General features: G+C 34.8%; 1 protein-coding gene and 13 non-coding genes across 14 annotated transcripts; 13 read left to right on the forward strand and 1 right to left on the reverse strand.

Annotated features, from left to right (window-relative positions):
* Positions 1 to 7,438: 7,438 nt before the first annotated feature.
* On the reverse strand, positions 7,439 to 20,069 carry LOC141653194 (uncharacterized). Its single transcript, XM_074460875.1, has 16 exons — positions 18,836 to 20,069; positions 16,175 to 17,812; positions 15,965 to 16,093; positions 15,685 to 15,876; positions 15,555 to 15,595; positions 15,134 to 15,425; positions 14,219 to 14,348; positions 13,879 to 14,079; positions 12,935 to 13,036; positions 10,363 to 10,556; positions 10,025 to 10,240; positions 9,635 to 9,910; positions 9,265 to 9,412; positions 9,004 to 9,137; positions 8,275 to 8,361; positions 7,439 to 8,034 (listed from the first exon to the last, which is right to left on the reverse strand). The coding sequence occupies exons 1-16, from the start codon at positions 19,841 to 19,843 to the stop codon at positions 7,948 to 7,950; spliced, it is 4,875 nt and encodes a 1,624-aa protein (XP_074316976.1). The 5' UTR covers positions 19,844 to 20,069; the 3' UTR covers positions 7,439 to 7,947.
* Positions 20,070 to 25,051: 4,982 nt separating this feature from the next.
* On the forward strand, positions 25,052 to 25,124 carry TRNAF-GAA (transfer RNA phenylalanine (anticodon GAA)). Its single transcript has one exon. It is a non-coding gene; the product is annotated as a tRNA-Phe (tRNA).
* A 15,837-nt stretch (positions 25,125 to 40,961) lies between these two features.
* TRNAF-GAA (transfer RNA phenylalanine (anticodon GAA)) lies at positions 40,962 to 41,034 on the forward strand. Its single transcript has one exon. It is a non-coding gene; the product is annotated as a tRNA-Phe (tRNA).
* An 883-nt stretch (positions 41,035 to 41,917) lies between these two features.
* On the forward strand, positions 41,918 to 41,990 carry TRNAF-GAA (transfer RNA phenylalanine (anticodon GAA)). The gene has a single exon. It is a non-coding gene; the product is annotated as a tRNA-Phe (tRNA).
* An 885-nt stretch (positions 41,991 to 42,875) lies between these two features.
* TRNAF-GAA (transfer RNA phenylalanine (anticodon GAA)) lies at positions 42,876 to 42,948 on the forward strand. The gene has a single exon. It is a non-coding gene; the product is annotated as a tRNA-Phe (tRNA).
* An 894-nt stretch (positions 42,949 to 43,842) lies between these two features.
* TRNAF-GAA (transfer RNA phenylalanine (anticodon GAA)) lies at positions 43,843 to 43,915 on the forward strand. Its single transcript has one exon. It is a non-coding gene; the product is annotated as a tRNA-Phe (tRNA).
* A 1,843-nt stretch (positions 43,916 to 45,758) lies between these two features.
* Positions 45,759 to 45,831, forward strand: TRNAF-GAA (transfer RNA phenylalanine (anticodon GAA)). The gene has a single exon. It is a non-coding gene; the product is annotated as a tRNA-Phe (tRNA).
* Positions 45,832 to 46,718: 887 nt separating this feature from the next.
* TRNAF-GAA (transfer RNA phenylalanine (anticodon GAA)) lies at positions 46,719 to 46,791 on the forward strand. Its single transcript has one exon. It is a non-coding gene; the product is annotated as a tRNA-Phe (tRNA).
* An 894-nt stretch (positions 46,792 to 47,685) lies between these two features.
* On the forward strand, positions 47,686 to 47,758 carry TRNAF-GAA (transfer RNA phenylalanine (anticodon GAA)). The gene has a single exon. It is a non-coding gene; the product is annotated as a tRNA-Phe (tRNA).
* An 883-nt stretch (positions 47,759 to 48,641) lies between these two features.
* On the forward strand, positions 48,642 to 48,714 carry TRNAF-GAA (transfer RNA phenylalanine (anticodon GAA)). The gene has a single exon. It is a non-coding gene; the product is annotated as a tRNA-Phe (tRNA).
* Positions 48,715 to 49,598: 884 nt separating this feature from the next.
* Positions 49,599 to 49,671, forward strand: TRNAF-GAA (transfer RNA phenylalanine (anticodon GAA)). The gene has a single exon. It is a non-coding gene; the product is annotated as a tRNA-Phe (tRNA).
* Positions 49,672 to 50,564: 893 nt separating this feature from the next.
* Positions 50,565 to 50,637, forward strand: TRNAF-GAA (transfer RNA phenylalanine (anticodon GAA)). The gene has a single exon. It is a non-coding gene; the product is annotated as a tRNA-Phe (tRNA).
* A 6,685-nt stretch (positions 50,638 to 57,322) lies between these two features.
* TRNAF-GAA (transfer RNA phenylalanine (anticodon GAA)) lies at positions 57,323 to 57,395 on the forward strand. The gene has a single exon. It is a non-coding gene; the product is annotated as a tRNA-Phe (tRNA).
* An 880-nt stretch (positions 57,396 to 58,275) lies between these two features.
* TRNAF-GAA (transfer RNA phenylalanine (anticodon GAA)) lies at positions 58,276 to 58,348 on the forward strand. Its single transcript has one exon. It is a non-coding gene; the product is annotated as a tRNA-Phe (tRNA).
* The last annotated feature ends 5,963 nt before the right edge of the window (positions 58,349 to 64,311 follow it).

The following is a 64,311-nucleotide window of genomic DNA, read 5'->3' on the forward strand; positions in this document are numbered from 1 at the left end:
CTAGAATGAGGACTGTCAAGCAGCCAGACCCACCTGAGCAGTTGTGCCCTATTCCATGCCATTAGCTCCTTAAGGCCAAATCCTCCTTCATCCTGGGGTGCATGATGCTTTTCCAACTTTTAAAGACCCACTTCCTAGCATCTCCATGAACCCCCCCCCCCAAAAGAAATCTTTACGAATTTGTTGATTAACTTTGCCACTCCCATTGGGAGCAGTAATCCAGTACACTAGAAGTTTTCCAAGCCAAAAATAACTGAGTTGATAAGTTGAAGCCTTCCTGCATAAGACAACAATTTTGAAGACCAAAGGATGGATTGCGCCTTGCACCTTGGTAAGCAAAGACACTAAAGTTATCCTTAGTGAGTCTAGTGGTATCCATTGGTATACCCAAATATCTGAAGGGAAAAGTTCCTTCAGTATAACCAGTGTTATTCAGAATAGCAACTTTGACAGTATCTGATGTCCCCCCAAAGTAGATACTGGTTTTATCTTTATTTCCAACTAAGCCAAACCAAGCACCAAAAGTGTTAAGAGCATCAGTGACAGCTTGGACAGATGAGACATCTCCCCTAGTGAATATCGTCAGATCATCTGCAAAGATGAGATGGGTGAGCTACAGTTTAGGGCATTTAGGGTGGTATGACACCTGGGGAGTGCTAGAAATAGTTTTTAGTTTCCTTGAAAGGATTTCCATGCTTAGGACAAAAAGGTAGGGTGATAGGGGATTTCCCTGCCTTAGTCCACTGTTGCCTTTAAAGAAGCCATGTGTTGTTCCATTGACCTTTAAAGAGAACCAATAACCAGTGATACACTACATAACCCAAGAGATAAATTGAGGAGGGAAGTTATAAACTGCCAAAATATTCCTCACATACTCCCACTGCAATGAGTCAAATGCTTTCCTAATATCTATCTTCATAAAGCATCGAGGAGTTTTGTATTTCCTGCTGTATCCTTTAATCAGACTCTGTGTAAGCATTATGTTCTCATGAATACTCCTTCCCTTGATAAAGGCTGCCTGTTCATGCCCTACCAACTTTGGCAGAAGGTTTTGCATTCGTACAGCTAGTATTTTGCTGACTGATTTGTAAAAAGTCGAGCAACAAGAGATAGGCATGTAGTCTTGTACAGAAAGAGGCACCTCTTTTTTAGGGATGAGAGTGATAATGGTAGAATTGGCTTGCTTAGGCATATTACCAGTCTTGAAAAATATTGACCGCAATCTGAAGAGTCCTCTTTCACTGAGCCAAGAGTGTTTGAAAAATCCGAGAAAGAGAAGCCATCAGGGCCTGGACTTTTAGTAGAGTCAATACTAAATAGAGCATCCTTTATTTCCGCTTGGTAACTGGAGCTAGTAAGGTAACCCGGTCCTCGGCGGGATGCTCCAAAGGGATAGACACTAGCATCTAACCGCTCAACAAAGACTAAGCATCCCCAAGAAATCAAGATAGTAGGCAACAAAGGCATTAGCAACATTCTCAAGCCCCTGCTGAGACTGACCATGCTGATTTTTTATGGAGCCAACAAGCTGTTGTGTTTTGCGAGAAGCAATTTGAGCATAAAAATAGGCAGAGCTGCAATCATTATGCTTGAGATGCTCAATCTTTGCTCGCTGTTGGACAACACTTCTCTCAGCTTTTTTCAAGGTTTTATAATTCTCTAATTTCGCTCTTTCCTGGAGAATTAAATCTGCAGAGTAGATCCAATTGTAGTCTCCGTTGACACTCGTTAAGTCCTACCAGAGAGCTTAACCCTTTGTCAGTATGTTGAAAAAATTGGATTTGTGCAAAGAAATTAGGCCATGTTTGACAAGCTTCAGCTTGTAGAAAGTTTGTAAATTGGATTGCCCTTAATATGAGTATCCCATGCTTGCTGAATAGTTGCTTCATAGTCAGGATGATTAACCCAACAGTTTAAGAAGCTAAATCTCCTAGCAATGGGGATAGTTTTGAAAGTAGTGATAACTGCTAGAGAGTGGTCAGAAATACCAGGAGGCAAAAATTCCAGAGTAGTGTGAGGGTGGAGTTTATACCATCCAGGATTTGCTAGAGCTTTATCCAACTTCGACCAAACTTTTGAACTAGGATCTTGCTTATTGGTCCAAAATATCTTGCAGATCAGAAGGGTGTGGCCCTAATCTTTCATGAGTATACCTGACCACATTGAAATCCCCTAATACTATCCAGGGATCAAAAGTTCTCCCAGCAGTTTTAAGAAAATCTCACAGGTCCTTTCTTTGTTCCCCCATATTATAGCCATAAATCACAGTAAGGTAACTGGAGGAGCCAGTGGTCAGGTAAGTGATTTGGCAGTGCACATACTGAGCATTGATAGCAAGGGGAATCAACTTAATAGTTGAAAGATTCCAGGCACACCAAATTCTCCCATTATAGTGGGCAGAATGGTTAGTAAGCACACTAAGAGATTGGAAAAGATTGTCAACAATATAGGAAGCACTATTTTCTTTGATTCTAGTCTCAACAATGCCCAAAATATCCAAATTATTAACCCTAAAGAAGTTCATGACTTCCTGTTGTTTGAAGGGGTCATTACATCCCCTTATATTCCAGGAGGCAATATTCATTGAGAAGGGGGTTGAGGACCTAAGTCCCCTGTTATTTCTCCACTATCAGATTCTTTAAAAGCCAAAACTGCATACCTGTTAGCACAGCTACTAGCCACTGCCTGTGAAGTAGGTTTTCCTCCACCAGTACCAGGGGACATAGAGGGGCTTTTTAGAAACCTAAGATGGAGTTCCCACACCAGTTTTAGGGGTAGTAAGGCCCTCCCTTATTGGATTAGTCACTTCCTGCCCAGATCCTAAAGTATCACCTATCCCCTTATCATCTGAACTCTCCACCAGATCATAAGAAGAGTCCAGGGTCAAGCCATTGCCAAGGGGAGCCCCCTGCTGCATAGTTAGAGTTTGACCTAGCTCCAGAGGTTCTGAGTGTATTTCAGAACTCAGAGGGTTTTGCACAAGATCCTGGGCTAAATTAGGAGGACCTAATGAGGAGGCAACCTTAGCAGCAACAGGTTCTATAGCATCCTACTCTAAGCATGAGGTACCACCTATCTCTGAGCATCCTGAGTCAGGCTGGACTATGGCAGAAGAACCCACCTTGTCAATGGGAGCAACAACCTTCCTGTAAGAAGGTTTAGGGACAGGAGCCACTCCCTTCTTCTTTTCAGGCTTCCCTAGGGGTCGAAGCCTCTTGCAATTAACCTGCAAGTGACCCATTTTGCCACATTCCCTGCAATAATGGGGCTGCCACTCATAAACAATTCTCTGAACTACCTGACCATGAAAAGGTGTGTTGATGGTAATCTTATCAGGCAGGTGTTCAGCAATATCCACCTCTATAAGGACCCTGGCAAAAGACAATTTGGATTTAGCAGTGGTTGTTTGATTTGCAAACATAGGTTTGCCAATCTTGCTTGCCAGTTTACTCAGGACAGTTTCAGACCATAGAAAAGGATCCAAATTTGGGAAAAGGACCCAAACTGGGATTCTGAAAACCCTATCCATTTCCTAAGAGAAAGAAGGACTCCATTTTTTCAAGATTAAAGTATTATGCCCTATAGTCCATGGTCCTCCCTTCAAAACAGTTGTCAAATCCTCAGAATTAGCAAATCTGAAGCTAAACCATCCTTATTATTATTATTATTATTATTATTATTATTATTATTATTATTATTATTATTATTATTAATTTTTTTTCTTACAAACTCCACTTTGCATGAAAGTGTTTAAAAAGTTATCTTGTATATGTAATTAAAATATGACATATTGATGATGATAGATATTTTGGTTTTCCTTTTAATTATATTTATAAATTTGTAGATATTAGTAGCTTTATAATCCAAATTATTAAATTTTTTATTTACTACATATCAGACCTTTTAGCTTCTATCTTTATGGTTAAGGAGGAGTTAGATGAACAAATTGAATGATTTAAATGAAGAGAGTAAATTCTTAATTTATTTTTATAATTTAAATCATGATCTTATGGATTCCACACAAAAATAAATATTATTAAACCTTATAATGAGTTTTAATAAATTTATTAAAGTAGCCTTAATATTAACAATATAAATTAATAGAATTTAATTATGATAATCCTACATGGCAAAAAATTAAATGCATTAAGTTGCCTTTTAACTATATAGTTAAAATATGACATATTAATGATGATAGATATTTTGGTTTTCCTTATAATTATATGTATAACTTTGTAAATGTTAGTAGCTTTATAATCCAAATTATTAGATTTTTTATTTACTATATAAGACCTTTTAGCTACTATATTTATGGTTAAGGAGGAGTTAGATGAAAAATTGAATGATTTAAATGATGAGACTAAATTCTTAATTTAGTATTATAACTTAAATCATGATCTTATGGTTTCCACAAAAAAAAAATATTACTAAACCTTATAATGAATTTTAATAAATTTATTAAAGTAGCCTTAATATTAACAATATAAATTAATAGAATTTAATTATGATAATCCTACATGGCAAAAAATTAAATGTATTAAGTTGCCTTTTAACTATATAGTATAGATTATATAGATTTATAGATGTGGCATTCGTGATGCACGCGTGGCTTTTTCTTCGCCTATGTGGCTTTGTCTACGTGGCATTTTAAGGTTACCCTTTTAATATAGTTTTAAAGATAATTTCATGGAAAATTTTCATTTAAGACGAAGATTGTCCGTCTTAAACTTAACACAGGTTAAATACATGCCAAATTACAAGACAAGTTATCTAGAAAATATTAAATTTCTTTGTTTTTATTACTATCATTTGGTAGGATTTGACTTGTTTAAGGTTTAAAACGTATATTTCATTTCAAGTAAGACTTGTTGTAGTATCATGGATTTATCATTTATGGCCCTTTAAGATAAACCACACCGGATGTACCCAAAAAGAAGAATAAATTGCACCAAGTATCATATACTCTCGAGCAGGGGCGGAGTCAGGATTTGAAGTTATGTCGGGCTAGATTTTGAGATTGTAGAAACAAAAAAAAATTCTAGGTTCAAAATCATGTGTAACCTATATTTATAACTTCTAAGCCGAAAATGATAATATGTTGAATTTATATGCAAGTAAAATATTTAAATAATTATAGGTACCTTTCGATTTCACGAGAATGGTTTGTTTTTACGGAAATATTTCAATAAAGAAAAATTCTTGTCTCCTCCGGGAGGACCATACTCCTTACACCTAAAAGCAATTCACCAATGGAATATTATAAAGACTTTGGTGTAAGGACAACAGTTCTCCTGGAGGACACAAGAATGAGATGGAGTAATTTTGATGAAGAAACACACACATACATATTTCTTTTTTTTTAACGAATTTAGTAATTTAATTTTATAAATTATCGACTAGTATTTTACGGAGTATATTTTTATAAAAATAAAGTCAAAGATTCACCTCAGTAAAACGAATTTGAACCCCGCTCATTGAGATGATCTTATAGCAAGCCTCCAACCACCTGTGCTACATTAATTTCTTGCAAAATATAAAAGTAAATTTTATTTATCCCCAAATTCATATAGGGCTATAGCCCATATAGCCCAAAGGCTAGACCCGCCCCTGCTCTCGACTTTTGTAACTACTAGTAACTGCTGGGAAAATATGGTGTAGCTCATTAGAGCAATCCAATGATAGGCTATTTGCTATTAGCTTGACAAATCCACATCACATTTTAAGCCACAACAATTTTAAGCTACCATATTATTCCAATGGTTTAGCTAGTTTTCATAAATTTTATTTAATTAATTAAAACATGTAACTAATTTTTCTATTGGTTGATTTTAAGTTGTGGGTCACTTTAAGCTACTAGCTTCATGAGATAGTTCTTAAACCAAGCCATTCTACATGGCCATCTCCAATGGTTTAGGCACTACAATTTTATAAAATCGCAAGAAATCCTTGTGTTAAACCATTGGACTTGCTCTTATATAGCTAGGGATATGATTAACCATTGTTGTAACCGATATCCCTCCTAAGCTATTTTGGCTTTTACAAAATTAGTGTGTGTTTAGCTTAACTTGTAAAAGTGTTTCTGGACTTAAAAACATTTTTCGCCAAACACAACATTTCTTAAAAGTTCAAAAAAAAATTCAAAAGCTAAAAATCCAGATCTTTGCTCATAAAAATAGAAGCACCACAATTTGATACTTATACTTTTGAAAAAACACTTTTAGAAAATTAAGCTTAAAAAACAAAAACTCATTTTTAAAGGGATATTCTACATAGTACCTTAACTTTTCGACTTTCTACGCGTTAGTCCTCTGACTTTTTAAAACATACATGATTACTTAATTGTTGTCATTATCACTAAAAGCACCCCTAAACTTTTTTCCGTCAATTAAACTCAATTTTAGGCACTAAGTGATGACTTGGACGCGTAACCAAGTTTGTTATTTATTATCACATGACATATGGATTCTATTAGGCTCAATATCCATCTCGATCCTAATATTTATTGATATATATGGGCTAAAAAAATTTTGACGGAAAATTTATTGATCCCACGCCAAATTATCACGTCCAAAGATGGATATTTGAGCCTAATAGAGTCCTTATGTCATGGGATGATAAATGACAAGCTTGGTTACGCGTCCAAGTAATCACGTAACGCCTAAAACTGAGTTTAATTGACGGAAAATAAAATTTAGGGGTACACTTAGTCATAATGACAACAATTAAATTAGGTACACGTATGTTTTAAAAAGTGTAAAAGACTAAATGTAGAAAGTCAAAAAATTGAGAGATACCATGTAGAATATCCCATTTTTAAAAGTGAGGTCAACCATGCTCATAGATATGCTATAATATCACCCTTTAGCTCAAAGAAAAGTATCATACTTTCATGTATGTATGTCTATTACATTCAAATAACACAACAATGTCAGAAGTTATTTGATTCTCCATAAGAAGATATATTCATCATGAAAATTAATTCACATGAACAAATAAATGTGGAAACTTCCACTAACCAAGGAGACATATAGGCTATAAGTGATTTCCTACATTTTGGAAGATTTAGAATTCCAGGAGAACCATGAATAGATTTATTCAATTCATTGAATTAGAAGGGTAACCAAATAACCCCTCATTAGGCCTTAAATGACCTATTAAGTTCCAGAATAAAAACCATAATTTTTAAAGACAATAGTCAAAAATAAACATACAAAAGAATGTTCCAAAATTACTGTTGCTTTTTTTTTCAGACTTCGCAACTTTACTTGTATAGTTCCATCTATAATGAGAACCAGCTACCGACTTTGACACAAGACTCAAATTCATGTAGCCTACATAAAATATGAGCTAACCTGGTCTTTGTATGACGAGGAACACCGCCGACTTGGTTCCGAAAAATTAGTAGGGGTCAGTAAAATAGTTGTCTAGACTTAAAGAGTAATTTTCATTTTCGTCATCAAATATTAGAGTTCAATTGAGGTGTTTGTCTGCAACAATTTAACCATGAGCTACCAAGCTATCTATTAAAATGGGTTTTGTCTACTTAAAACTCTTTTCGACCCTTTTACAAAGGGAAACTGCGTCTTCTATTGTATTTCGGGAGGGGGCATTCTTAAATTTGAACTACCGGACTACTACTACTACTACTATAGACCATATGCTCATCCTCCGTTTCTCGGAACCACCTTAACACAAAATGGTGGCCAGCAGACCAATCACTTGTATACCCAAACTTAATATCTACCATTATCGACGCAAAAAAGTATGATGGCTGATTCTTCAACGCCGGCATTTACTGTGCATCAAACTGTGATTTAGGCTTATGATAAGTGAATCAGTGATCGACAGTTGAAGTTTAATCCACTTTTAGATGACTTAACGAAGGAATGGTTGTTTATTTTATGAGTTGCATCTGTCATCCCTTGCAAAAACTCGTCTCCAAGCGACTTAATTTGCAGCTTCATAAAAGAGAACCTGAGGTTGTAAATGCCCTCTCTCACAGATGGAAAGAACGTCTTCCCAGGTACCAATAACCTAACATTAAGATATTCATCACATATTTTAAGGATAAAAGGTAGGGTGATCATATAGATGAGAACAGGGAAAATAATGGGAAAAAAAAAATAGAAAAAAGAAAGGTAAATACGGAGCAGAAGGTAAACGAAGCTAAAAGCCATTAAAAAGCAGAAAACTTCGCTTCTTTTCTGAAAAACTAAAACGAAAGATGGAAAAACAAGACTACGTAACAATCATAAAAAAGGATATACGATATACCTTCACTGTCTTGTCATCATACATTACCCATTTCTCATGGTCACGGCTATATGCAAAGCAATGATAATGTTGCCCATAATAGCAAACCTGTAAGACAGAGCAAAAAAAATACCCGGATAATCAACTACGTAAGTGAGATCTAGTATAGCACAAATACATAACCAATTCAATTCAATAACTATAAGATTTCAGTACTGTAACATGAAAGCTGGAATTAGTCTCTGCTATTAATAAAATCTCAGTACAAATAACTGTAAGATTTATCAGTGCAGCAGTTGACACTGTATGATACTCGAACTATAACATAATACCTTGCATACATGTCCTGCATACTTGACGGCTAACGCTCAGGTTAATCCAGGAGAATCAGAGTAAGACATACGACTATACGAGTAGCATTTATAAGCGGAAAATATGAGTTTTCGTAAATAAGTCGAGTCCGACTCTTCAACATCCAAATACGTCGGATAATTGTAATCAAGTTTGTGCAACATGGTGTCACGACCCATAAGAGAAGACAACAGTTCAAGAAACTACAGCAAGAATGTTGCTGTCAAATTTCACTATTCGCTCCTGCATGAAAATCAGTTAATCTATGTCCATACCAATGCATTGCTGTATTTGAAATATCATTCAACAATCCAATGGATGTGACATACTCTCATGACTCATCACCCACATTCTTATGTGACATGTATAAAAAAATTCACTTAAGGAACATATGCATACCACCGAGACCAGATGATGTGAATTTTGAGGATCCACGCCACGGTAAAGCTTGCTGATGTCTATCTCAGTTTCCAGGGTTGCCAGGGTTGATTTAATGTCGTCAAGATTTTCACATGTATTTTGCCATCCTAAAACTGCAAACCAGGACAAACAAATCGTCGTCGTCATCATCATCATAGACATTATTTAATATTCGTAATTATACTAAATCAAAACTAGCTCCAGACAATATGACTATTATTGGTGATAAATGTTAATCACCTGCGGTGAGCACATGTGGAGGGTTTGAGAGAATGTGATGAATATGGTTCTGTCTCCCACATCCACCAGCTTCTGGATCACACGCTAATTGGTGACTCATTTGCACTAAATTCAAGACTTCGTCAAACGAATTTTCCGCACACAATTCCTGAATAAAATGGAATGTTCATAAAATAAATGCCTTGACAGTTAGAAAAGAAATAATCCCAACATTTTTACGGCATGCTATATGAAGATAGTAAATACTACTTCCTCCATTTTTCTAAGTTTGCCCCATTTCATTAAAATATACCTCACATTTCATTATTTTATGGGGCAAACATAGGAAATTGGAGGGAGTACAATAATGCAGTCAGTTCAAAAGACATGCCTTTAAGTTTCGGAGTGCAGTGGCATTGATATTGTGAAAGAAAGAAGTGTACTTCAGATATCTGGACTCCAATCCACAATAATAGCAATTCATTCGTTCAAATATGTCCATTCCAAAAAGTGTGTGCGCAATACAAGATGGGCTGGAACAATCCCAAGAACCCCTAACATTGCTTTCTACTAAATCGCAGTTTGAACCTATTGGGCCCGATGTAAATGATTTGTGCAGGCATTCGAAGATTACTCCTAATACTTCCGAAGCATCATTCATTTGACCCTATATTTTGCAGGAAATTGGATCAATCAACCACGCGCGAGCATAATTAGTACTTCAATAGTTAAACAAAAATAGCTGATAAGAGCTTAAAAAAGAAATCTTCTATCAACCCACCTCTTGAAAGAAGTTATTATCAGGATATAAATTGCTCAGAGCAATCCTCAATGTGGAAGGGGTCACTGGCTCTCTATTTGCGCTTTCAGAAGCAATGCTCATTGCTGTCAAGATATCATATAATGCACATACAACACAAGGATCTCCCACATGTACATGTTCGGATTCGGATCTCCTCAAAAACTCCTCCCTAAATTGTCTTAAATGCCACAAGGACTGTAAACATTGAAGAAAGAAATTAAAACATTATCTGTGCCAAAAAAAAAAAAAAAAAAACGGGTGAACAATGAGAGAAGGTGAAAGATAATGATGTTATAAATGAAGAACATTAATCAAACCTGGATGATCACATTCAGAAAACAGTTGTATTCACCGACTTCATTCTGCAATCCAGGGCCAACTAAATCCATCTCACTCACATTATCACATGTCACTCCATCAGCTTTAATTCCAGAGGTGTCAATATCCTGTGAGCGCTTACGACTCCCGGAATTTGAAATCAAAGGCATCTTCTGATGGGCTTGATATGAGTCTTACATAAAACAAAAAGTAGAAATCAAACAGCTGATAGGGCGTGGACGGCAGAAACATACATTTGAGTTTTGACAGCCGCAATGTTCAGAATAAAGATGAACACCAAATAAAAGTAATATAGAGAAGCAAAATGCTAAAGTAAAGTTAAAAAATAAAAAATGAACTCCAGTAGGGCAGTAGGGCGTGGGGGGCAGAAACATCAAACATACAATTGACAGCCGCAACATTCCAAATAAAGATTGAAGGGTGGTTTTGGGGTTTTAAAACTATTTGTAAGATTTTTTTTTTAAGACAACTATATAGAGAGGTTGTAATCATGAAGTTACCTGAGGGTAAATAATCTCTCCTTTTTCTCCGTGTAATTCAGACCTCTCAAGTTTCAATGAATTATTTCTCTCCCTATTATATCTCCAGATATAAAGAGTTCAAGAGAATCCTACACTATAACAGTTAACCAAGCTCATCTAGTGTGTGAGTCTGTGACCCTATAGGCCCCACTTAATATGACAGAATTCTAACCTTTAGGAATTCAAGTTATGAGTGACTCTTGGCAAAGAAAAGGCTGTTACAGCTAATTCCAATATAAGACTGAAAACGGGATTAAAATCAGTATCTACATGACCCTTTTTTCTTTTTGTGCTCTCTGAATGAAACCCTTGCACATCTACTCAGAGATTCATTAGTCTAAATCTACTGCTTGGACCACGACGGTAACAAAGAACAGCAACCATAACAGTGTTTCTAAGCCATATGTTAGCCATCAGGTATTCAATAGCTATCAGTTCATAAGCATCTCTACTTCTCTAGTCTTTCCTACTCAATCTAGGCTAATAGCATTTTGATGTCATTTATTCCGGGTGAAAACTCTACTCCAATTGTCATCTCCCATTATTACATCTTTAATTCAAGAAACTCCTTGCTAATTTTTGTATGAAAAAACTGCGAATGCGGCTAAGGCACTAATTCATAATAAGATAGAGACAAAGGTGGGAAAAATGAGTTGAACAAGAAAATAAAGAGCACACAACAAGATAAAAATATTTATATACTAAAGGATTTTTTTGTCAAAAACTACCGTTGAGCTTAACAATTATATATAGCCTCGCGTTAGAACTCGAGCGGCTCGAGCTCGGGTTAAAGCTTGCGAGCTTGGTAATGAGCTCAATTTTTTCAAGCTCGGGTAAGCTCGAGCTTCAGTTTTGTTTCAAGAACAGGCTCGGCTCGACTCGGTGTCACCCCTAGATTTAATGAAGGAGGAGGTGAGGGGAAGGGTTTAATAGTCTTTTACTTCATTTTCTTAAAAGGTGTAAGGAAAAAATCATGGGAAGGAGTACTATCTAATTATTATCAAAAATGGCACAGCCAACTTTAAAACAACAATAACAACATCAGAACCTTAATCCCAAAATGATTTGGGGTCGGCTGACATGAATCATCTTTTAGAACCGTCCAAGGGTGATCGCACACCTCAAAATGCGAAAATATAGAAAAGGAAAAGTGAAAAACAAAAGGGGAGTGAAACATAATACAAAGTCAAGGTAAACTTGTAGGTTTTAAAATCGAAGGTCGGATTTCTTTTATAAAAACTTAGAATTTAAATCGAGAATAAAGATTAAAACGATTTTGAAAATCTAAGTAAAACTCAAGGATCCGGAATACCTTAAAAGTGAACCAAGTGTTAATATATAAGAAAGTTGTTGGTAAAAAACGTGTAATAAATCCAAAAAGAAAAAAACATTTAAAAATTAAAGAAAAACACTAAATATTTCAAATAACATCAAATACTAAAATTCCACATGTATCATTTCCCTCCATTGTGCCCTCCCCGTCACCATTCCCTCGTCAATCCCGAGAAATCTCAATATCATGCTCTATCACTCTCAGCCAAGTCTGTTTTGGTCTCCCTCTACCCCTAGCAACCTTTTATGTTCCCTAGGTCTCCAGCCTAGCCTCAAGCTCCTAACGGGTGCGTCCATAGGTCTCCTTCTCACATGGCCAAACCATCTTAATAGATTTTCCATCATCTTTTCCCTAATCACCTCATTTCTTAATCGATCTTTCCTTGTATGGCCACACATACACCTCAACAATCCCCGCCACGCTCATCTTTTGAATGTTTCATCTTCTGAACAGCCAACTTGAAAAACGAGAGAAAATTTACATAACTACTTATATCTGATATGTTTCATCAACAAATACGAAGAACAATGTCACACATTGCTTAGATTATACTCCCTCTCATTCTCTGGATTCATAACCTTGATTGAATATGTGAGGAGTATTTTATTCAAATGTTACAAAAACAAAGAAAGAGAGGGAGTAGCGAATAAATGGTACATATATAGTTAAAGATAGGGAGAAAAAATTTGTTTTTACCAAGGCTTTGCATGACAGCTTTTTTAAGGTCTGCTTGAAATCTTTCCTCTTCGTCCTCTTCTACTTGCAACTGTCTCAGTGTCTTTGACCCGCCATCCCCCTCTGATATCATGCAAATCAAAAAAGTTATTTACCATTGAAGAGTTTCACTCGTAGGAAACAACTTCGCAAACTATGCAACCAATGCGCAAAGATAGCAAGCGCCTACTCCGTAACCAACTACGCAAACTATTCAACCCCAAGTCTCCAACCCCAACATCAAATAATTGAAGAGTGCCAATTTTGCTCTATGTTACTCCGACACTTCACTTAACTGCCGTGTCGCGTGTCAGACACGTGTCGGTGTCCGACACGACACGACACTTCAATTTAGACCACAAAACAGAAAAATTCACCCGAAATAGCCGTGTCCGACACGCCGACACGTGTCGGCGTGTCTGAGTAACACAGATTTTGCTAGATAGTGTACAGACTCAAATAGAAGCCTGGGTGGAGATTAGTTACAAGGACATAGCATTTTGTAGCACTAGACAACCAACATCAAACCTACGAAACGCCAATGTTATACCCAACATAAACAATCATCAGAACATACATGCAGAAAATAGGGAGCACTAAACGGTTGTTTACAGACACATATACATTTATATTAATGTGGGTTGTGACGGCATTCAGAGCTGAACCTGGTACATCGAATATATGATGAGAGCACTATGTGCTTTAGCAACTAGAAAGATAAACTTGGCAAGGATTGTTAACTTCAAACAATTGAAAAACCAAATAGTAAAGTCCACTTTGGTCCTGTGACTCTGTGAGGGATCAAAAGAGTGGAACTTCTGTGCGACCTATAATGAGGTTAATTAACCAGGTATTATTTTTATCGAGGAACTGTGACAGCCATGCAGGAAGATAAAGGAAAGATGAGAATACTAAGAGAACCTAACCACTTTGATTAAGAGCAATCAGACTGGCGTCTTTTTGCACTATGTCGTCAGTGATTGAATTCTCCAACTTAACATTTTCCTTCCCATAGGATACAGTCTGGTACTTTTCTTCAGGAACTTTCATGGAATTTCTTCTTCTGCCTCTCTTTCCAGTTGGTTGTTCAAAAGGCAAAACTCCATCACTTGGACCATAGGATAATCCTGTAAAAAAAGGGAGTGTCCTCATGCTTTATTCAAAATTCAGATTTAGAAGGCATATGTTGTGGGATTGAGCAGATGAGTTCCATCGTGATCTGTTCTATAATACATAAATCGTAAACACAAGACATCTAAACCTTACCAGGTATAATAGAACTGTTGCCAGTTCCAACAGACTCAACATCAGTAACACGGGAACAAGCGTCGGGCCTCAAGTTTATTTGCGAGCTATCTAAGCTGTCTGCACGATCATTCTTAAATGGAAGTGTCACCTGTGTGACAAGATGAACAGTGTTAAAAGTAACACTGGCAACATAAACCAGTGCCTCAAGGGCTCCCGCAAATGGGAGCTAGGAGTATCAAATGTACGCAGCCTTGACCATACAGAGAGACTGTTTTTGACACATAATGGTGTGTCGAGAATTGCATCAAAGGACTATTACTTCACAATAAAAAGTAACGCGGCCAATTAAGTGGACTATTTTGCTTTATTCTATAACAATCCAGAACCAAATTTAACATTAATGACAGCAATAAAATTGAGACACCATGATATGGTAGGAATATGTAAACATGGAGAATGGAGATAATATGATCATGTCCTGTAAACTAAGGAGCAGAAAGCAATCTATAGGCCTAACAGAAGCTCTAGCAGTTGAGTATGGTGTCCAGAGTCCAAACTCCATGTTGTCTCCCACTAATCCATTTATTATAAGGTAAAAGCGACGACACCAATCAAATGCACAGTTGGCTGATGAAGATTATATTTTAAGATTGGTAATTGCGTTTATTGCCTTCTCTATGTTTATAGAGATGCTAGCTCATACTTAAACAATGCTTTCGTTTTCCCTAAGTGACGCAGGAGTTTGGACAGGAGAAAGTCGTAGAAAGATTATTTTTTTGTTTGAATTAACGTTGAAACAATTTTCTATTATTCATAAATATGCTTCCATTGGAATGTAAAAACTCCATTCAACGCTTGGGAAAACATAATATACATGCATTTATTTCTAGAGAGAGAGATACGAGACCACAAAAACAACAATATGATACGTACTTGATTGCAGAGTGAAGCTCCTGAGATTCCCACATGAACATCATGTGCCTTGTCCCCTGCATCTTCAGAGGCCACTAGAGCATTTCGGCTCCGATGCTCAGCAAGAAGCCTCTGCTTGGCCTCATTCTCCAGGCGTCTCTGGTACTCCAGTGTTTCTTCAAGCTTCCGTTCCTCTGCCTCAAGTTCAAGCTTTCGTTGCAATTCATCCTCCAATTCTCTTATGTTATTCTTAATTTCTGATTCTAGTATGTCACTTTCGACAGGATCTCCATCAGAATTCGTTGCAAGAGAGCTGCAATACACATAAATTCATCAAAACTGACTGCAAACATCCCTCACACTGATAATATGCTAATTGTCTTCTTTTATTTAAACTAAGAAGTGCTTCACTGAATGAAGATGAAAATCCCAAGTAACATACGACTGATCAGCAGCCTCAAGTTGGTCACTATAGCTGCCAAGCTGCAGAAAGATATGAGAATAAGTACTGGTGAGAATAAACAAAAGCATAGTATAACGTTTATATATGGTTTATGATTTGAAATATATACCTTGGTATCCTTGTTTCGCCTCAAATCTTTATTTCTTTTCCTGTCTTTCGACTTCTCCTGCATGGATTTTCCAATATCGCTTCCACTCCCTGTGGACTTTTTAGATTCAAGAGCCAATTCTGCTAAGAATGCTTCTCTTGCTGCATCAGATTTTTCTGCGGCATCTTTCTCGGCCAGATCTTCTAAATGTGCCTTAAGAAGATTAAACCAGAATCAAGTCAATGAAATGTTAACTGCAGGAAAAAGGATACAATCTGGAATCAACTAGGTATTTACAAACCCGCATGTACGACTTCACTAAAGGCAATAATACGAAGCGGTAATCAAGGATGGAAACAGGTTCAAGCTTGAGCTCCAATTGATTCACATTGCCCAGCTTGCGCATTATTTGAGCATCAAGTTTGTTGAGCTGCATGGTTATGACATCAGATAAGAAATCCTTGACTCACAAGTAGTTCCTCGTTAAAGATAAATAAAAACAAAGACTAACCTCTATATTCATATGATCCTTTTGTCTGTGAAGAATGATCTCTGTACAATCATTCAGTCGCTGAACGTAATCCTTTGATCTCCAGTCCTCTTCGCCAGCCTCCAAGTCACAAAGATGCGAAGCGACACCACCATAAGACTCTTCGTAGCCATACTGACTAACATAAAGACCTTCCGCTTCCTTCAAGACACTTGAGATTGCATCCAACTCCAGCCTATTACTTTCAAACACGACTTCGTTATCACCTTCAACAAGCTCATCCCTGTGCTTCCGGAGGATTGACTCATAGCTGCAATAAGAAGTATCAGTCACCTGCTCCCTTTTCTTGCATTCTTCCACACAAAGCTCCTCCAATCCTTGCAAGGCTTCTTCATATCCTAAAAGCTCATATTTTTTATCGCATAAGGTCTGAAGTTGGATAAATTCCTTACCAAGCATCTCCAGCAGTTGGATACCTTCTTGCGACTTTTCGTCTCTGATTCTGGACCATGTTGCTAATTGCTCGGCACTAGGGGGCCCAGCATATATCCAAGACAAGAGAGGGTCAGAATCAGATTGACCACCTTTTCCAGAGCTTTCAATGGGACTCACTGAACCGATATCGTCTTTGACACCGATAAAGTGCAACAAACTCTCATCCAGTAGGAGAGAGGATCCACTTTCATCAAGTGTGATTCTGTCCTCACAGACTAAAGCTTGAGAGTAAGCATTGGTATCGTCCAAAGAGAACTTCTCAGGATATCTACCGAATCCGCAAGAATAAGATATGTTCTGCAAAAAGTCAATTATCTTTTGCAGAGAAGTGGCTCCCAAGAAGCATATACACAGAGGGGTCTGGTCCACACCGCAGCTTAGAATCTGTGAGCCAGGGAAAAGACCCTGCAACTCCTCGATGGTGTAATGTATCACCTTATGAAGGTGTGTCACACTAAGGCACTTTTGCCTAAGCAGCACCTGAATTAAGGAGCTTATCTTCTTCAATAACTTTGCGCGCTCAGTGTCATCCGACACAGGCCAGCTGTTACATTGATTATACATCTTGCAATCCACTTTTTTGTCGCATGTTTTACACTCAATATTCAAATTCCCACCGTCGCCTCCATCCTCCATAGCATTGCCATTGCAATTATCTTTCAAGCTCTTCTTCTCTTGGTTTGACTCCTGCGTTTCCTCAGAACAAACACTATCATTCCAGGTGTCTTCATACTGCTCCATCAGGGTTTCCTTGCCTGACAATGCAGATACCTCCTCAGGTTTAGACTGATCTTCAAGCATCCTGACCGAAGCAGTCAAATCCAATGGTTCCCAAGAACAACTAATGAGCATCTCTTCCCACTCACTATCAACACTATGCGGCAACACAGATCGTAGCTTAGGAGACAAATTGCCTAGGTGTTCTACAATCACATGCTGTATATGAGCATTAGCATCAGCAAACTTCTCCCCACAACGACAACATGCCGAAAATTTCCAAGTCTGATGCATTTCACCAAATGCTAAAGCCTCCGAAAAAACCTCGCCTGCTTTTAGTCCATCTTTATTGGGTAAGCCGTCAAAATGCGCCCTAAGATCACTAACCCTAATACTAAGCAAGCCTCTCTTCATCTCAGAACTCATCGAGTTCCAAAATGACCGTACCTGCATCAAGTTAGACACGCTCAATAAACTCAACACCAAGACACACAACCATATCAATCAACTATCAAAAGAACGACCAACAACCTCTTCATGATTTACCTAACACATCAACATAACAACAACCTAAAAAATCATCTGAATCCCACAATAATCTGACCTCTAAAAAATATCAAGTGTTCAATAGCAAATCCAATAACGTAGAAAAATTCTTAGATTCACTGGTGTCCATCTCATCATGTACCTCAACCTAAATAACAAAGTAGAATCTATATAAAATGAGAAAAAAAAAATCCATTGCCTGAGGTATATACCATGATTTGGTACACTCATTGTACCCTCGGATTTTTCATCCTAAACAAACTAACATAACCAAAACAAAGGCTAACCATTCAAATTAAACATCATGATTTAAGAGTGACAAACTTCCAAATTATATTAAGCACAACAGATACAAACGGAAATATTAGCAAATTCAGCACATAGGTTCAGACACCAACGCCTATACCTGATTTAAATGAATTTCCTTTTGGATATGCTGCTATTACTCAGATAAACTCAACACCAAAACACATAACCCTATCAATCAACTACCAAAATAATGCCATCCCCGATTTAACACAAGAATCATTTAGAGCAAAGACCAACCTCACCTCGAAAAAACCAAGCGCTCAACACTAGTTCATATACTTCACAGCAAAGTAAATCTATTAGCGTAAAAATACACTAACCATTCAAACTACAAAACTTCCGAACTATATCAAGTTACAATGTTTATACCTGATTTTTCCTTTCAAATATGCTGGCATTACGCCAATAAACTCAACACCAAAACACATCACCCTATCAATATCAACCACCAAAATAATCCCAAACAAGTTCTCCACAATTTAAAACAGAAATCAATTAAATTAAAGAAGGCCCTCACCCGAACCAAACAAATACTACTTCATAGCAAAGAAAATCTATAAGCAATACATCTTAACTATAAAACTTCCAAATTACATCAAATAAAAATGTTTCTACCTGATTTTTCCTTTCAGAAATGCTGGCATTACGCCGAGAATTCCCATACCGTCTCCCCCTCTCTCCGACTTTCGGAGTAATACTACCACTACCAGAAGCCGTTCCACTCCCATTACTCAACACCAAACTCCCACTCCCACCACCACCAACACCGCCTCCGCTACCGCCTTCCTTACACTCCTCCACCGCCTGCTCACTCTTCTGTTGCAACAACCTAGCAGCAGCAACCCTAACCTCAATCTCCTTCCTCCTTTCCTCCGCCGTCTTAGTCGCCTTCTTAATCTCATTCGGCCTTCTCGCATTCCCATTCCCACTCAAATACCTAACCTCAACCGGATCCTCAACCGCGCGCTGCCTTATCGGAATCAACCGAAACTTCTCCTCACCAACACCTCCGCCTAAATTCTTCATCCACGACGAAATCGACGCAATATTCGCCTTCTGAATCAATCCTCTTAACTCCGATTGCACTTGCGAAACCCTAGCTTCTTTCGCCTCGGCCGTAAACAACACCGTTTCATCCTTCTCCACTCCGCTCAATTCATCCATCGCAGGATCGTTAGGGTTATCAACCGCTAACGCTCTTTCACACTCGGAAATCACTTCCTCGTACTCTCTCGCGTCTCCAGAAACTTCGTATAACAAATTCGCGTAAAAATGAGAGTATTCAACCGAATTCGGCGATAAAGTCTTCGCTTTTTTTGCCGATTCAACCGCGTTCTTCAAATGTCGTTGTTTCACATTAGGATCGTCAATTATTCCAGCGACTTTCACGGAAATCGTACCTGCAACACGATGAAACAACGCCGAATTGTCGTACTTTACCGACGCGTCCTTCATCAATCTCAACGCTTTGTTGTGATTTCCGCGTCGTAGCGCGTTCAACGCACGCTCGCACTCCTGCTTCATCTCCGCCGTCTCCAATACCACCACCGCCGTATCCACCGCCTTCAACGCCGGAAGTTCGATTTTCCGGTGAGATGAGGCGGCGCGTTTTTTGTGTCCCATGGTTTTTTACTGAGATGTACCGGTAAAAAGAGTAAAAGAGTGAAAAAAAATTACCGTTGATTTTAGCTGAAAGGATGCATCGGAAAGGAAGAAGAGTGATGAAGATGTGAAGAAAATGTGAAGAGAGAGAAAGTAGCGCAGAGATATTTTAGCGAGGTTTGTGAGAAAATATGGTGTTTGTTGTAGTACTACTGTTGTGTCTGAGTGTGTATCTGTATATTATATTGAGATTTTGAGGGGTTGGTGACAAGAATTGTTGTTGTTGTTGATCATTTCCCTTTTTTGTTATTGGGACATTATTTCTTTCTTAATTTATAAAATTATTAAATTAATAAATGTATAAAATTATCCTTGTTAAAATACTATTTTTAATTTAATTAATTTACACTTTTTTTGTTCCGAAAAAATAATTGATTATTGAATTGACCGTTGTAGTTCTGGTTGGAAGACGTCTTAACGAAATGCAGTTGTTTGTAAGCTAAACACGATATTTAGGCAGTTATACGATATAACGATGTATGTTATACTGTCACCGACCAAGCGACCAAGGTAGATGCGGCGATGACTCGTGATATGGGAAGTGTTGGATAAATGAGGTGTTAGATAGTATAAGAGATGGGGTAGTTGGGATGAAATGGTATTAAGGAGATAATTAACCATAAAATGATGATTTGATTCCTTATATTAAAAAAGGTGATTGTTTTATGGGTAGATAATGTGTTAAATGCGTGGGATGGGAGAAACGTTGTTTATGCGTAATTCTACTAAAATACGAGTTTGTTACATAAGGGTAACTGATTCACGTGGCTTGTGTTATTTCAATAAAGCACTTTATATTAGTTAGTTGTATGTGTCAATTAATCTTCACATTAATTTACTTGAGATTTCTAAATAATCTAAGCTAAGGTTTTTTATTTACTTTTTCTATAACACCATAAATATATATACTCATAGCAATACATAATTTTTAAGAGAGTAATGAAATCATATAAAATCGCAATTTATTTTCGCAGTACGTATTTTACTCGTTACAGTACTTTTTACGTAAATATTTTCATTTGCTTACCCTTAGACCAAAAACCAAAAAATAGGCTTAGTTTTCTCCGTAAACACTACCTACTCTCCAAGTCTCAAATCTATGAAATTTCATGGATTATACACCCCAATTTGATTGAATAACAAACTAGTTTTAAACCCGTGCAAAAAATGCACGGGTCGTAATAACAGATGTTATTATTGATACATGATCATATAAATGAATGTTATTAAATGTGCAATGCCGTAACATTATAAATAAGTCCATAATTCAAGATTTGACGTAATATAATTTCATAATTTCAGTAGCGGTCTTCATTCTGATGACATAATACGGTTTTTCTTCATTAACGTAACTAACTAACATATAACGTACGTATAATTAAAGAAAAAACAATTTTCATCTACGACAATGGTTTCCATCATTAATGTAATTAAAATAATCAATTCAATCTATCAGTCGCTGCTTCGAACCACTATCACGAGGATATCACCCTGGTTGGGGCTCGAGGACATTGCACGTAAGTTGTATATGTGAGTAGTATTTTTTTTCAAAATGTGCTTTTCCAAAGCATGAGAGTCTAATATCTTCATGCCTCACTACCACCGTCACCTCCATCATTTCTCCAACTTCCCTCAAATATTAAATAAAAATGAAAATTCGTCCACTCTCAATTTCATCTTATACCCTCATTCTCACTTGGAGGCCTCTTTCTATCCCCTTAAAGTTTCGATTAAAAAATATCTCACATCAAATCTGCCCTCAAAATTTACTTCACACCTCATATAACGACATTTGCAGTCAATTATCGAAATTATATGTATGATACAAAAAGATCGATCTTTATGTATTTCCGACTATTGATTTCTTTAAAATTGATTTCTTTTTCTTCCATGCAGTATTGTTATTTAATATTGTTGTCTTTAATTATTTCTGTTTCTTAAGCGGGGAAGTGGTGATTGACCCCCATAACTTTGTGCAATTATGAAATTAACCCCCATAACTTTCAATTGGAGTGATTAGGCCCCATAACTAACATAATAAGTGAAATTAAACCCCTTTGTCAAAATCTCACGAGAAATTCAATTTATCATATCACAAAAGTAAATATGGTTATGTTTTTATGAAAAATACAAAATAAAAGTTTAAATTATTAATTAAAAAAAAAGCATAAATATATTAGATAAAAAAACTAAAATATTTTACGGAAACAAACAATTTATTATTTTTATATAAAGTACATTTTTCAAATTTTTTACTGTACAATTTATGTAAAATAAAATTAATTGCAAAATATTTTGTTAGATAGTTGTGTTAAAATCAGAAGTCAGAATAAAAAATTTTCATGACAAAAAATATAAAGAATATAATAGAAGAGTAAAAAAATATTCAAAATTTTCTATTTTTCAACATTTCAAAATAATTTACATAAAAACTGTTTTTTTTTTTAAATCGTACCAAATTACATACGTATGTAAAAAAAAATTGTTTGTTTTCATAAAATATTTTAATTTTTTTTATTGATTTTTTAAACTTTTATTTTGTATTTTTCATAAAAACATAACCATTTTTACTTTTGTGAAATGATAAATTGAATTTCTCGTGAGATTTTGACAAAAGAGGTTTAATTTCACTTATTATGTAAGTTACGGGGCCTAATCACTCCAATTGAAAGTTTTGGGGGTTAATTTCACAATTGTACAAAGTTATGGGGGTCAATCACCACTTCCATATGTGACCGAACTTCTTGTAAGTATGATACGAAACTTATATTTCCTCCTTTTTATATTTCTTTGCATTTATTTTAAAGTTTATATTTTTTCCAATTTGGAACGGGAACTTTTTCAATTCTACTTGTATTATACTGGTTATGTTATATTTAGTTCTTTTTATATTTGCTTTCATTTATTTGAAAGTTTATATATTTTCGATTTTAAAAAAAAAAACTCTCTTAAGGAGTAATTTATTTCTACGAATTTTTTTTTATCTACCTCTACTATATTGTTTATGTACGAAAATTTTAAAAAAATGACATATCAATATATTTTGTTGTTAAAATGTTAAGAATTAATATACTCTGTATTTGTGATGTTGGAATATAATAGTTATACTGATTTTTTTTATTTACACAATGAATTTAACTACGTACTCATTCCGGATGATTAATCAATATGCATTGTTCACATTTTATTTGTTCAGGTTAGAAGTAGGAGGACGATTATTTGAAAATTTTATTAATTTTTCCTAATTGTAATTTATTAATGTGTAATTGTATAATGTATGATTTTGTGTAAATGTAATCTTAAGTAAATAAAATTAAGATGGTAAAGAAGAGTGTAATTAATTATGTAGAGATCATGGCGGACCCCACGTCAGAAAGAAACAAAAAGAAAAAAAAATTTTGTAACAACCAATAAGAATCCTTTAAAGAACCCATTTTTTATACTATGTAGATATTAAATTGTAAATTACACATTGAATTAATCAAATCAATGATTTTTTTATGTTTTCTTTTGAATTTAGTTGTTTAATTAGGGTTTTTGGTTGTAGATTTGTTACGGTTTTGGATTGATTTTCAGGCGGCAGTAAGGTGGCGGCGTAATTGGACGGTGGCAAGTGGAGGACCATCGGTGTTCTATCCAAAAGTTTTTAAATATGAGACTTTGACATAAATATAAAACAATATGACGAAATTCACTACCCAGGAGTTTTAGTTATAGGTCGGCCTAATAAGATTTCACTAACGAAGATGGATGGACGTTGGTTTGTGAATTGTCATAAGAGCTATCGGATAAGGAAATGCTAGATGGTTTAAGACTTTAATTAATCAGTAAATCAACGTAATTGCTAAATCTCGCTCATGATTTTAATTTAATGAAGTTATCCCTTCATTTAAAAAAAATAAAACAAACCAAATTCCTCTCGTTTGACCACTCATCCTCCAGCCCCTCACCACCCATCCCCGACACCGACTGACCGACCACCCATCCTCCAGCACTACTGACGACCAACACTCCCGCCGGCCACCCTGCGGCGTCCACCACATCACCCCCACGCGCGACTCATTTCTTCCCCTTCTCCTTTTCCCTTCCTCAACAATCAACACCTCCATTGTCGCTGACCCTCCCTTACTTCCACCGATTCCCCAACACCGTCCAACACCGTCTATTCCCCATGCGTCGATCTATAGTGAGCCACCCTGCATGCGACATCGTTGGTCCCTCTCCATTGTCGTCGACCTGTTACGAGCCACCCCAACCCCGTCAACTAAACCTGTGTTGTCCTCGTTCAATTTATGGGTGGCTGGTGGGGGCGGCAGCCGGCAAATGGGGCTCTCATGGTAGTTTTTCTTGTTGGGGGATTTCTAGGGTTTTAATTATCTCTTAGTGAGGTGAGAAATGAGAGGGGTATATACGGAATAACAGGAGAAATATTTGGGATTGAGTAAATTATTATGCGGGATTTAGCAAGTCCCTAAATCAAATAGCGTACCATTAGAATGATGATTTGATTCTTTATATTAATTGAAATAGTGGTTGCATTATGAGTATATTTGGTGTTCAATCCGTAGGATTAAAGAAAGATCGTTTTGCGTCATTTTACTAAATTACGAGTATATTACGTTATAATTAATTACGCGAATGCATATGTTTTTTTAAAAAAAATACTTTATAAATAGTTCCTCCATATGCGTTGTATAAGCCGATTAGTTTTACTTCAAACATACTCCGTATATGAGTATTTACTTATTTTAAACTTTACCTTATTGTACCGCTATAAATCTACGAGTACATGCCAATAATTAAGACATTTAATAAATGATGTTCTAGATTATTATGGAGTATAATAAAATCATACTCGAATCATTATGTATTCATACACATATATAATAATTTTGAGTAAAACAAATGTCATAGTCTTATATCTCTACGTACTCAACGAGGGTAAAAATAAACAAATATAATAGATTATGTTCAGGAAATAAAATGATACTAAATCATTCTCAAAAAAAATAATCAAGGTATGCTAACAAAAGAAAACATCAGCTGGGGAAGATGTTAATAGGGTCGTTTAATAATTTAGTGATATTAATAGGGGTACTAACTACAATTAACAGTGTAGAAGTTGAGTAAATCTAGATATATTAGGTATGCTAAGAAAAGAAAACATCAGCGGGGATAGCTCAGTTGGGAGAGCGTCAGACTGAAGATCTGAAGGTTGCGTGTTTGATCCACGCTCACCGCATATTTTTGGTTTTTCAATTGTTTTCCATATTTTTGGTTTTCAATTGTTTTCGAGTAAAAAGTTAGGTTATTAGCCTGATTCATGCGTTAATAGTTAATACTCATGTATTAATATCTTTTTATAGTTAGTTTTTTTTTAAAGCGGTTTTACACATGTGTTGCGTTAGAACGGTTGCAACTAACAAAAAGTTCAATTAGTCTCTCTTGTGACGGAGTATATCCATCACAAGGTGTAGACGGGTCAAATTAATACCATATTAATGGGATATGGATAGTAGTGGGGCAGGCTACATAATAAACAATTGAAGAAATTGTTGGGAAAGCAAACAAAGAAAATAATAAACAATGGGGGAGCTCCCAATATTTCGTCTTGTGTTAGTGTAATTATAGAACCCAAAACCCACTCTCTCTCATCACACTCTCACATAAGCTTTTATTTTTTTAATCACTCTCTTATCACTCTCTTTTGAATCGCCATTTTAGCTTCTCACATAAGCTTTTATTTTTTTAATCACTCTCTTATCACTCTCTTTGGAATCGCCATTTTAGCTTCTCAAAATCCGTCATCAGCTTGATCTCTACAAATTTTTCGCATTCCATTGGTAAGAAACAAATGGCGAGGAGGACACCACCGAAGAAAACTATGGAAGGTATGAGGATATTGCTTTTATTCAATGTTGTTTGTTGTGAAATGCGGTCTCAGGTAACATTAGGTGAAAGATATGGTGTTTATTGTCAAATGTTGTTGTTGAAGCATGCATGCATGAGTATATTTGATAAACGGAGATGTTGAACATGTTAATGGTGACATTAATGTAATTAAATTGGGTCAAAAAAGGTCAGATCTGTTGTTGTTAAGGTTGTTTAGGTTGAAATAATGTCAGGTTAGCTCAAATTTGGTGTTGTTAGTGTTATTTCGGTGCGTAAAATTGATTGTATTATGCATGCTTGAATTGAGTAGTATTGGTGATTTTGTTTTTGTAGACAAAATCACTGATAACAATTTTTTGGTGATTTGGATTATTGATTTTGTTTCTGTTGGTAGACGAGAAGAAAGGTAAAGGGAAGCAGGCGATGCAGAAGGGAAAAGAAAAGGTGAAATCTGGGGTTTCATTTAGGGAGCCGGTGGAAAGAGATGAAGGGGAAGAAAGTGATGAATCGAGGATATTTCAAGAAACCGAAAGCGATGATGAGGTAGAAGGGGAAGGCGATGATGACGGGGAAAGCGTGGCGGCGATAAAAGGGAAGACGACGGTGAGGAGGAGAGAAGCGGTGTCGCAATCGATGATGGTGGCTTGCGGATATCTTTGAGTAAAGTTGTCAAAATGGCAGCTGCTGTGGGTGCAAAGAAGATGACCAATGATGACACAAGCACGGTAGATGGTAAGTTGTTAGTGATTTGTCTGAGAAATGTGACCATTTAATCTGATAAATGTCCAGTGTTTGATCTGATATATGTGTTTGGGTGTTTTTTGACCAAAATTTGACAGGGTTACAAATATGGCAAAACAGGGTCACATATTAGTCACTTTTGACATGTTCTTGCTTTGATCGTGAGATGTTCCAGATCTATTGGGGTTATTTAAATTAAATACAATAACATATCCTTGTTATCTGTAAACAGTCTGATATGTGACCATTTTAGTGTAGGGTAAATATCATTGTAGTAAAATGTCACCACTGTAATGTAAAATAAATATCTAAACATGATGACATAACAGTGTTCAGATATTGTGACATGAGCTTAACATCCTAACATGTTCTCTTACACATAGTGACATATGTGAAGTTGTTTAAAATGTGACCACCATATGATGAACATGTTCATGTCTTAGCTTGATTAAATAATTGAGAAAATACCATAACATATCCTTGTGGTTTGTACACATTAGGAAATGTCACCATTGTAATGTAAAATAAATATCTAAACATGGTGACATAACAGTGTTCAGATATTGTGACATGAGCTTAACATCCTAACATGTTCTCTTACACATAGTGACATATGTGAAGTTGTTTAAAATGTGACCACCATATGATGAACATGTTCATGTCTTAACTTGATTAAATAATTGAGAAAATACCATAACATATCCTTGTGGTTTGTACACATTATAAAATGTCACCACTGTAATGTAAAATAAATATCTAAACATGGTGACATAACAATATTCAGATATTGTGACATGAGCTTAACATCCTAACATGTTCTCTTACACATAGTGACATATGTGAAGTTGTTTAAAATGTGACCACCATATGATGAACATGTTTAAATACTAACATAGGTACATAATTGAGAAAATACGATAACATATCCTTGTGGTTTGTACACATTATGAAATGTCACCACTGTAATGTAGACTAAATTTGTAAACATGGTGACATAAAAATGTTCAGATATTGTGCCATGAGCTTAACATCACGACATCTTTACATACACATAGTGACATATGTGTTGTTGTTTGAAATGTGACGATCATAGTTTGAAAATGTACGTATCTGTTGAGTTTTATGAATATCTTAATATGGTTACATAGTAGGGTGAAGATGTGACATGAACTTAAAAACACAACATATATAATAACACATAGTGACATATTAAAAATTGTTGATTATGTGACCATTTTTGTGGAGTAAATGTAGTTTTGTCTGAGTGTCCATAAATCTTAACATGCTGACATATCTTGCTTAACATTGTGACATATTGTTTAGTCTTAACATGTGACCATCTTGCATTATAAAATTCATTCTAAAATGGTTAAAATGTTATTCTTAGAATGGTAATAGATTTGTGATATGCCCTTTTTTGGTGCAAGCGGGATCTCAAAGTGGTCTTTGTTGAGAAAAAGGTCAAAGGGAAAGAGGTGGAGGTTGGTCAAGGGTCAAAGAGAAAGTTAACAGGTGGCGAAGTGGCTGTGAAAAAAAAAAAAAAAGCGAAAAAGGAAGGAACGTATGTCTACAATCCTTTAAAACCTGTTAGCATTTGATTGAGACTACTTTGAATAATCTTGTTCATGCAACCATGTTAACTGTATTCTTTAACGCTAATTGATTGTATTCAAATATAGGAAATTGAAAGGAGTGGAGGGACATGAGTCACCAGCTTCCCTACACTATGTCGTGACCCATTTATCAACAGCTCAGAGAAAAGACGTTGAAGATATTGGCTTCGGAGGGCTTCTTGAGTTGAAGGCGTCAAAGTTTATTCATACAATGGTAGATTGGTTGTTGGATCGGTATGATACGCATACAAGGCTGATATTATTCAATAGGTCTGTGCACTTCTCAATCTGTAAACATGATGTCTACGATGTTTTCATGCTGCCGTGTGCGGGGGAGGATGTACCAGTGGGTACAGAAGATAAAGAGTTAGTGCAGTCTTGGAGAAAGCGATTCGGTGCGTTGCCGAATAAAGACATACCGTTGGACAAGGTTAGAGATGAGATGCTGCAATTAGTAGGCGGTGGACCAGATTTTAAGAGAATGTTTGTGTTGTTCTCAATGGGATCGTTCTTGGCCCCAACCGTTCACAATCGAGTTGACACGAGGTTAATTGGTGCGGTCGAGGATGTGGCTGGAATCCCGAAGATGGACTGGTGCTCTTTCATTATGGATCGTTTTGATTATTCAGTGGGGTCATGGAAGGGCAACAACTCGAAAAGCATTGGGGGATGCCTAATGTTCTTTCAGTTACTCTACTTTCACCGACTGACTTGGAGGGGATTACCTGCACCAAGTACCATACCTTTGATACAGCATTGGACCTATGATGACCTCAAGAGGCGAGTTAAGGAGGAATGCAAGGCTTACACATTTCATAGGAGATTTGGTATAGGGGTGTGGGATCTGAAGACATACCCAGTTTCCCTTTATCTGGAAAAGTCATTCTATCGACAGACGGTTGAAACTGTGGTGCCTGAAGTAGAAGCTACCATGCAAGACGAAGCTCGTCCGGCAGAGAACAGTGCAGCTGCACGTGGCCAGGGATGTAGGACTGTGTCTTTACCGCTGCCATATGACCTCCCTACTGACGAGGATCTCCGCCGTCTATATATCGACGTAAGTACCAACAATTCCCTTCCCTTGAAAATTAATTAATATTGTATGATATATGAGGACAACCCTTAATCAGCATGTTAGATGCATTTTGATTAACTCTTTAAATTTGAAACTGTCAACCTCAATTTCTCGTGGACTGATAACATGTGACCATCATAGATGGGATATGTAGGTGATGTAGTATTAATTGTGACAGCAAGTGGTGTGTGTGTGTGTGTACAAATTAAAATGGTGACATTCTGAGATAAGATGGTTACATTATGGTATAATGTTAAAATGTGGCAATGTTGGTTATGATATGCAGGTTCTTGTAGTATGATATTTGTCAGCATGTTCTGTGTTGGTTATAACAAGCATTATATGGTCACATATTGACTTAAGATGGTTACATTCTTATGGACAGTTGAGATGTGACCAGCATAACAGTGATTTGTAGGTGTTTGTTGAGAAATTAAAGTTGTGACATTCTGACTAATTATGGTGACATCTTGATTACGGATGGTTACATTCTTAAAGTAGTTCTGCATAAATGTGACATTATATGTATGTGTGTTTATCCCCATATTAGTGTATTGATTAGTTAAATATGCTCAACATCGATATTGGTGAATGTGTAGGAGCGTGTCTTGAAGTGGTACCGATCAAAAAGAGGAACCAACAATTAGTATCACGCTTACATCGTGAAATGGTAGCGGATTGGACATCGGATCCTCCCCCTGTCTCGGAAAGGCGCAGCAGCAGCATAAACCGATGTTGGAGAGACGGAGAAGTAGCGAGTCTTTGACGCAAAAGTTGGATAACGATCCCGTGTTCTCAGTGCGACTTCATTGCCATGCTCGATCAGGTGGACCAAGCTTTGGAAAACGCGGTACCCCCACCATCGTTTGACTTGGGGATAGATGACATTGGCAAGGAAGAACCAAGCCGCTCGTACGGGCTCAGGTACACTCGTGCTAGAGACCGTCCCCCCCTAAGCCTCTGCAGTCCTGTTCGAGTAGCACTTCGATGTCACCGTACCACGGTCGTCCATCACAAAGCTGCCGGTAATAAGAGGAAGTGAGGAAGGGGCTGATATTTGCAGCTTGTTGATAATGATGTATTTTGGGGCACCACTTTTGGTCCGTCGTACTGTGAAATGATTTGGTGTATTGTCCTCGTTATGTTAACAACTTATGATCTACCGATGTGTAGACTAAATTGGTATTACTATTACCAGTACAGTAGTAACATTTTGAGGTTGTCTTACACTCCTACTATTGTAACAACCTTATGTTGGGCGAATATTGTCACATCTGTGAACAAAAATGGTCACATTGTTCTAGTAAAGTGGTAACATTTTGATGTTGACCATAAATGTCAGCAGCTTATAAAGCACGGTTGTTCTCATGTGTGAACAAACATGGTGACATTGTTGTAGTGAAGTATTAACATTCCATACATGTCACCATAAATAATCAGTAATGTACCCATGTTAACAGTTAACTGACAATGTTAACTTTTGTATGAAACGAAATGTGACATTTGAGTAAACAAAAAATGGTGACATTTGAGTAAAACTAATAATGTCACCTCCTTCTTTTACAAATGTGATAAGGGTAACCCATGTTTTCAACAGAAACACACATGTCGAAGGTCGCAAATTATCCAAGATAAACAGCCATACACTAAACTTCAAGTCAAAATACATATATTACAATAAAAACGGTGACATGGGAGTAGAAGTAATAATGTCACCACCTTGTTCTACAAATGTGACCAGTTTGTATCGTCATAAAATGGTAACATGTATGAACGCAGATATATAAATCGATTTCATATATGTTACAAATTGATATGAGTACAAAGTGTTCCCACAAAATTAACTGGTCTAACAAAACACTTCACCTTCAGCCAAAAACTTCCCAAAATGTTTCACCTATTTCATTTGGAACCGTGGAATTCAAATGAGGCGCGGAACAAATGGTGTACATGGTAATCTGCGTTCTTCTTGGTCGCTTTCTTAGCCCTCTTCTTTGGCCCCAAATTCTTTTTTTTACGTGCACTATGACCCTTTGTCGTACAACGTACTGGATCTAGTGTTGGGGGACCAGTCGGCTGCACATTGGATGGATCTTCAGTACGTAGTTCTTCTTCCATACTAAGTTTGGAAAGTAACGACCGCACTTCTTCATTAGCTTTCACACGCTTTCTCAAAGATAGTTCTTGCCTCAGCCACATTGTGGCATTTAGTGATAAGATGGTTCGTAGCTATCAACATTGAACGACGCCCGATTAATGGCGTCGTTAGCGATCTTCTTCGAATGTCGCTTGGGAGGAGCCGCTCCCACACAGCTGTTTTTGAAAATTTAGTCCATCGGCGCAATATATACCTGGACGGTATCTCGCCCACTGAATGCATGTGGAGGACGCGGATAATGTGACTGCAGAATATTCCCATAACCTGAAGCATTCGGCAAGTACATTCTATTAACTGATTAGAGCAATCATATGTAACATGATGTGGCCCTTCCTCAGAAACACCAGGTTGGACGTGGTACACCAACAGAAGATCATCAACTGGTAAGATAGTGGCCCGAGTTCCCATGGCAAGAGCAAATTCTCTCTCAAAGATGCGAAAGAGCTCAACGGTATAAACTTGAGATGCATGGAGCAAGAGATCAGAAAGAGGGTACACGGAGGTTGGGGTAGATCTTATACCGTTGAATTCTTTCCGCTCCTCCACATTTCTCCATCTTTTCACCGTGGTTTCAAATATCCCAAAAAAAAGCAGTGATTGAAGTGGTCTTTGAAGCTTGGAAACCTATAGCATGGTTTGTGCTCTCGCTCCTCTGAGACGATAATATACCGGCTGAAAAGTATTCATTGTTCAATGCAGTGCTCCATTTGACACGATGTTTGTATAATCTCTTAAACCATTTATGGCCCTCTAATCCATAGTCTTTCAGCATTTTCCGCCAAGAATCTTCAAATTCAACCTCATTGTAACAACCATTTAGACACTTGTTGAATAAATTCTGAAACGGCCGATCACCCTTTAATTTCCCAAAGTGAGATATGGCGTTCTGTTGAATATGCCATTGACATAACCTATGCCTTGATGTGGGATACACCTGTGGACATGTCACCATTAATATATGTGATCACAAAAAATATCAATTCAAATGGTTACATGCTTTGTTCATGGTTTAGTGCATAAATGTAACCACTGTAATGTTCAGTAATGTGTCAACTTCCAAATGTGGCTGTTTATAAAAATTGACAAAAATGGTAACATGTTCATTGTAAATATAAATGTTGATAGGTTAGACAAAATAGTAATGAGTTTTCAAATTATTTATTTTATGTGTGAAGATCTTATAACACCAACATTTATACTGAAGAAGGTGACATTTGATAATCCTGGTACAATGTTAGAGTTAAAGTCTTAGAATGTAAGCACTCCTTAGATTGATATAATGAGGAACATAAATCAGGTCATATGGCAACATATTAATGAGTTATAACAAATGTTGGTAGTTTAGACAGTATTGTAAGATGTACAAACAAAATATTTGTATGAAATGTCAAACATGGTGTAGTTTGTTAAAAGGAGACACATATAAGGGTTGAGAAGGTGACATGGTAATTACAATAGGAAATGTTGGCTGCTTAGAGAGAAATGTAAACAGTATAAAATTTATTTTGTTTTGATAACATTTGTAGATGAGTATGGTGTCAACTGATAAATGTGTTACAATGTTACTGTCACGGGGTCTAAATGTCACCACTTCTAATATTGGTTGCAGGAGGAACATAAATCAGTTCATAATGCAACATGTATATAAAAATACGAATGTTGGTAGTTTAGACCTAAATGTAGGCACTATAAAAGATTAATTAGTCTGACAATGGTGTCATCTGTTAAATGTGTTAAAATGTCAGTAACAATCATAAATGTTACCACTTTTAAGATTAGTAGCAGGAGGAACATATATCAGCTCAGGTGGTGACATGATAATTAGAGCGAAAAGATGTTGATAGCTTAGACAGTAATGTAAGGTGAACTTGATAACATTTATATACAAATATGGTGACATGGTCTGTTTAACATTTTTATATTGTCAGTTGTAATGAGATAATGTCAAACCTCTTTGATAGCATTTGCCTAATATTGATTGCAGGAGGAACATAAATCAGTTCATAATGCAACATGTATATAAAAATACGAATGTTGGTAGTTTAGACCTAAATGTAGGCACTATAAAAGATTAATTAGTCTGGCAATGGTGTCATCTCTGTAAATGTGTTAAAATGTCAAGAATAATCATAAATGTTACCACTTTTAAGATTAGTAGTAGTAGGAACATATATCACTCGGTGGTGACATGATAATTAGAGCGAAAAGATGTTGATAGCTTAGACAGTAATGTAAGGTGAACTTGATAACATTTAAAAACAAATATGGTGACATGGTCTGTTTAACATTTTTATGTTGTCAGTTGTAATGAGATAATGTCAAACCTCTTTGATGGCATTTGCTATTGCTTGGTCTTGGTCAGTGAAGATAGAGACTGGTAGGATTTCATCGCCCATGGATTCATTGAAGACTTTGAATAACCATTCAAATGATTCTTGATTCTCATTTGACAGGAAAGCACAACCAAACATAACATTCGACCAATGATTGTTGATACCAACAAAGGCGCCACAAATAAGATTGTACCTATTCGTACGATAGGTAGTGTCAAATATGATAACGTCTCGGTACAACAAATAGTCCTCCCTCATCATCGCATCCCGCCATAATATGTTACTTAATCTTCCTTCTTCATTAAATTGGACACGGAAAAAGAAACCGGCTCCTCCGCTTGCCTAACTGTTAACATGTTGATCAATGTTGCTGCATCACCTCCTTCGATTTTTTTCATCCGTAGTCTATTAACATAGTTAATGTGATCTCGCTTTGTGTGGCCAACAAACTCATCACCACCAGCAGCAGCTGCAACAACTCTGAATTGCACAGAAGGGGGCACGTGGCCATCAGTCATTGCCTTTATTAACTCGCCCTCGGCTTCTGAAATTTTACGCTCGGACCGATGGTGATGCTGCCACTCAGGGGGGGGTTAACGGATGATTATGTTCAATCTCATGCTGCAGTACCTCCCATAATCCTACCTCATTTACTTGTGTCCGAACACAAGCCTTGCACTCACAACGAGTAATTGAGACATTCCTCAAGTTGTTGTTTAATATTTCAACACCACCATTGAGGGCAGCTTTACTCTTGTTCCCGTGATTCCCTTCGCAAGAACATCGAAAGTATCGCTCAATGAACGGTCGTTCTTTAGTCTGAGCCCTACGAGATGTGGATTTCTTCACACTAAATCCAATCTGTTGCGAATGTTTGATATAGAGAGCGTAAATGTGCTCCCATTTGGCAGCTTTGATTCCAAGAAGAGACCCAGCTAGGTCAGTACCTGCAACAGGAAATACAACATTAAATACGTGATTGTGGAACGGTATCCGAAAATAGTACTCTGCTGAAACAACAAAACAACATACAATGTATCATAAATTGAGAAACAGATTTGACAGAAAATTATAGACAACAGGATGAATATATAGAGAGTTCTTGTTTGTAAGATTTCCAAGCTCATGAAAATTTCGAAGGAATGCTCATTTTTTGAAGATACAGTAATAATAAATTTAATAGTATTATAATCATCGTCTCATATTCATCATCCTCCGATATCTTTTAACAACAACACTAAATCAGCGACATAAAAAATAGCTAGGATATTATGTAGAAGACAACCAAATATAGAAGACGAGAGAATGAAGAACACAAAAACAAAAGATGACCTAAATTGATCTATAATGCCATGAATTTCAACGAGAAACACAACAAAAAAAAATAACCATAATAAAAAGGGAAAAAAACGAACCTTTATTTATTATCATCGTCACAAATTCATCATCAGTAACGACTGGAACGACAATATCATCGTTATCAACAACACATACATTATCTTGTAAAACCGTCTCTAAAGCTAAGCAAAGTTCTTCCTCTGCCATTTATTTAAGTGAAAAATAATTTCTTGTTTTGATATTTTTGGTGAAGGTTTACATAATGTTACAACAAATTATGCAACAATGAAGACGTTCATGGAAGAAGAAGATTGCATAGGATTTTGTTTTTTAAAAAGCTGATTGAGTGTGACTAAGGTTTCTGAAAAGGGTGATGGGTTGGGTGTGTATGTGGGGTTTAGTACAATAAAATAATTGTGAGGAGCACAAATAACGAGAGTCTTCATAATATAATAATAAGCCCACTAGTTGCCCCACCCGCCCATTTCAGCCAAATACTCAACTATTTGACCCGTCTACACCTTGTGACGGATATAGGCCGCCATCAATGAGAATTTGTGCAAAAAGTTATGGTTCATATTAGTAAAAAATATTTATCAAACTAACCTGTCTTATAGCATACTTATATAAAATCGTCTCACACAAGTATTTGTGACCTTTTAGTCTTTGTGTAACCCCTCGCTTCGATTTCCTCACACGACATTTAGCATGATAACTGCTGACAAGTCCTTCATAAATGGAGCTAACGTTATTTAAACATCATGTTCCATGCTTGTGACTTGTGAGAGGATTGAGGGAGTTATGCATTGAATTGTTATTCCCGTAGACTCAAAGAAGAATGATAAAGACCCTTTTCCCCTTTATAACGTACTGATAGTTTGATTGAAACTTCCGTTTCCTTGGCCATAACGTTCCTTAGGGTCACGAGCATAGTGCCTTGGTACAATAACACGACTTTCGATCGTATTCCAACTTCGTGTTCCATCATATTTCACTCTCCCTCCATTTAGCACAATGACACATATATAGGTATCAATTAAAAATTTGTGTGTCCAACAAGGTATCAAAATAAAAGTAATTGTAACACCCCCATTTAATCGAAAGCCTTTAGCTAGACATTCCCAAGTAAATGAGAGTGTTACCATCTCGGTTTCCCGAGGTAGTGAATAACAAAGTACAACAAACCAAAGTACTTTAAATTAAAACTTTACTGAATACATGTTTATTACAAATTAACCAACTAAAACATAATATAAAAATATTACAACTCGCAGCAGAAATAAATTAAGTGATATAATTATTCTATGTGATATAGACTTCAACTATGGTCCAAGTCGAGCTCTCATCCCAATGCTCCCGAGTCAGCTAATCTTTAGTACCTGTCAAACCTGCTCCCCATAAAATGATTCACCGCAGGTATTCACGAATACACTGTCAACCACGAGGTTGAGTAGGAATAACCAACAACAAGTCAAAGTGAAATGATATGATATGTAATGCCAAAACAACTGAGCTCATCACCCGAAACACCCATTCATCCAGCCAATCCCTGGCCCGGGGTATTCATCATTCCAACCAAAGTTGAAGTATTCACCATCCCAACCGAAGTTGAGGTATTCAATTATACACCATGCCAGTTATAAAAATCATCTCAGACATGAGCTGAGGTATCCAATGCAAACGAAATTACAATATAAATAATCAAACAATAAACAATCCAACGATATATAATCCACATCCATTAACCCATCCAATTTCACAATACTTTTATAAATTCCACAAACCAACGACGACAAGACGAGTTGAGTAGTTATCTTACCTGGCAAGCAATTCCACTCAAGCAATCCAAATAATGCAGCTACAAATACTCCTCCATAAACCAGTCACCTAACATAGTAAATACTTATAATTACCAACTATTTATTTCACTTTCATAATTAAACTAATTATATTTAATTACATTAATTATTTAACTTATACTATATGGTCACGGTCTTAAAATAACCACCCCAAATGTACACAATCCCACGAGAGCACGCAAACACCAAATCCCCCCCACGACACACAAATGTTAACTAACGAATTATAAAACGATTACACGATTTAATAATTACAAACCCGTCTTAAACAATTATAATAATTATAATTACTAACTAATTAAATATGTAATACGATTAAACTAATTATAAATTAATTATATGAATTATATTACTATGTAAAATATTAATTTAATAACCCGTCTCAAACCAACTCAAATCCCGACCCAACTAAAACTAATTATAAAACAATTTATTATTTATATAACTAATTATTCATTAATTATTAAATCAATTATATTTTATGAATTATAATTTACGTGAATTACTAAACTAAAACCCGTTTAAGCCAAAGCCAAACCCATGAATTCCCGACTTCCAAAACCCGTTCTTCACTAATTAAACCAACTAACCACACAACCCTCTTCACGGTTTAAACCTTGAAACACTCACACACACACACACCTCGCAAGACACCCCTCGGCAGCACCGACTCACACAGCCTCCACTGTGGTCCACCCAACCACAGTGGCCACCCCTTGACCGCCACCACTTCCGTCCGATACTCCCCCGCAACCACCTCAACAGCAACCAGCAGAAACGACAACAACAAGGGCCTGCACACAACATCACCGCACGACACACAAACACCCAATCAACCCGTTTAACTTACCTTAACCCGACAAACCAGCTCTACTACCGGCCCCACCGAGAGCCACCACTGATGTCAGCCCAACCACGAACCAAACACCACTCCTAACCACCACCTATGGCCAGCAACTCATGATACCAACAACTTACACCAAAGCTTCCCCTGTTTTCGCGAAACCCGTCAACCATCCATGCCAACCACCACCTCCGACAACCCTAACACCACTACTAGGACCGAGTAATCACCATCAACCCGACCAAACCCAGTTCGAGTCCCACAAGTCAAGGAAAACGTGTATAAAACGGTTCCACCCCTGTTTAACAATACTCATGCCCTAACGCTTATTTTCGGCCAACCACCGCACGAACCACCACCCATGACAATCACCGACCACGCACGGTGGTCGACGCAAACCTAGGTACCACCCCAACCAATCCCAGGTCAGTCACGACTGAATATGGGCTTATAACTATGCTTAAACACGTATAACAACCCAATAACAACCACCATAAAAACCCGCCTGAAGCTCCCTTTACCCGAAGTTCCTGGTGGTCAACGGTGGGTCCTGGTCGGACCCTGGTGGTCCACGGTCACGGTCACTTTCTTATTTTGTCAAACGGTGGTCTACTTTATGAGTTATAACAAAGCGAAGGTATATACATGAGACGGTCTTACCTCGAGTTAATTGTTGATTTGGAGTCTCTTGTCACGCTTCCGTAGATCCCCAATTCTCTTTTCAAATTCCAGATTTTATTATGACAATTTAGATGTAATATTTTCCCTTTTATAAGACAAGTTAAGCTAATCCCTTCTCAATTTAGGAAATCCGTCTTTAAGGCAACTATTTCTATTATTATTCAATCCCGATAACTTTCCCGGTCATCACACAAACCAAGGTAGTATGGCCGGCCCAAAGCTCTATGAGCACGGTCCATGTTATACATATGATCCAATCCAATTCTCATCTTGCTTTATTATTTAATTCCGTCTCTATTTGCAATTACTATTATAAAATACAACTTTTATTATTATTATTATTATTATTATTATTATTATTATTATTATTATTATTATTATTATTATTATTATTATTATTATTATTATTATTATTATTATTATTATTATTATTATTATTATTATTATTATTATTATTATTATTATTATTATTATTATTATTATTATTATTATTATTATTATTATTATTATTATCATTATTATCATTATCATTATTATCATTATTATTATTATTATTATTATTATTATTATTATTATTATTATTATTATTATTATTATTATTATTATTAGGGTGATTTGCATACTACTACCTATTAAACTCCAAAATTTTCAAATTACTACCTAATAAGTCTAATTATGCAAATTACTATCTAATACATTACAACTAAATATATTATACTACTTTGTTGACGGAATTTGCGAATTTGGTACTTATAATTTGCCGGAGCATGTTAAATGACAAGTCTACCCTTAATCAACACACTCCCCTCAATTACCCACATCTACCACTCAATCTCTAAAACTTCTCACATACTCCTCATCTCACTGTAAAAGACATTCATCCACCAAAAATCATCTCACCACCAAACCACCGTCAAACCGAAACACCCCACCGACACCACCCTATAGTCGACCCCCCACCGACTTCCCATCACCATCCCCACCTCTAACATCCACCACCATCATGGCAGCCCTGCCGTCCCCACCTTTAACACCCATTACCAAAACACCCCGCCTGTGACTGACATACACCACAAGCGAAACCCTACCTCCATCTGAAAAACTGCACCCCACCACCATAAACACCACCCTTAACCCAAATAAAGAGAAACTAAATGACGGTGATGCAATTGCTAATAATAACCAAAACCAATTGTTTGTTGCAACATGTACATAATTGTAAAGATAAGAGGTTGTTTATGGTGCTGTTAATTGGTTGTTCAACACTTCAATTTTTGGATTTTGATTCAAAAACAAGAGTGGTGAATTAGTGGTGTTGATTTCTCAAAACTAATACGAGCATTCATTTTAGGATGTGTACGACACGTTTGACAACCCTAGAGCGCCGGCGACGGTAACAATGTCGTCGGCGTCGGTGGCCGTTGAGTGTGATGGGCGGAGGTCTTTTTTAAAATTTGTGTTTGTTGGTGGTTGAAGATAGAATGGGTGGTTGTTGGGTTCAATGTTCTTTCATTTGACGAAGTAACCAAACAACTAAGTAAATTTGAAGTAAAATCATTCCATTCCCTTTTTTTCCCTTTCTTGATTTCATTCCCTTGCCCTTTGATGAAACAAACGCCTCCTAATTAATGGAAATAAGTGTAAAGTTTAAGAGAGATAAAACTTATCTTTAATGGAGGAGAGAAGAGATGGATTAAAGAAGAAGAAGAAGCTGATAATGGAGGGAGAGTTGTGTTTTGAATGCTTATGGTGAATTGGAGAAGGGTAATATGGGTATAAAGGATGAGGAAAGAAAAGAAAAATTGAAAGAAAGCAAATCTTACCTGAAATTGGTAGAATTAGTTGCGTTTTCCGTCGATTAGGTAGTAGTCAGAGGTTATTTGTAGTTTAATAGGTAGTAGTTCGCAGTTTTCAACATAATATGTAGTAAAATAAAAAAACCGAACTTTAATAGGTAGTATTTTGCCATTTTTCATTATTATTATTATTATTATTATTATTATTATTATTATTATTATTATTATTATTATTATTATTATTATTATTATTATTATTATTATTATTATTATTATTATTATTATTATTATTATTATTATTATTATTATTATTATTATTATTATTATTATTATTATTATTATTATTATTATTATTATTATTATTAGCACTACTCGAAAATTTCGAGCACACAACCATAGGTCCACATAACCCATAACACACTCCCGACTTAAATTGTTATTTTATTATATTATACATTATTCCATCTTATTCACAATTATAAATTATAAACTTATTATAATTACTTATTTAAAATGCGATAATTATTAATATAAATTTTATCAAATTACGAGGTATTACAGTAATGGGACACGAAAACAAGACAACAAATCATCTTTCAAATACAACATGACTTTAAAAATCATTGAGTAAACTATTCAGTTTTAATTTCTTTTTTTAATTTGTTCGATAGGATCACAAATTTGATAAAGTCTTGCTTATCCGTAAGATTTTAAATCTATAATACCTTTATTAAGAAAAGAAAACATCAGCGGGGATAGCTCAGTTGGGAGAGCGTCAGACTGAAGATCTGAAGGTCGCGTGTTCGATCCACGCTCACCGCATATTTTTGGTTTTTCAATTGTTTTCCATATTTTTGGTTTTCAATTGTTTTCGAGTAAAAAGTTAGGTTATTAGCCTGATTCATGCGTTAATAGTTAATACTCATGTATTAATATCTTTTTATAGTTAGTTTTTTTTTAAAGCGGTTTTATACATGTGTTGCGTTAGAACGGTTGCAACTAACAAAAAGTTATGGTTCATATTAGTAAAAAATATTTATCAAACTAACCTGTCTTATAGTATACTTATATAAAATCGTCTCACACAAGTATTTGTGACCTTTTAATCTTTGTGTAACCCCTCGCTTCGATTTCCTCACACGACATTTAGCGTGATAACTGCTGACAAGTCCTTCATAAATGGAGCTAACGTTATTTAAACATCATGTTCAATGCTTGTGACTTGTGAGAGGATTGAGGGAGTTATGCATTGAATTGTTATTCTCGTAGACTCAAAGAAGAATGATAAAGACCATTTTTCCCTTTATAACGTACTGATAGTTTGATTGAAACTTCCGTTTCCTTGGCCATAACGTTCCTTATGGTCACGAGCATGGTGCCTTGGTACAATAACACGACTTTCGATCGTATTCCAACTTCGTGTTCCATCATATTTCACTCTCCCTCCATTTAGAACAATGACACATATATAGGTATCAATTAAAAATTTGTGTGTCCAACAACGTATCAAAATAAAAGTAATAGGACACGAAAACAAGACAACGAATCATCTTTCAAATACAATATGACTTTAAAAATCATTGAGTAAACTATTCAGTTTTAATTTCTTTTTTAATGTTCGATAGGATCATAAATTTGATAAAACTTTTGCTTATCCGTAAGATTTTAAATCTATAATACCTTTAATAAAAAAAAGAAAACATCAGCGGGGATAGCTCAGTTGGGAGAACGTCAGACTGAAGATCTGAAGGTCGCGTGTTTGATCCACGCTCACCGCATATTTTTGGTTTTTCAATTGTTTTCCATATTTTTGGTTTTCAATTGTTTTCGAGTAAAAAGTTAGGTTATTAGCCTGATTCATGCGTTAATAGTTAATACTCATGTATTAATATCTTTTTATAGTTAGTTTTTTTTTAAAGCGGTTTTACACATGTGTTGCGTTAGAACGGTTGCAACTAACAAAAAGTTATGGTTCATATTAGTAAAAAAGATTTATCAAACTAACCTGTCTTATAGCATACTTATATAAAATCGTCTCACACAAGTATTTGTGACCTTTTTGTCTTTGTGTAACCCCTCGCTTCGATTTCCTCACACGACATTTAGCGTGATAACTGCTGACAAGTCCTTCATAAATGGAGCTAACGTTATTTAAACATAATGTTCAATGCTTGTGAGTTGTGAGAGGATTGAGGGAGTTATGCATTGAATTGTTATTCTCGTAGACTCAAAGAAGAATGATAAAGACCCTTTTTCCCTTTATAACGTACTAATAGTTTGATTGAAACTTCTGTTTCCTTGGCCATAACGTTCCTTAGGGTCACGAGCATGGTGCCTTGGTACAATAACACGACTTTCGATCGTATTCCAACTTCGTGTTCCATCATATTTCACTCTCCCTCCATTTAGAACAATGACACATATATAGGTATCAATTAAAAATTTGTGTGTCCAACAAGGTATCAAAATAAAAGTAATAGGACACGAAAACAAGACAACGAATCATCTTTCAAATACAATATGACTTTAAAAATCATTGAGTAAACTATTCAGTTTTAATTTCTTTTTTAATTTGTTCGATAGGATCATAAATTTGATAAAACTCTTGCTTATCCGTAAGATTTTAAATCTATAATACCTTTAATAAAAAAAAGAAAACATCAGCGGGGATAGCTCAGTTGGGAGAGCGTCAGACTGAAGATCTGAAGGTCGCGTGTTCGATCCACGCTCACCGCATATTTTTGGTTTTTCAATTGTTTTCCATATTTTTGGTTTTCAATTGTTTTCGAGTAAAAAGTTAGGTTATTAGCCTGATTCATGCGTTAATAGTTAATACTCATGTATTAATATCTTTTTATAGTTAGTTTTTTTTTAAAGCGGTTTTACACATGTGTTGCGTTAGAACTACAGTTGCAACTAACAAAAAGTTATGGTTCATATTAGTAAAAAATATTTATCAAACTAACTTGTCTTATAGTATACTTATATAAAATCGTCTCACACAAGTATTTGTGACCTTTTAGTCTTTGTGTAACCCCTCGCTTCGATTTCCTCACACGACATTTAGCGTGATAACTGCTGACAAGTCCTTCATAAATGGAGCTAACGTTATTTAAACATAATGTTCAATGCGTGTGACTTGTGAGAGGATTGAGGGAGTTATGCATTGAATTGTTATTCTCGTAGACTCAAAGAAGAATGATAAAGACCCTTTTTCCCTTTTTCCCTTTATAACGTACTAATAGTTTGATTGAAACTTCCGTTTCCTTGGCCATAACATTCCTTAGGGTCACGAGCATGGTGCCTTGGTACAATAACACGACTTTCGATCGTATTCCAACTTCGTGTTCCATCATATTTCACTCTCCCTCCATTTAGAACAATAACACATATATAGGTATCAATTAAAAATTTGTGTGTCCAACAAGGTATCAAAATAAAAGTAATAGGACACGAAAACAAGACAACGAATCATCTTTCAAATACAATATGACTTTAAAAATCATTGAGTAAACTATTCAGTTTTAATTTCTTTTTTAATGTTCGATAGGATCATAAATTTGATAAAACTTTTGCTTATCCGTAAGATTTTAAATCTATAATACCTTTAATAAAAAAAAGAAAACATCAGCGGGGATAGCTCAGTTGGGAGAACGTCAGACTGAAGATCTGAAGGTCGCGTGTTTGATCCACGCTCACCGCATATTTTTGGTTTTTCAATTGTTTTCCATATTTTTGGTTTTCAATTGTTTTCGAGTAAAAAGTTAGGTTATTAGCCTGATTCATGCGTTAATAGTTAATACTCATGTATTAATATCTTTTTATAGTTAGTTTTTTTTTTTAAAGCAGTTTTACACATGTGTTGCGTTAGAACGGTTGCAACTAACAAAAAGTTATGGTTCATATTAGTAAAAAAGATTTATCAAACTAACCTGTCTTATAGCATACTTATATAAAATCGTCTCACACAAGTATTTGTGACCTTTTTGTCTTTGTGTAACCCCTCGCTTCGATTTCCTCACACGACATTTAGCGTGATAATCACGACAAGTCCTTCATAAATGGAGCTAACGTTATTTAAACATAATGTTCAATGCTTGTGAGTTGTGAGAGGATTGAGGGAGTTATGCATTGAATTGTTATTCTCGTAGACTCAAAGAAGAATGATAAAGACCCTTTTTCCCTTTATAACGTACTAATAGTTTGATTGAAACTTCTGTTTCCTTGGCCATAACGTTCCTTAGGGTCACGAGCATGGTGCCTTGGTACAATAACACGACTTTCGATCGTATTCCAACTTCGTGTTCCATCATATTTCACTCTCCCTCCATTTAGAACAATGACACATATATAGGTATCAATTAAAAATTTGTGTGTCCAACAAGGTATCAAAATAAAAGTAATAGGACACGAAAACAAGACAACGAATCATCTTTCAAATACAATATGACTTTAAAAATCATTGAGTAAACTATTCAGTTTTAATTTCTTTTTAATTTGTTCGATAGGATCATAAATTTGATAAAACTCTTGCTTATCCGTAAGATTTTAAATCTATAATACCTTTAATAAAAAAAAAACATCAGTGGGATAGCTCGGTTGGGAGAGCGTCGGATCAAGATCTCAAGGTCGCGTGTTCGATCCACGCTCACCGCATATTTTTGGTTTTTCAATTGTTTTCCATATTTTTGGTTTTCAATTGTTTTTAGTAAAAAGTTAGGTTATTAGCCTGATTCATGCGTTAATAGTTAATACTCATGTATTAATATCTTTTTATAGTTAGTTTTTTTTTAAAGCGGTTTTACACATGTGTTGCGTTAGAACGGTTGCAACTAACAAAAAGTTATGGTTCATATTAGTAAAAAATATTTATCAAACTAACTTGTCTTATAGTATACTTATATAAAATCGTCTCACACAAGTATTTGTGACCTTTTAGTCTTTGTGTAACCCCTCGCTTCGATTTCCTCACACGACATTTAGCGTGATAACTGCTGACAAGTCCTTCATAAATGGAGCTAACGTTATTTAAACATAATGTTCAATGCGTGTGACTTGTGAGAGGATTGAGGGAGTTATGCATTGAATTGTTATTCTCGTAGACTCAAAGAAGAATGATAAAGACCCTTTTTCCCTTTTTCCCTTTATAACGTACTAATAGTTTGATTGAAACTTCCGTTTCCTTGGCCATAACATTCCTTAGGGTCACGAGCATGGTGCCTTGGTACAATAACACGACTTTCGATCGTATTCCAACTTCGTGTTCCATCATATTTCACTCTCCCTCCATTTAGAACAATAACACATATATAGGTATCAATTAAAAATTTGTGTGTCCAACAAGGTATCAAAATAAAAATAATAGGACACGAAAACAAGACAACGAATCATCTTTCAAATACAATATGACTTTAAAAATCATTGAGTAAACTATTCAGATTTTAATTTCTTTTTAATGTTCGATAGGATCATAAATTTGATAAAACTTTTGCTTATCCGTAAGATTTTAAATCTATAATACCTTTAATAAAAAAAAGAAAACATCAGCGGGGATAGCTCAGTTGGGAGAACGTCAGACTGAAGATCTGAAGGTCGTGTGTTTGATCCACGCTCACCGCATATTTTTGGTTTTTCAATTGTTTTCCATATTTTTGGTTTTCAATTGTTTTCGAGTAAAAAGTTAGGTTATTAGCCTGATTCATGCGTTAATAGTTAATACTCATGTATTAATATCTTTTTATAGTTAGTTTTTTTTTTAAAGCAGTTTTACACATGTGTTGCGTTAGAACGGTTGCAACTAACAAAAAGTTATGGTTCATATTAGTAAAAAAGATTTATCAAACTAACCTGTCTTATAGCATACTTATATAAAATCGTCTCACACAAGTATTTGTGACCTTTTTGTCTTTGTGTAACCCCTCGCTTCGATTTCCTCACACGACATTTAGCGTGATAACTGCTGACAAGTCCTTCATAAATGGAGCTAACGTTATTTAAACATAATGTTCAATGCTTGTGAGTTGTGAGAGGATTGAGGGAGTTATGCATTGAATTGTTATTCTCGTAGACTCAAAGAAGAATGATAAAGACCCTTTTTCCCTTTATAACGTACTAATAGTTTGATTGAAACTTCTGTTTCCTTGGCCATAACGTTCCTTAGGGTCACGAGCATGGTGCCTTGGTACAATAACACGACTTTCGATCGTATTCCAACTTCGTGTTCCATCATATTTCACTCTCCCTCCATTTAGAACAATGACACATATATAGGTATCAATTAAAAATTTGTGTGTCCAACAACGTATCAAAATAAAAGTAATAGGACACGAAAACAAGACAACGAATCATCTTTCAAATACAATATGACTTTAAAAATCATTGAGTAAACTATTCAGTTTTAATTTCTTTTTTAATTTGTTCGATAGGATCATAAATTTGATAAAACTCTTGCTTATCCGTAAGATTTTAAATCTATAATACCTTTAATAAAAAAAAAGAAAACATCAGCGGGGATAGCTCAGTTGGGAGAGCGTCAGACTGAAGATCTGAAGGTCGCGTGTTCGATCCACGCTCACCGCATATTTTTGGTTTTTCAATTGTTTTCCATATTTTTGGTTTTCAATTGTTTTCGAGTAAAAAGTTAGGTTATTAGCCTGATTCATGCGTTAATAGTTAATACTCATGTATTAATATCTTTTTATAGTTAGTTTTTTTTTTAAAGCGGTTTTACACATGTGTTGCGTTAGAACGGTTGCAACTAACAAAAAGTTATGGTTCATATTAGTAAAAAATATTTATCAAACTAACTTGTCTTATAGTATACTTATATAAAATCGTCTCACACAAGTATTTGTGACCTTTTAGTCTTTGTGTAACCCCTCGCTTCGATTTCCTCACACGACATTTAGCGTGATAACTGCTGACAAGTCCTTCATAAATGGAGCTAACGTTATTTAAACATAATGTTCAATGCGTGTGACTTGTGAGAGGATTGAGGGAGTTATGCATTGAATTGTTATTCTCGTAGACTCAAAGAAGAATGATAAAGACCCTTTTTCCCTTTTTCCCTTTATAACGTACTAATAGTTTGATTGAAACTTCCGTTTCCTTGGCCATAACATTCCTTAGGGTCACGAGCATGGTGCCTTGGTACAATAACACGACTTTCGATCGTATTCCAACTTCGTGTTCCATCATATTTCACTCTCCCTCCATTTAGAACAATAACACATATATAGGTATCAATTAAAAATTTGTGTGTCCAACAAGGTATCAAAATAAAAGTAATAGGACACGAAAACAAGACAACGAATCATCTTTCAAATACAATATGACTTTAAAAATCATTGAGTAAACTATTCAGTTTTAATTTCCTTTTTAATTTGTTCGATAGGACCAAAAATTTGATAAAACTCTTGCTTATCCGTAAGATTTTAAATCTATAATACCTTTAATAAAAAAAAGAAAACATCAGCGGGGATAGCTCAGTTGGGAGAGCGTCAGACTGAAGATCTGAAGGTCGCGTGTTCGATCCACGCTCACCGCATATTTTTGGTTTTTCAATTGTTTTCCATATTTTTGGTTTTCAATTGTTTTCGAGTAAAAAGTTAGGTTATTAGCCTGATTCATGCGTTAATAGTTAATACTCATGTATTAATATCTTTTTATAGTTAGTTTTTTTTTAAAGCGGTTTTACACATGTGTTGCGTTAGAACGGTTGCAACTAACAAAAAGTTATGGTTCATATTAGTAAAAAATATTTATCAAACTAACCTGTCTTATAGCATACTTATATAAAATCGTCTCACACAAGTATTTGTGACCTTTTAATCTTTGTGTAACCCCTCGCTTCGATTTCCTCACACGACATTTAGCGTGATAACTGCTGACAAGTCCTTCATAAATGGAGCTAACGTTATTTAAACATCATGTTCAATGCTTGTGACTTGTGAGAGGATTGAGGGAGTTATGCATTGAATTGTTATTCTCGTAGACTCAAAGAAGAATGATAAAGACCATTTTTCCCTTTATAACGTACTGATAGTTTGATTGAAACTTCCGTTTCCTTGGCCATAACGTTCCTTAGGGTCACGAGCATGGTGCCTTGGTACAATAACACGACTTTCGATCGTATTCCAACTTCGTGTTCCATCATATTTCACTCTCCCTCCATTTAGAACAATGACACATATATAGGTATCAATTAAAAATTTGTGTGTCCAACAAGGTATCAAAATAAAAGTAATAGGACACGAAAACAAGACAACGAATCATCTTTCAAATACAATATGACTTTAAAAATCATTGAGTAAACTATTCAGTTTTAATTTCTTTTTTAATGTTCGATAGGATCATAAATTTGATAAAACTTTTGCTTATCCGTAAGATTTTAAATCTAAAATACCTTTAATAAAAAAAAGAAAACATCAACGGGGATAGCTCAGTTGGGAGAGCGTAAGACTGAAGATCTGAAGGTCGCGTGTTTGATCCACGCTCACCGCATATTTTTGGTTTTTCAATTGTTTTCCATATTTTTGGTTTTCAATTGTTTTCGAGTAAAAAGTTAGGTTATTAGCCTGATTCATGCGTTAATAGTTAATACTCATGTATTAATATCTTTTTATAGTTAGTTTTTTTTAAAGCGGTTTTACACATGTGTTGCTTTAGAACGGTTGCAACTAACAAAAAGTTATGGTTCATATTAGTAAAAAATATTTATCATACTAACCTGTCTTATAGTATACTTATATAAAATCGTCTCACACAAGTATTTGTGACCTTTTAGTCTTTATGTAACCCCTCGCTTCGATTTCCTCACACGACATTTAGCATGATAACTGTTGACAAGTCCTTCATAAATGGAGCTAACGTTATTTAAACATCATGTTCAATGCTTGTGACTTGTGAGAGGATTGAGGGAGTTATGCATTGAATTGTTATTCTCGTAGACTCAAAGAAGAATGATAAAGACCTTTTTTCCCTTTATAACGTACTGATAGTTTGATTGAAACTTCCGTTTCCTTGGCCATAACGTTCCTTAGGGTCACGAGCATGGTGCCTTGGTACAATAACACGACTTTCGATCGTATTCCAACTTCGTGTTCCATCATATTTCACTCTCACTCCATTTAGAAACATGACACATATATAGGTATCAATTAAAAATTTTTGTGTCCAACAAGGTATCAAAATAAAAGTAATAGGACACGAAAACAAGACAACAAATCATCTTTCAAATACAATATGACTTTAAAAATGATTGAGTAAACTATTCAGTTTTAATTTCTTTTTTAATTTGTTCGATAGGATCATAAATTTGATAAAACACTTGCTTATCTGTAAGATTTTAAATCTATAATACCTTTAATAAAAAAAAGAAAACATCAGCGGGGACAGCTCAGTTGGGAGAGCGTCAGACTGAAGATATGAAGGTCGCGTGTTCGATCCACGCTCACCGCATATTTTTGGTTTTTCAATTGTTTTCCATATTTTTGGTTTTCAATTGTTTTCGAGTAAAAAGTTGGGTTATTAGCCTGATTCATGCGTTAATATTTAATACTCATGTATTAATATCTTTTTATAGTTAGTTTTTTTTTTTTAAAGCGGTTTTACACATGTGTTGCGTTAGAACGGTTGCAACTAACAAAAAGTTATGGTTCATATTAGTAAAAAATATTTATCAAACTAACCTGTCTTATAGTATACTTATATAAAATCGTCTCACACAAGTATTTGTGACCTTTTAGTCTTTGTGTAACCCCTCGCTTCGATTTCCTCACACGACATTTAGTGTGATAACTGCTGACAAGTCCTTCATAAATGGAGCTAATGTTATTTAAACATAATGTTCAATGCTTGTGACTTGTGAGAGGATTGAGGGAGTTATGCATTGAATTGTTATTCTCGTAGACTCAAAGAAGAATGATAAAGACCCTTTTTCCCTTTTTCCCTTTATAACGTACTAATAGTTTGATTGAAACTTCCGTTTCCTTGGCCATATCATTCCTTAGGGTCACGAGCATGGTGCCTTGGTACAATAACACGACTTTCGATCGTATTCCAACTTCGTGTTCCATCATATTTCACTCTCCCTCCATTTAGAACAATGACACATATATAGGTATCAATTAAAAATTTGTGTGTCCAACAAGGTATCAAAATAAAAGTAATAGGACACGAAAACAAGACAACGAATCATCTTTCAAATACAATATGACTTTAAAAATCATTGAGTAAACTATTCAGTTTTAATTTCCTTTTTAATTTGTTCGATAGGATCAAAAATTTGATAACTCTTGCTTATCCGTAAGATTTTAAATCTATAATACCTTTAATAAAAAAAGAAAACATCAGCGGGGATAGCTCAGTTGGGAGAGCGTCAGACTGAAGATCTGAAGGTCGCGTGTTCGATCCACGCTCACCGCATATTTTTGGTTTTTCAATTGTTTTCCATATTTTTGGTTTTCAATTGTTTTCGAGTAAAAAGTTAGGTTATTAGCCTGATTCATGCGTTAATAGTTAATACTCATGTATTAATATCTTTTTATAGTTAGTTTTTTTTTTAAAGCGGTTTTACACATGTGTTGCGTTAGAACGGTTGCAACTAACAAAAAGTTATGGTTCATATTAGTAAAAAATATTTATCAAACTAACCTGTCTTATAGCATACTTATATAAAATCGTCTCACACAAGTATTTGTGACCTTTTAGTCTTTGTGTAACCCCTCGCTTCGATTTCCTCACACGAAATTTAGCGCGATAACTGCTGACATGTCCTTCATAAATGGAGCTAACATTATTTAAACATCATGTTCCATGCTTGTGACTTGTGAGAGGATTGATGGAGTTATGCATTGAATTGTTATTCTCGTAGACTCAAAGAAGAATGATAAAGACCCTTTTTCCCTTTATAACGTACTGATAGTTTGATTGAAACTTCCGTTTCCTTGGCCATAACGTTCCTTAGGGTCACGAGCATGGTGTGTAACACCCACATTTATTCAGGAGCCTTTAGCTAGACTTTCCCAAATAAATAGGACGGTTACCATCTCGGTTTCCCGAGGTAGTGAATAACAAAGTACAACAAACCAAAGTACTTTAAATTAAAACTTTAATGATTACATATATTTTACAATTTTGATCAACTAAGACTTAATATAAAATAATACAACTCGCAGCGGAAATAAATAAAGTGAATAAATAATCTATGTGATCTAGACTTCATCTAAGGTTCCAAGTTGAGCTCTCATCCCAATGCTTCCAAGTCAGCTAATCTTTAGTACCTGTCAAATCTGCTCCCCATAAAACGGTTCACCGCAGGTGTTCACGAATACACTGTCAACCACGAGGTTGAGTAGGAAACTAAACAATGAATGAGAATAAAGCAACCTGCAATATCACTGATACACAAATAAACTCTAACACCACATTCCCGTTCACTCCACACCACCGCACACATTCACTTCTAGACACACAGTCATATTCCACTTCCCACCACCGCACACACCCACTTCTAGACACACAGTCATACTCCTCTTCTAGACACACTGTCATACTCCAGGACACACAGTCCCGCCTCAGACACACAGCCTGGATAAACTGGACACACAGTCCCGCCTCAGACACACGGTCTGGATACACACAAAACTCATCTCCAAACTCCAACAACAATCAATAATAATGATAGTCTCAGTAATATAAACAAACAAACGTGATATAGAATAATGGCATAAGACAGAAAATCCAGCTAGGCAATAAAAAAAATCGTTGTAACCAGTTAAACTCCTCCTTCACCAATCCTCCACAATATACAATTAATCCATCTTTTAGTGGCATAAACAAAACAAGATTGAGTAGTTTCCTACCTGATAGCAAATCTTCAAGTCACACAAGCAATCAAATCGATCCTTTACAAATCCATAACCTACATAACATAATTATGTACAATTACAACATAACCAACCAATAATTATGCACTTATCCTAAGTCAATCACATCCTAATCCTTTTGACAACTTCAATGTTAAATCTCTAATTCTACCGTTTTACAGCACAGTTCAGTCTCGCTATAAAATTCATAATTAATTCACTAAAAATCCAAACGATGCAAGACCAATGGGGTTGGAACCCTAAGACACATATCTACAGTTCTTGTGAAATAGACTTTCTTCAAATTCTGGACTTCTCAGGGTTTTCTTGAAGGAATCATAAATACTGACGAATTCTGTCGCATAGAAAGTATTAACCTCTAAAATATGTTTAACAAATCCTTTTCAAGTGAAACAAAAGCCTAACATCATCTAGACTCTGCAATTTTAATGTATGAAAAAGACCTAACTCAATTTCAATTTATAAATTAGGTTTACAAAATAAACTTTAGACTTATAGTTCATTCGCGGATTCTCAGTCGACATGTTCATAAAGAATTTATTCTGGAAAATATACACGTTCAATTGCTGCGAGATTTTACAGGCATCAACTAGGCTTGAAAATAACCTAAGTCTACTCTTTACGTTTTCGAAGACAACGATTTTAAGGTGGTCTGATACTTCATTTAAGACAACTTACAAATTTACAGAACTGTTGTAATTTTATTCTTTAACAAAATTGTCACAAACTTAACTATAGATGATTATATTTAATCTAGACATGATTAGGTGATGAACTAAAACATAAAACATGCTTATAAGGATTAAAGATTAAAACTTTGAAAGATTATAGATGAACTTACAAAATAAAAGATTCAATCCAATGAAAGCAGATGCTAAAATCTCCAAATTGATTACTACCAAATTCCCTTTTCCCTTTTTATCTTCCTTCTTATTCTCCTTATCCCTTCCTAACTTGTATGTGATGTTGTAAAAGTGAATAAGTGATTTATGAATATGCTACCATGATATATATAGTAATAAGGTAGTATTATTTTAGGAAAATTTCTCTCTTTATTATTATTATTACTAGTTTGAATGCCCGTGCGTTGCAACGGGGTAATTAGCTTATTTATAATGCAAAAAAAATGTTATAAGCGTTTAATGTTTACATTATACGTCTAATGATTTGTTTACATATTATTAAAATATCTCTTTCAAAAAAAATAAAAGATTAATATATACGTGGGTTAACTCTTATTTATAATCATATAATCACCCCACCTTATACTAATTTTTCGATGTGGGACAATTCTACTATTTATAAGTAATATATTCACAAGAATTGGATTTTTTTTTTTTGGACAATTCTAATGTTTATACGTAATATATATTTATTAAACCTGCATTATTTTTCAATGTGGGACAAATAACATACTCAGAATTACACCATCTTTTTTGCATTTAGTTCGACATCCAATCAGATCTGGAATACCGAATGCAGACAATTGCTACTCATTATATCTAATAGTTATATTTAAATTTAATAATATGATCAAATACTCTCCATTAATATTTGTACTTTGTTTTTCTTCAAAAAAAATTTAACATAATTGAGATACGGAAATTTCCCGTGGTACCCCTTAGTTTTGTTAGATTTTCCGTGTTACCCCTACTTTTAAAAATCAGCCTATGGTACCTTTGAGATTCCATTTTTTTGCCCATGGTACCCCCCTAATGTAAAGGCTGTTAAATGGACGTTAAGTTTGATGGCGTGGCAATAAAATAACAATTAAAAAATAATACTCCCTTTATTGTTTTATTGGTACGTATATCTCTCTTTTAAATGCAAATTTAATTAACTACATCATTATAATATTGGAAATTTCTCATGGTAACCTTGAACTTTGATAGATTACACGTGCTACCATGGACGTTTGTTTTCTATTTTTTTTTAACATAATTAAAATATGTGCAAATGATAAGAACCTATACTCTAATGATAGAATATTTTTTAACACAATTCTAATTATATTATTTAAACATGGTATATTTACCACACCTACATTATTTTTCAATATGGGACATATAAAATCTATAGGTAGAAGATATAATGATATAAACTTTTAAGAGCTCTCCAAGACAATACTTAAGCGACTCAAAAGATTTTGGGTTGATGCCTAAGTTTCAAGGATGCTCATAGAATCACCCACCTTATGCTATATTTCGATGTGGGAAAATTCTATTTTTTATATGTAGTATATTTATCACACCTATATTATTTTTCAATGTGGAAGATATAACATACTATGAAATACACCATCTTTAATATGTGCAAATTATATGAAATCTATATATAATCTAATGATAACATTTCTTACCATGAATCTAATAATATTATTTTCATAATTTTTTTACCGACATTATTTTGTCAAATGAAATTTAAAAGTTTTTATATAAATATTAGAAACATCACTTGAATATAAAATAAGAAATACACAGTATATATTATAATAACTAAAAGATTTTCCAAACATTAACTTAGGTTAGAAATCATTATTGTAGAGACAGTAATACAAACTCTTTTAAGAGTTATCTCTGACAATACTTAAGGGTATCAAAAGATTTTGGCTTATGACTTCTATTTATAATCATAAGATCACCATGCCTTATGGTAATCTTTCGATGTGGGACAATTCTAATATTTATACATACATAGTATATTCACCACACTTACGTTACTTTTCAATGTAGGACAAATAACATACTAAGTACACATTTTGTTTTTTCACCTACTTTGACATCAACTTGATTTAATAATGAGAAAATACAATACTCCCTCCAATTCGTTATATTGTTCCCATTTGCTTTTGGCACGATACTTAAGAAATACTATTAAAAATGAATAAAGGACATTGGTGGGGTTGATGTTAGAAGAGAGAGATGAATTAATAGGAGTTAAATAATGAGTTGTGGGGCCAAAACATTAAGAAAAGTAATAAAATAGGAGTAAAAAAGTTGTGTGGGGTTTGATTATAGGAGAGAGAAATGAATAAAATAAGAGAAAAAAGTTACCAAAAAAGGAAAGGGGAACATTACTTGAATAATCCGTTTTGGGAAATAGGGAACATTATAGCGAATTGGAGGGAGTACAATATAGACTCTAATGATAGCATTTTTTTGTCACAATCTAATTATATGATTTTCATACGATACTTTATTTTCAAATGAAATATAAAGTTTTTATATCAAAATTATAAACATCACTTTAACATAATATAAAAAATGTATATAGTGATTTTTTGATTAATACCTAAGTTTTAAGGATGCCTCCTATTTATATTTATAGAATCACCCTACCGTATACTATTATTTCAATGTGAGATACATAATTTAATTATTTAGACGTAGTATGTTCATAATGCCTACATTATTTTTCAATGTGAAAGATATAACATACCAAGAAATACACGTCTCTTCTTAAAAAACCATTATTGTATACATATTATTTTTCTTTGAAGGTAAAACCACTTAGTTTCGATCATTAGATATGGATCTCTACATCGTACATATAACGATTCATTAACGCTCTATTACTGCATTCAGAAGACAACCATTAGTAAAATATTTAGTTTTGTATTGTGTCAGGAGACTACCATTAGTAAAACCTTTAGTTATTTTTTGATTTTCTTGTTCATGTTCTTAACTCTTTCCCGGGTAGCTCCCAACGATTTTCTATTTTTTATATCATATCGTAGATAATAATGATAGAAAATCTTAAGAGCTCTTTAAAACAACATTTATGAGACTCAAAAAATTTTGGGTGGATACATAAGTTCCAAATATGCATCCTATTTATATTCATAGGATCACATCACCTTATACTAATCTTTCGATGTGGGACAATTCTACTATTTATATGTAGTATATTCACCACACCTACTTATTTTCCAATGTGGGACAAAACATACTAAAATGTACACAATTTTACGTATTAAGAAGTACACCATCTTTAATATGTGCAAATAATATGAAATTTATACTCTAATGATAGTATTTTTTAACACAAAGCTAATTATATCATTTTCATAATTTCTTAACGATATTTTTTTGCCAAATGAAATGTAAAAGTTTGATATAAAAATTGGAAATATCACTTGAATATAAATTAGGAAATATACATATTATAATAATTAAAAGATTTTCCACTTTATTTTTACATCAAAAATTATACTTTCCTAAATTGATTTTTGATGATGTGGACGCTCTCAGATCGCTCGAAAAAACTCTCTTTTATATAGATATATAGATTATTATTATTATTATTATTATTATTATTATTATTATTATTATTATTATTATTATTATTATTATTATTATTATTATTATTATTATTATTATTATTATTATTATTATTATTATTATTATTATTATTATTATTATTATTATTATTATTATTATTATTATTATTATTATTATTATTATTATTATTATTATTATTATTACAACTACTACAACTATTATTACTATTACATATTATATTTCAATCTTTTCATAACTAGGATAACTATATACTCCCTTTACTAATTTATTACTAATATTAATAGGATTATTAATATTATAATTAATATTACCTTTACTTATTTTATTATTCTCCTTATTAATATTATTATTAAATCCCGAAATAATTCCCGATTACTACTCGTACTAAGCCAGTAAAATCTATCCCTACAATTATAGCACACGGCCCAAAGCCCTATTATTAGCTAAGCCCAATTACCGACTTGCTTACTCATTTTATGATTTAATTAACGTCTTATCTGCAACTATTATTAGAAATGCCATTAATTAACTATTTGAATTTCATAAATTATTCATACAAAATATTACCAAAATACGGGGTATCACATGGTGCCTTGGTACAATAACAAGACTTTCGATCGTATTCCAACTTTGTGTTCCATCATATTTCACTCTCCCTCCATTTAGCACAATGACACATATATAGGGGTATCAATTAAAAATTTGTGTGTCCAACAAGGTATCAAAATAAAAGAAATGGGACACGAAAACAAGACAACGAATCATCTTTCAAATACAACATGACTTTAAAAATCATTGAGTAAACTATTCAATTTTAATTTCTTTTTTAATTTGTTCGATAGGATCACAAATTTGATAAAACTCTTGCTTATCCGTAAGATTTTAAATCTATAATACCTTTAATAAGAAAAGAAAACATCAGTGGGGATAGCTCAGTTGGGAGAGCGTCAGACTGAAGATCTGAAGGTCGCGTGTTCGATCCACGCTCACCGCATATTTTTGGTTTTTCAATTGTTTTCCATATTTTTGGTTTTCAATTTTTTTCGAGTAAAAAGTTAGGTTATTAGCCTGATTCATGCGTTAATAGTTAATACTCATGTATTAATATCTTTTTATAGTTAGTTTTTTTTTAAAGCGGTTTTACACATGTGTTGCGTTAGAACGGTTGCAACTAACAAAAAGTTATGGTTCATATTAGTAAAAAATATTTATGAAACTAACCTGTCTTATAGTATACTTATATAAAATCGTCTCACACAAGTATTTGTGACCTTTTAGTCTTTGTGTAACCCCTCATTTCGATTTCCTCACACGACATTTAGCGTGATAACTGCTGACAAGTCCTTCATAAATGGAGCTAACGTTATTTAAACATCATGTTCCATGCTTGTGACTTGTCAGAGGATTGAGGGAGTTATGCATTGAATTGTTATTCTCGTAGACTCAAAGAAGAATGAAAAAGACCCTTTTTCCCTTTATAACGTACTGATAGTTTGATTGAAACTTCCGTTTCCTTGGCCATAACGTTCCTTAGGGTCATGAGCATGGTGCCTTGGTACAATAACACGACTTTCGATCGTATTCCAACTTCGTGTTCCATCATATTTCACTCTCCCTCCATTTAGCACAATGACACATAGGTATCAATTAAAAATTTGTGTGTCCAACAAGGTATCAAAATAAAAGTAATGGGACACGAAAACAAGACAACGAATCATCTTTCAAATACAACATGACTTTAAAAATCATTGAGTAAACTATTCAGTTTTAATTTCTTTTTTAATTTGTTCGATAGGATCACAAATTTGATAAAACTCTTGCTTATTCGTAAGATTTTAAATCTATAATACCTTTAATAAGAAAAGAAAACATCAGCGGGGATAGCTCAGTTGGGAGAGCGTCAGACTGAAGATCTGAAGGTCGCGTGTTCGATCTACGCTCACCGCATATTTTTGGTTTTCCAATTGTTTTCCATATTTTTGGTTTTCAATTGTTTTCGAGTAAAAAGTTAGGTTATTAGCCTGATTCATTCGTTAATAGTTAATACTCATGTATTAATATCTTTTTATAGTTAGTTTTTTTTTAAAGCGGTTTTACACATGTGTTGCGTTAGAATGGTTGCAACTAACAAAAACTTATGGTTCATATTAGTAAAAAATATTTATCAAACTAACCTGTCTTATAGCATACTTATAGAAAATCGTCTCACACAAGTATTTGTGACCTTTTACTCTTTGTGTAACCCCGCGCTTCGATTTCCTCACACGACATTTAGCGTGATAACCGCTGACAAGTCCTTCATAAATGGAGCTAACGTTATTTAAACATCATGTTCCATGCTTGTGACTTGTGAGAGGATTGAGGGAGTTATGCATTGAATTGTTATTCTCGTAGACTCAAAGAAGAATGATAAAGACTCTTTTTCCCTTTATAACGTACTGATAGTTTGATTGAAACTTCCGTTTCCTTGGCCATAACGTTCCTTAGGGTCACGAGCATGGTGCCTTGGTACAATAACACGACTTTTGATCGTATTCCAACTTCGTGTTCCATCATATTTCACTCTCCCTCCATTTAGCACAATGACACATATATAGGTATCAATTAAAAAATTGTGTGTCCAACAAGGTATCAAAATAAAAGTAATGGGACAGGAAAACAAGACAACGAATCATCTTTCAAATACAACATGACTTTAAAAATCATTGAGTAAACTATTCAGTTTTAATTTCTTTTTTAATTTGTTCGATAGGATTACAAATTTGATAAAACACTTTCTTATCCGTAAGATTTTAAATCTATAATACCTTTAATAAAATTATCGTAACTCTCTGGGACTAGTTAGTGCATGGAAGTTTATAGTAATATGATAAGGCGCCCTAGACAAATACAATTTACAAGTACTATGTTTTGCAAGATTTTCTCGTCCCCAACAATCATCAGATCTTTTTCGAGTTGGGTCCTACAAAATCGCCAGCTCCTGATGGTATTCCCGTTTTATTCTATCAGAAATATTGGTTTTGTATTAAGAATAAGGTCATTGCAGCGGTCCTATCAATGCTAAATACATGTAACATTCTTAAAGTTTTTAATAAAATTTCAATCGCTAATCCCTAAATGTACTGGTCCAGAGACGATGGAGCATAGGAGCAATATAGACCCATTAGCTTGCAACGTCATTATGAAGATTGTTACGGAGTGTATTTCGAATAGACTCAAGAAAGTTATGCATAAGTTGGTTGGCGAATATCAGAATGACTTTATTCCTGGTCGTCAGATTAACGATAATATTATCATGATTTCGCATGAATTGCTTTATCATCATATTAGGAAAAAAAAGGACTGGGAAGAATAGCATTATTGCCTTCAAAGTAGATATAAGCAAAGCGTATGACAGATTGAATTGGAATTTCATTAGATGCACACTCCATTATATGGGTTTCCAGAGGCTTTTATCCATCTTATTACGAATTGTATTCAATCGGTGTCTTATGAAATCCTTTTGAACGGTTCTCCGAGAAAGCAATTTACGCCAGAAGTTGAAGTAAGACAAATGATCCTCTTTCTCCTTATTTGTTTGTGCTTTGTACTGAAGTTTTATGCAGATGCTTAATGATGCAGAATCATTAAATATTATAATGGGCATTAAAATCAGCAAAACTGCTCTGGAAATCACTCACCTTTTATTCGTTGATGATTCTATCTTCTTTATTGAAGCTACCAGTAATTTGATAAGTGCATATTTTATATATTTTCACCCCCTATATTAGCTCCATTTTACATGTCATTTAGCACTTATCATAGTGTTATGAGCTAATATTTGTTGTTCTAGTGTATTTGCTTGTCTTAACATGTTTTGTAGGATATTTAAGCTTTTTGGAGCTAAAATACTATAAGATGAGCTACTAGAGTACAATGGCTAAATGAAACCAAGTTTTGGACTAGCATGGAGTATTGGCATGGGTTTGCATGAAGAAATTGGTGGATCAATCTGTATAATTCAAATGTTGTCAACCACCATAATCAAGCCCAACTTCAAAGTCCAAGTCCATGGGAAAGCATGGGATTCCAAAGTTCTTAAGATGCCAAATGAAAGCATTAACCGGGTGATTAATCGCATCATTAACCACGAACATTGGATGCCATTTGCAATTAAGAAGAGAATTAAGGGAATTAACCCGGATAACCACGACCCCGATCGGGGTTGCATGCTCTTTGGATTTTTACGTTTCTTATTCCTCTCCTATAAATAGGAGAGGTATTCCAAGGCTTTAGGCATCTCATTTTCACGTCTCAAATTACTTACAAAAGCCTTAAGCATTATATTTCTCTCATTAGTTTTCTCATTTTAGTTTACAAATTGTTAAGCATTCTTTTAGTTCAATCTTTCAACATTTTGTACTACAAACTATTGTTCAAGCATTTGATATTCAAGCATTTGATTATTATTTGTTCTTCCATATAAGTTCTCTCTCATTAAGCTATTTCTAATTCTAAGTTTGTAATTTTACATTACCATTTTAGTTATTACATAGTTTATAATTAAGTACTTTATTTATCTTACATTAACATTATTTCTTTTGCATGTTATATCACCTAATCTACATAAATCGTACAATCATGTTTAGCATTTCTTATAATTTAGTTTGCAATTTACATTTTAATATGAGTAGCTAAATTTTCTAGTCTAAAGGCTAGGGGAGCCATGCAAAATCAAATATATAACATGTTTAAATAGGTTGATAATAATATTGTTCAATTGTTTCCACCACATGTTTGCATTGTTACGTTTAATCTTTGGTTATCGGCCATAATCGTAGATTAAGTTTGTTCATTCGTTCTAAAGTTGAGAGGCACGAAATTGAATTAGACTAAGCATGTGTGGTAGGACGACCTAGTCATGCACGAGAGTTTCTCTAGGACCCGGTCTATGGTTGATACTAATGCCGTAAGGTGGGTATCTCTAAGCCTAAACAATTGACAAAATTATTATTATCGAATTTATCATGATCATATGTTCACCTTTGCATGAGTGACCCGAACCCTTTAGACTCCCTTTTATTATATAATTTACATCACAATTTTTATTAATCATCAATCAAACAACCAAACCAAAATCGAAGTCGACCTTGATAAAAATCTACCAATAGCAATTCACGACGTAATTCCCGTTTTCTTGTGTTCGACCCCTATTACTACCTTCATTTGTATCTAGGGAAATTATCTTTGCATAGGTACGCGATAAACCTATCATAATTCATGTCGTGCATTACGAAATATTCTCAACTCTTATTGTGAAGCTTCTGGTCAACTGATCAATGACTCCAAATCTGCTATCTCTATTAGCCCTAATACAACACTTCATATGACACGACTATGTCTTAAAATCCTAAAGGCGACGCGTGATAAAAATTTGGGCATTTATTTGGGTTTGCAAATGGATTTCGGAGCTCGTAAAAAGGAGATTTTTGCATCTATGGTTGAAAAGGCTAGGCGACGAATTGTAAGTTTGAATAATAAATTCCTTTCTGCTGCTGGGAGATTACAACTCATTACTTCGGTTCTCTCTTCACTATCTATTTACTCTCTATTGACATTTAAAATGCCGGTAAATGTGACTTCAAAGATTGATTCTTTGCTTTCACAGTTTTTGTAGAGTGGCTCGAGTAATGGTTCAAATATCCACTGGAGTAGTAAGCTTTTTACTATTGATCCAAAAAGTAAATGAGGTATTGGTATTAGAAATACGGGATGTCTAAATCAGTGTTTGCTTGCGAAGATTGGCTAGAATATTATTCATAAACCATATAGCTTGATTGGACACGTGATAGGAAAGAAATATAAGATCGGCAATGAAACGGTTCGTATAGAAATTCGTCTACTTCATCTTGGGGAGGTAAAGGTATTTTGTGGGGTTTGGATCTGCTTAAGGGCAATTTGGCGTGACAAATAGGGTTTCCATCCCTCTTAGATGTGTGGCGCGATAATTGGACTTATGGAACGTCCCTAGCTCAACTTTTACATATCTCCGATGACGAATTATTCCATAAACCCTCCTATAGTATATGCCAACTACAAACAGATGAAGGAAGATGGGATGAGGAACGTATCTTAAGTATTTTATCAATTTATATATCTTCGGATTTCACTGATGATCATTTATACTAGACTACTACTAGGAATGGTAAGTATACCATTAAAAGTGGTTATGCTTAGGCCTTCAATCTTTTATGGGATGCAAAAGCTTCCCTTAAGGATTGATCTCGGATGGATTCCTCTTTGGTTGCATTTTGTAAGAAATATCTGTGGTCATTACCAATCCAACCAAAATGGAAGATGTTTAGTTGGAAAATCTCTTAATCGTTGCCTTGCGGTTTTGAAGCTCTCAAACTAGATCTTGGTTATAACCATTTCTGCCATCTTTGCGATTTAGTTTCACCACACCTCAAATCTTTAGACCATATCTTTCGCGATTGTGCTCTTGTATCCAAAATTTTGTTGGGTGATATGTTCATTTTATATATACTTTTACCCCTAATTTTAGCTCGGTTTCTATTGATTATCATACTTTAATTAGTATATTTTTGAGCTAATTTTGTGTTCTAGGTGTATTGTTGTGTTTGTTATGGTTTTGTAGGAATCTAAGCATTTAGAGGCTTTTTCCTATGATTTTGTACACCAAGTTCACCAAGCTAAACAAGGCCAAATATTGGACTAAGTGTGTGAAGATTTCTTGGGTTTTGCATGAAGATTAGTGGATTGAAGTAAGGAATTACAAATGAAGCCAAATGCAAAGTCAAGCCCAAAATGAAGGTCCATATCAAGGTTGCAAGCATTGGATGCCAATAGAGCTTAGGATGCTAGGAATTTAGAACATTAACCGGGTGATTAATCGCACATTTAATCACCAACATTGGATACCTTAGCAATTAAGAGGAGAGTTAAGGCAAAATACCGAGGATTACATGACCCCGATCGGGGCCGCCCAACCCCGATCGGGGTTGCATGCTCGTTGGCTCTTACGTTTTTCCCCTCCTCTCCTATAAATAGGACAGGTATTCCTAGGTTTTGGGCATCCCATTTTACGTCCAAGTTTACTACATTAAGCCTCAAGCATTAAAAGTTTTCTCTCATTAGTTTCATTTTAAGTTTAAGTTGTTTAAGCATTCCTTAGTTAATCATTCAACACTTTGTATTTCAAGAGATTCTCAAGCATTTGTTATTCAATCTTTTGGTTCTAGTTATTTGTTCTTCCATACAAGTCTTCCTTATTAAGGTATTTCTTATTACAAGTTTACAATTTACATCATTGCTTTAGTTATCACATAGTTTTTATAATTGTTACTTTAGCTTTGTTCTTTTCATATGTTATATCACCCAATTAATATAATTCATATAACCATGTTTAATATTCTTTACAATTTAGTTTGCATTTTATATCTTAGTATGAGTAGCTAAATTCTCTAGTCTAAAGGCTAGGGGAGCCATGCAAAATCAAACATATAATATGATTAAATAAAGTTTATAATAATTTTGATCAATTGCTTCCATCACATGCTTGCTTTGTTACGCTTAATCTTTGATTATCGGCCGTAGTCGTAGATTAAAACTTGTTTATTCGTTCTAAAGTCGAGAGGCACGGAATTGAATTAGACTAAGCATGTATGGTAGGACGACCTAGTCACGGACGAGAGTTTTTCTAGGACCCGGTCTATGGTAGATACTAATGCCGTAAGGTGGGTATCTTTAAGCCTAAGTAATTGACAAGATTATTAGTACCAAGTTTATCATGTTCATATGTTTACCTTTGCATGAGTGACCCGACCTCTTTAGACTATCTTTTATCATATTATTTACATTGCAATTTTCATTAATCATCAAACAAAACAAACTAAAACCAAATCGTAATC

The sequence above is a fragment of the Silene latifolia genome, chromosome 4 (genome assembly GCF_048544455.1).
Source record: "Silene latifolia isolate original U9 population chromosome 4, ASM4854445v1, whole genome shotgun sequence".
Classification (NCBI taxonomy): domain Eukaryota; kingdom Viridiplantae; phylum Streptophyta; class Magnoliopsida; order Caryophyllales; family Caryophyllaceae; genus Silene; species Silene latifolia.

What these genes read in the sequence shown, in the direction of transcription:
- LOC141653194 (XM_074460875.1), bottom strand. Translation starts at nt 19,843, where the DNA reads ATGGGACACAAAAAACGCGCCGCCTCATCTCACCGGAAAATCGAACTT. An exon ending in GAGCTTCACTCTGCAATCAA is followed by an intron (nt 14,349 to 15,133) that starts GTACGTATCATA and finishes CTTGTCACACAG; the next exon opens with GTGACACTTCCATTTAAGAA. An exon ending in ATAATAACTTCTTTCAAGAG is followed by an intron (nt 9,911 to 10,024) that starts GTGGGTTGATAG and finishes TGCAAAATATAG; the next exon opens with GGTCAAATGAATGATGCTTC.